Genomic DNA, 66653 nt, shown 5'->3' with positions numbered 1-66653 from the left:
ATGGGATTTATGAGCTCTTAAGTTGTAGCATTTTACTTTGGTTATTCAAATTCAAATATATCTGTAATTCTTGCTCTGTTCTTTGGTTTAGTGCTAATTATCTTACTGAAGCTTTATTTATTTATTTGTTTGTTTGTTTGTATGTTTCATATATTCCAGTGGTCTGATGACTAAAAACAAAAGCAATGTGTATTGTGAACGCCTTAGGCTAGTTACAGTTGTATGCTGACTGTTCAGAATAAATTCATGAAAATTGTCTTTTTATACTGATGCTTCACGGTGGCAGTGAGACATCAGATAGCATTATTTTAGTTGGACAACAATTTTTTTACTTTTAGATAAGTCATTATTTTCTTAGCAATTTTTTATGAATTAAATGATTAGGTTACCGAATTGATGTTTTTATCTGTTGGTTTAATTCGTGTTTTAGTTCATGTTCTCTACTATCCTCTAGTGGGCAAAGCATATGCATTGTTGCAGTTCAGAGTACTTGAGACCAATTTTCATTGGATTATTTTTGAAGCATTTACTCTGTAAACCAATTACCATGCCACTCCTTGCTTTGAATTTGTTGTATTTAACCATATTAGTAACATTGTGTCAATAATTCATGCCCACCTAATTGCAAAAAGAGAGTTCCAAAAAAATTTACATGGAGGAAGTCCTTTTCAGTTTAAAATGTGTGTGCTGACACCTAGTGGGTGGGTGCAGAATCCAGCTGCCTTAAATCTTATTACAGCTATACAGTAAGTCATTCATTTTTATGTTAATTTCCTTTATTAATTCCACTGCATTCAAGCCTTGCTGCAGCACGTTTTAATAACATTATGTAACAACATAAGAATTTGACAAATAAGTGGAACTGCACTTCCTCTTAACTTCCACTGTGTCCTCAAATATATGACTCACCATTAAGTTAAAAAAGAATTTTGCTGGGTCTTTTTTATCAATGCCTTTGAGAATTTTGCTTGGTTTAAAACTGTCCTGTTTTTATCCGGTTATTAGGATACAGAGGAGAGAGAATTGCACAATATTCAGCACACAGAATTGTATCTCCTCCTGCTTTTACTTATTAATTTACTTTTCAGTTGCAAGAAGGCCGTATCATAGTCAGTTGCATTGTAGAATGCCACATTTTGCTTTGACTTAGTGTGAAGTTATTATCATATTGCATTTGGGGAAATATATTTTAACACTTTTTTGTTTCCTTTATGTATCAAAAAGTGAAATAAACTGAAATACAGTCTTAAGAAATATATCAGATATTTTATTTCCTAATGCTGTTTGTGCATTATTCAGGGCTACTGACTGACTGAAACAGGTTTTTGGTCACAGGAAGCGGAGTGGACTACTCACTAATAATACTTTATATTGATGTTCTGCTTATTTGTATATAGATTTTATAAAAGGGTTCTCAGATTAAACTCAAAATGCTAAAGCATTTGGAATTTAGCCAGCATACTACACATGCATGTCATCAGATCCTAGTTGGTTTAATCCCTGCAGTCAAATTCTGCTGGCTATAATGGGAATGGTTATTAAGTCAACCACTCTTGATACAAATATTTTACTGCTGGATTTGGATTTCATTCCATAAAGAACAATGAGAATTAAGTAATCAGTAGATGGTGTCTCTGTTTAGGTTTCTGAATCCAAATTAGACTCAGTGTATACTTAGGGCCAACATCTGGAAAAAGGTCTGTAAGATTTAAATTCCACCTTGGGCGCCTGTAACTTGTCTGCAGATTTACATTTCAGTCTGATAATTTAAAGCCCATCAATCTAAAATTGAGGTCTTATCATGAGGACCAAATCTCTGAGATAACATTCCCTGCAACTCAGTAGGACCACATCTGTTAGAGTTCATTTGTGTCTGTTCGGCTCAAAAGCATCTGAAATTATAAGATTCTTGTCAGCTTGATGGTAGTTGGTTTAACAAAGCCCAGTCTGCACTGTTAGGTAAAGACTGTGACACTGTATTCTGTGGACCCAGTCTTGACCATAAAATGCCCTAATGAAGAGTACACTGGTAATGGTTACATAGGTCATTAGTCCAGTGCCCCTTGACCTTCGTTTCTAGTGACACTGTGTTTCTTAATTATGTAGAGAGATCTGGAGAAAGGTATAAATTGGGTTTTAGCTTACTAGAAGATCAGTGGGGGATAATGGTTACTGCAGCAAGAGCCACTCAATTGGATGACAGGCAACAAGGAAGACCAACCCTTCAATGATACTGTGCAGACACCCTGTGGGTTACCTTGTGTTTTGGTCCAGAGTTGTAGGGGACATACAGTCTGGGACTTAAAAGGGCAATTTCCAAGGCTGGCCATTTGAAATGTTTCTGGCTGGAGCTTTAAAACCCTTTTTAGACAACCTGTAGTTGATTGTGTAGTTAGGGATAAGATGAGAATAGGTGGAGACGAGCATTTAACTGTTGAGTGAAACAGAGGACGGGTGAGGACGTGGAATGCAGACGTATGCACTTAATGCTCTTATGGATTGAGCACAGAACTCAATATAGGAAGAGCCAGAGTGGTCATCAAGTTTTGTTTGTTAGTTCTACTATATTCTGTACTAATTGGTCTTGGGGATGCCTCAAGAGATAATCCAAGTGATGGGAATTCTCATTGAACTCAATGATGCTCTGTTTTACTAGTCTAGTCTGCTCATTAATATCAAGTATACACTCAGACAAGATGTTCAGCTTTGAATTTCAGAATGATGACCTGAACCTAATGAGAATCCAGACCTCTGAGTATATCAGATGTAACCACCATTGTACGGTAATTGCTCAGGTTGAGCAGAAAGCTCATGAGATGGGTGATTTGAGATTCATGGAAACAGACTGGAATAATATTTAGCTCCTGTTCCTGTTGGGCAAGCCACTACAAGAGTAAATTTATTATTCTATTATTTCTGTGTAAATTAATATTCCAATACAATCCTTAGATCTGTGCAATTCCATTTTTGGACTTTTGGAATTTGATGTATTTATTATTGCCTTTATCATGTCATTGTGGTGCCCTTTTCCCTGACAATATTTTGCATATGATACAACTCTTAAAATTATTGGTATTAACACACCAGGAAAGATACCTTTTATGCCCCAATTTTATCAGAGAAAATTACTTTTATCAAATGATATGCTTATGGTTAGAAGAAACCACTAGTTATCTCACATCCTTGCCAGAAAAGGCTGTAACAACTGGAATATTCACACTTGGTTGATATTGTCCTGCATACAACAGTCAGTAAGTCGATCAGTCCTTATCCAACCCGCTATATCCTAACACAGGGTCACAGGGGTCTGCTGGAGCCAATGCCAGCCAGCACAGGGCGCAAGGCAGTTACAACAGGGCACACACACACACGCTAAGCACACACTAGGGACAATTTAGGATCGCCAATCCACCTAACCTGCATGTCTTTGGATTGTGGGAGGAAACCGGAGCGCCCGGAGGAAACCCACGCAGACACGGGGAGAACTTGCAAACTCCACACAGGGAGGACCCTGGAAGTGAACCCCGGTCTCCTGTGAGACAGCAGTGCCGCCCTCCTGCATACAACAGTCTTGCATAATGTTTCAGCTTAATGTGGAAATAAATACAGTGTAAATTGTATTGGTAGATACTGTGAACTAAAATGTCTCTGACAAAAGCGTATCTTTTTCCACGTACTAAAACTTGTCTACCCTGAGTGGCACAGATTTCTTTTTTAAAATACTAAACGATATTATGTTCTTTAATCGGGGATAAGTTTCTGAGACTTAATTTTCTTCCAGAGAACTTAATTTTTTTTTCTTCTATTCTAAATTTATCTGCAAAACAAGAGTACTTCACCTTAACTAAGCAAAATAAAAGCATAAATGTGTTCCAGAATTATTAATGAAATCTCCTGCAAATGACCAAATATAACAGGCAAATAGTGATATAATTTTTCACTGCTGTCACATTTGGGAGGTTGGGACCAAATTCTTTCACATGTTGTATGCTTTTTGTAAAGTGACCCAAACCACACCTTTGGACTTCCCAAATGGGAGACAACCACAAGAAATATTGGACTTATTCTGCCAAACATTAATCATCCACATTTTGTTGCCAAGAGTTGAAAAATAGCAGACCACGGCAAAAAAAAAGTGAAACTGGGTCAGAAGACGAATCTCAAGTTAATAAATAAGCATTGCCAAAACAAGGAGAACAAGTCTAAAAAATGTGTAAACCCAAACTATGGACAGAAATCAATGTCGGGCAGCATTTATAAGTTCGTATGCAATTATTTTGGAAACTGAAACACTTTAAATAGTACAAGAAACGGTCAAATTGGTCAAATTCAAACAGTTAGTGTACTGAGCCTCCAGCTTATCATCACATTGAAGACGTCACTCAGCATAACCTCTGGTTTCCAACCTGCAGTTGCTTCCTTGCACAAAATAGTGGCACACATATCAAAAATAAAGGTGAAATTCAATAAATCTATAATTATTTTATAATAATGTTATTGTAGCTGCGTTTTTCCAAAATTGTCAAAGTTCAGCAGCTCTAACTTAAAAATGGGATTCAACAAAAGGCTGACGTGCCAAAATGATTCCACAGACAAAAATATCTTTGAATTTGTTAGTTAAAATTCAAAGTAAAACAGTTCACTCAAAAAATAAAATTAAAATTGAAAAAAAAAAGAAAAATTCTTGTTAAGAAAAGTTCTGTCCAAAGCTTAAATCTTGTTACATCTCAAATGGTTACTAATTACTTAACGTTTCTGAATCATTTCTAAACGGTCAGAAAACTGTATGCCTATCCATCTCTGAGTTGAAAATGGGTCTTTCAAGTCCCTGAGTACCTGTTCTAAACAACAACTTGACTCCATTATCACACTGTATGTCGGTTATAGAAGGAAAGTTCTATCTCTTACTAACTTATACGGGGAACAGACTATACCATTGTCTGTGACTGTGGAAGAAATTTATATTCTATTCAAATTAGGCAAACATTAATATGAGTTTAACTCAAAACTTTAACTTTCTAAGATTGGCTTTTACAGGTATAATGCAAATCCATAACAAAAATAACTGAATAATTGAAATCTCTGCAGAAGTATAGAAAAAGGGTTCAAAAACATATGAGAAAAATTTATGGAAGCACAAATTCACAACAGATATACTGTAATTTGTATGTTGGAGGTGTCACACTACAGCAGGTACAAAAACAAACAGCAGAACAAAACATAGCAGTGATTCTCCTAGGGTTTAATGGCAGCATAGAGACAAATCCCAAAGTCCCCTAACTGACTCTTGTGGTAAACTGAAGAAAAAAGAAACAGCAGTCCTGGGATGAGCCCGGGAGGACTTGCCCCACTTGTTTAACTAACTCTGTTTGATTAGCACAAGCACTTGTCTGTATAACCCCTAAAGAGCAAAATCAATAATAAACAGAAAAAAGAATCCAAATGTTCTTAAAAGTAAAAAATGAAAAGGTAAAAAAGAAGTCTTTAGGACTGCATCAGCATGTTGGTTTCTAAAATGAGCTGATGGTCTGTTTACATGCTATTTTCAGAGAAACAGTAGGCACTCGGATACCATAAGCCAGCCTGTGTGCTACATTACTACTACTATGTGCATACACACACTGGTGTCTTCCGTCAGCCACAGTGTCATGACCTGCCAAGAGGTGGTACATTAAAACAAGACCCGTTTATAAAATTACAGAACAGCAAAAGATACGGTAGGTTACAAGTTTACAAAGATAAGAGATGAGTGGGTCCAAAAACCAGAAGGCAAGTATAGGTCTTGCAGGATTTGCTTACCACTTCGCAGTGAGACAAGACACCTGCTTCTTGGGTCAGTGTTTAGGATGAATATGTTTAGCATGTAAAGTCCCAGGCGGCAGACCCATCTCTACCCTACTGCACTGTGAAACATACGTTTGGACTCAATTTGAGATGTTGAGTCTTCCTCCATCGTCTCTTAGATGTCTCTTTTCTCTGTATTGCCTATATTTACTTTCAAGTATGACAATTGCCTATGAGGAGTCTGTTGTAATGTTTAAACTGACATGAATTAATCTTTTATTTGTCACATGACAAAGGAATATTGATTTCCATAGCTCACTACGGTCAAAGTAAGCTTGGGTTTCCAAGGAAGGAACAAGAGTTTCAATTTAGTGACAGTCATGTAGAAGTATAATGAAGTAATTTGGGGTAAGTCTAAGATATGGGTCCTCCTAATCCATGTATTAACATTAGCATGCCAAGAATTCATTTTTATAATATTAGGACCCACCAAGAAAGAAGAAGCCAGATGAAGTCTGTTGTGCTATCTTCATTAAGACAAATAAAGACAACAAATGAAAATACGTTTGACAGAATCATGATGTGCCTCTGGCCAATTCATACTGCCTGGATGAATGCTTAGATGGGAATAAATATTTTTATTGTGTATGGATTACTCTGTACAATTCTGAGGAGTATGTGAAAGGCACTACATAAAATCATTAGAATGAGAAGTTAGTTGCTGCTCATTGGAAAAAAACTCCCTCAGTGTATTCGAACCACACATTATACATTTTTCTTTGTTTAGAAAATGACAATTATTGATTTTACAGTTAAATAGCTGTTCAGATTACATCATGTGTAGTTTCAGCACTGACAGATACACTATAGGTATTTGAACATGTCCATAAGCTGTTATCAACCAACACCTCGCCCACATGTGCACATGGGGAAACTAAGACTTTCCACATATCCGCATTCAAACATAAGAAAGCAGGTTACTGTGAACAGCTGGGGCCTCCCCCTTTCATCGTGAAGCAGTCTGGTCTTGCATCGGTTTTCACTGAAATTGAAAGTGCACCTTTTCTTAACATAAGGAAAAGTTTCCCACAGTGTAAAGAAATTTCCGCCATGCTGATATCGGTGTAGTTAGGTTTTGTGGCTTTTTGCCTGTGGAAGAAAGTGTATTTGCATATTCTCTCTCACAGGATACCATTTGTTAATGGTGTCTGATATATTGCTGAGGAAACTAATAAATAGCTGTAACAAATGTCTTTTGTTCATAGAAAATGGTTTTTGAGAGGGAATGAGGTGGATAAAAATGAAACAAAAAGGTAAAGAATGTTGGGCGTATCCATGTAATGTACACCCTCGCCACTGACAAGAACAAATAAACACACAACACAATGTAATAGAAAAAAGTTATATATCTGTTTGGAACAGAAATGTAAAATGCATCACATCTAGTGATTACATATCATATATAATTTTTATATATTGCAGTATAAAAACAATTTCCATAAAAAATACACAATGTAAAATAGGCAGTAACAAAGATGTAACAGAGATATTGTAAACAATATACATGTGCTTAAATGACGCCTGCGTCACCACATTCGGTTCAACCGGAAAATGCCACAGCCGTAAGGCAGGATAAAAACGGCATTAGAAAATACTATAGGTATTTAATAACCTGTATACAATGGAAAAAAATCCCCTCGTCAGGATGCATGTGTTTGAGTGTTTTCTTTAAAATGTTTTTGGTTGTATATCAACAACAAAAATAGTTTCATTTCCAGATCTCCCAAAACAATGGTCGTATCTGACCATCATACTGAAAAAAAAGAAAAGGAATTTCTCAAGCAGAAATCCTTTTTTGTGTTTCTTTAAAGAGCTAAGTGCTGACTACAGCTGTGCAACTCAGAGGGGTGAAAGTCCTGAAAGGCAAATCGCCTGCATCTTCCTTCTTTCTTTTCATTCCTTCAGTCTTTCCTTCTTTCATTCCTTCTGTCCTTCCTTCACTTCTTGCTGAGGTTCTCCAGAAGCGGGTTTGTTTCACTTTCGGGTGTCTTCACGCTGTCTGTCCGCACAATGCAGGTTGGCCTGTGTCGGTTCAGCATTACAATAAGCTGCTGCCTTTCTAGTTTCAGCTCCTCAATTTGTGCCTTCAGCTCAGCATTCATCATTTCCAGCCTTTCAGACTCCTAAAAGGGGGACAACAAATGAAAAAGATCAAACTATTGGAAAAAGAAATTTAAACTGGACACGGCAAGATGTCTCTCAGCAGTCCAAATAATGAATCACACACTTGTTTTTTGAAATTCTTAAGAAGCAGTGGTAAAAATTTCAAAATACAAAACATTAGATGAGACACTTTGGTGTCATCATTCACAGCCTGGGCTGCTTAGAAACATACTGTAGAACAGTCAGACTTTATTTACAGTGTGGTGCAAAGTTTTATAAATGAACGAAAAGTCACTTTTACAATTTTACTTTTATTTTTGAGAACATGTACTTTCCCAGCAGGCTTCAATAGTTGCTAATGTGACAGTTCCTAGGATTGATGCAGTGCATTGTTTGTTTGTTTTTTAGAGTTCAGATCTCTTCTGTCCTGTAGTACAATATAAGAGTACATGTGAACATCCACTTGGAAGGCTCCATCAAATGGTATCAGATAAATACTAAAGAATGGGAAACTCTTGAAATAGTGGCTCCCCTGCAAAGTTCCATTCCTACTATGCAACTGGTTAGTGTTTAGTCCGCTGAAAACTTTTGACAGATATTTAGACTCCTTCTGACTCATTTGTTTCACACAGATTTATAATTATTAGCATGATTTAGATGTGTATTTTGGTTTATTTTGTGCATTCTTATTTTTCCAGAACCAGTATCTGAGGTTTATTGATTGCTGTTTTAACAATGGTGTGGCACACGGCTGGGGGTGGTACCCAGCCGGGACACCCAGGAGGACCGGAGGAGGGCTTGCGCCTCTTCCAGACCACTAGGGGGCGACCGCCCTGGTTGCGCTGGGGACCACTGGTGCAGAGCTTGGAAGCTCAACCCTGTAGGGGCCCGTGGTCACTGCCAGGGGGCACCCCGGTGCCTGGAGAGCCCTGGACCTCAGCACTTTCGCCACACCAGGAAGTGCTGGGGGAAAGATGAGCAGGGACACCCGGAGTGCTTCCGGGTATGCAGCCGGCACTTCCGCCACACTGGGGCGTGTCAGTGGGAGATGGCCAGAACACACCTGGAGCACATCCGGGTGCTTATAAAAGGGGCCGCCTCTCTACATTCGATGACTGGAGTCGGTTGAGGAGTGGACGAAGTCTTGTTGGTGAGGAGTGGAGGTGGCCTGAAGAAGAAAGGCACTGTAGAGAGAGGCCTGGACTTTGGGGGATTGGTGCTGGAGGCACTGGGTTGTGCACCATTGTAAATATTTGACTGTAAATAAATATGTGTGTGTTGAGTGACCAAATGTTGTTCGTCTGTCTGTGTCCGGGGCTCGTTCCACAATGGTTATTTCTTTCCCGTTTTGTTTACACAGCATGCTTGGATGAGTCTGGCATCGGTTAGTTCATAGATGTGATGGTATGAACAGCAGCAGCAGTAACGTTGCACCTCATTTCTCAGTGGATATTTGGTTTGAACTTCTAAAAACAGGTTTTGACTTTGGTTGTGAATGCCTTTTTTGTCTTTGACTTCTGATTCTTATTTTGATGTGATAATTTGGTAATCTGTTCATCTGACTTTACTTTGCCCCTTACTACAATTCTTGCCTCATATATCACCTGAGGGTTATTATGTGTGTCATAAGAATAAAGTGTGCTTCTGATGGACTGAAAAAATGTCATTTTATTAAAAGGCCACAAATGACTGTCTGAAGTCATGGATTCACTACTTAAATAAAAATCTAATGGTACCAAAATTAAGGAGTGAACCTGCTGCACTAACTTTGCAGTGGTGTTCTTCACGGAAGAAGACCTCAATGGGGTAATTAATTCAGCAGCTATGTATTCTTCTGCCTATAATAATAACAACCTGATCTTTTAACTGAGACAAGATGGAAATCATTAGTAGTGTATGCGAACGTCAGATTGGACATCAGTTTAGAACTAGCAAGTCAATGAAGATGCATTTGAGTAATGCCAAAATAGATAAGCATTCATTAGTCTATGCTTAAAATATATTGTGATTTTATATGTGAAATTTATTAGAATCCAATTGACCCAAACATTATTGATTTGTATTATTCAATAATTTCTGAGAGAAGATTTTAGCATTAACTACTTGTATAAAAAGGTGTTGAAAAAGTGAATTGTCATTAGCAGTAGATAAATAAATGCAATCAGATTTACTTTCTAAAAACACAACTTCTTGCAAAAGCAGAAACTGACCCTTTGTAGAAACTCTGTCCTCTCCTTCTTTTTATTTCGACATCTGGCAGCAGCAACTTTATTCTTCTCCCTCCGTCGTTTCCTTCTCTCTTCCTCCTCATCCATCTGTGAACAAAAAAAAAAAATTAAACTGTGTGCTCCTAAACCTATCCATCCATCCATTATCCAACCCGCTATATACTAACTACAGGGTCACGGGGGGTCTGCTGGAGCCAATCCCAGCCAACACAGGGCACAAAGTAGGAAACAAACCTTGGGCAGGGCACCAGCCCACCGCAGGGCACACACACACACCCACACACTAGGGACAATTTAGGATCGCCAATGCACCTAACCTGCACGTCTTTGGACTGTGGGAGGAAACCGGAGTACCAGGAGGAAACCCACGCAGACACGAGGAGAACATGCAAACTCCACACAGCGAGGACCTGGGAAGTGAACCCGGGTCTCCTAACTGCGAGACAGCAGGGCTACCACTGCACCCTTCCTAAACCTATTTAACAAAAAAAAAAAAAAAAGCTGAAACAATTCCATGGCAAAGAGTCTAAACATCATGCCCTTCTAGCTCAATCCAAGTGCTGCATAACTTCCTAAGAACGGAATCCCTTGTCTTATCCCTGACTTTATGGAGGTCTTGACTACTTTCTGATTGTGCCCCCATTGAAAAATATAAAAAAAACTGGTCCAATGTGAGTGAGATGGACAGGAATCTAGTCAAGGTTGGTTTCCTCTTTACACAACACTCTGTTGGGATGGGCTTCATCCACATCCCTCAACTGTAAAGATAATAGCATATATTCTCCAATGGACTTAATCCATCTTGGGGTCACGGAGGTCAGAGCCTATTCCAACAGCTTCAGATGGGTGGCAGGAACCAGCCTTGGACGTGGCCAGAATCCATCATAGGGCACAGACCTGCTTGGAAACACACACCCCAAACTCATAGAGTACAAGGCCAATTTAGAGTTGCCAGTTATCCTATCCTAAAAAGAAGAACCCATGCAGACACAGAATGTGCAAACCTCACATGGACAACAATCAGGTGCAAAATGCAAGTCCAGGAAGCTGGGCAGAGAGGCATCAGTGTTAACCACTGCACACTCTCTGCAAAGAGAAAATATAGGATATACTGTAGATGGGTAGCACTTGATATTATGAAAGATTAAAAAGCAGAATCGTGGGATAGAAAAGGTTATTTTTTACTAGCCATGCCACACAACAAAGGGGATGATATTTGACCAAAAGTAGTGGAGCTATACAAGAAACAAGAGAATCCTTCAAGTCCTCACATGTTCAACATTATGTTTGCCTGCTCTCCATATTTTCTTGCCACAGTCCACAGATATGTATCCAGGATAACTGAAGATGATGATATCCTGCTTTTGGTAAATATAAATGTAGGGTCAGTGGAAAGATGGCTTAAATCAAGGGGTGCCAGTTCAGTCCCAAAGTCCAACTCACTCTCTGTGACCCTAAGCAAGCATTCCACTTGCAAAAATTAAAATTCAATACATTATGCTGTACTTCTAAAACATGTTAATGACGTTCATTATAAAAAAGGCTCCATGTAAAATAAAGGCTTCCTCTCCAAGTGTCACCTTCACACGTCATTTTCTTGGGACATCTTCTTACATATGAGAAAATGCAGCTTAACCTCAAACACTCAAACAAATTTTGGAGTTAATGGGAAAGGTGGGGGCCTGCAGGAAGCCCAGCAGACTAATCTGTGTAATGAATACAATTCATTTGTTGTCTGCAGGCAAATGCTGCCTCAAGGCGCAGCTTAGTGACATGCCGGCAAAAACATAATCCACTTCTGAGATATATATTGTGGACTTGACCTGGACACAGACAGGCGGACATGTTGTTTGTCACCACCACACGTATTTTATTTACAATATTTACAAAAGATTACGTCACTCAGACTTAGTCCAAACAGTCCACAAACCCCAACACACACAGTCCTGGCCACAAATGCCTTCTTCTCTGGCCGCCTCCACACCTCTCTCATGCCTTGTCCTTCTTCAACCCGACTCCAGCGCTGAATGAAGGGAGACGGCCCCTTATGTGCTCCCGGATGAGCTCCAGGTGGTTCCCGGCATTCACCTCCTGGACACGCCCCAGTGTGGCGGAAATGCCAGCTGTTCTCCCGGAAGCTCTCCGGGTGTCCCTCTTCTTCTTCCCCCCAGCACTTTCTGGTGTGGCGGAAGTGCTGAGGTCCAAGGTCCCCAAGGCATTGGGGCACCCCCTGGCAGTGACCACGGGTCCCTACAGGGTTGGGCTTTCAAACCCTCTACCCAAGGCCCCCAAAGCAACCAGGATGGCGGCCCCCACGTGATCCCAGATGGGCGCACGCCCACTTCCGGTCCCTGAAGGCGTCCCGGCCGGGTCGTCGACCCTGGCATCCCTGACAATAAATATTATATATATATATATATATATATATATATATATATATAATTTTTTTTAAACCATAAACGCGCTGAAAGATAAGAAGATAAGAAAGGCATATCACTGATATCACTGTAATCAGGGTGTCTTCCTTCTTAACGAGGTTCTGCCCTGATAAGAGACTTTTTTTACTTATTGACAGCCATGTTCATACACAACTGAGGGATGAAGTTTATAATGTTCAGAATCACATCGGTTTGCTTTTTTCACATATCGTAGCAATCTTAAAAATAAATAAATACATGCAAACTACTGTGATTTCTAACAGCTGCCTGGAACATTTGAGGAATTTGCTGTTACATAACACAGACATCCTGCACTTACACAATGTACCATTAGAGGGCAACCTTGATTTCAGAAACAAGCCCAACGTCTCGCCATTCCCTGGGGACTTCTTTTGTCTCAGAATAATCTTGTTGGTAAGTATTTTTACTTTGGCCTGATTTTTGTGTTAACTCATTCCAGCCATTTTGATTTATGGTCTTTTTAAATATATCAATAAATCTGACTTTTAGTTTACTATTAAAATTGGTATAAAACGTGGCTTCATGACTGGATTTGTTTCTGTTCACCATGTTTTTATCATTCAAACCTATTGACTAAAATCTTAGTGAATATTGCTGGTGTTTTTTGGGACAGCTTTCACATTGCTTTTGCTGTGTTTGAGTGCTAGGTCATAGTCAAATGAGAGATTAAAGTGCTCATGTGCGCTCCGCTTTCTTACAGCAATCATTTTGCAGGTCTGCTTCTAAATCTCCAAGCACGCTTACCACTGACACAAGTATCACTGTCAAAACTGAAAATGTATGCAAAATATTTTGATTGTATTAGTAATATCCTTAATCTAGCTATTAATCAAATTCAAGATTTGGACATGACCTGTTAAACTGGACACCCTTCCTGTCTGAATAATCTGCTTATATTAAAGTAGCATTTTTTGGCAATCGTGCCACAAAAAAGTAAAAAACAAAGTAGATAGTTGCAATTCATTTTTATTTGCCATTCAGATTTAGAAAGTTTTCTTTATAACACTTTTGTCATTTGTTTGGTTTTACTATTTAATAATTTAAAAAAAGTTTTATTACTAAAATATCAAAATCTAATGGGAAGTAGTAGTCAAACACACATATGGCTTAATTTAAGGCTTTAAGTGACTAGAGGTCAAAATGAGTTTTTTTTTTTACCCATTCTGTTCATTTGTTCTTTTTTAAAAAACAGTCTAATGTGATTACTTCATTTTGCAGTCATTATCAGCTATAATAGCGCAGTGTAACATGCAAAATGACAACTGTGGAACCCAAGGAAACCAGTGTACATTTTTGCACCTCCCACCCAATAGACCAAAGGTGACTAATTTCTGAAGACTTTAGTTGGTTTTTCCATCTGATGGTGCTCGTTTTTGGGGTACTACAGCAAACATGTGAGTAGGATTCATATGTAACCTCTGACCTTCCCAACAAATGTGTTCATGATTTTATGTTTGAATTTCTTGATCTGGGTAAAAGATAATTAAAAACAGTAGTGTGATGGAAATGCATAATGAATGAGCATGTAATTTCACAAATTTAATAAAAGATTGGATAATCTGATATTCTCAAATATTTAACTGCGGAAGACTGCTTACATTAATAATACCATATAAAATATACTGGTATTTAATAATAAATATTTTTCTTTCCTTTAGTATAGGTTTGAACCACATCTTCACTGCTGATGCAGTTTCTTATTATTAATATCTTTTATTAAATTACATTAAGATCTTCTCCAAAAACTCAATAGAATGTATTTTTAGTTTCTGACTTGGCAACATAAAGTTAAAAATGATATTGACAGGGGTGTACGTTAGGTGTTGTGGAAGCTTGTTTCTGCATTACAGGTGGAGGAAATTGGCATAAATAAAGCATTGTGTTTTTGTGTAAGGAAATTTATTTTAAATTTTGCCTTCATTATGTATTACCTTTCTAACATTCTTTGAAATCAACAGAACTTTATACCGAACATTTTTTGCTATTGCTAAATGAGTATTTTAACAGTAGGATTATCAGCTAAGATACAAGTGGTTGTTTACATTTTGAAGATTTATGTGTAACATGGGCGGCACGGTGGCACAGTGGACAGCGCTGCTGCCTCGCAGTTAGGAGACCCGGGTTTGCTTCCCAGGTCTTCCCTGTGTGGAGTTTGCATGTTCTCCCGGTGCCTGCGTGGGTTTCCTCCGGGCACTCTGGTTTCCTCCCACCATCCAAAGACATGCAGGTTAGGTGCATTGGTAATCCTATTTTGTGGTTGGTGTGTGTGTGTGTGTCTGTGTCCTGCGGTGTGGCACCCTGCCCGGAGTTTGTTTCCTGCCTTGCACCCTATGCTGGGTGGGATTGGCTCCAGCAGACCCCCGTGACCCTATAGCGGGTTGGATAATGGATGGATGGATGTGTAACATGTCTGTTCATCCACTATCAATTTCACAAGTGCAAAAATTAAACTTTAAATATGCAGCTGTACTTTAACTGTATTTTTTCTGCTATGCACCAGATGGCGAGAGAAGAAGTTTTCCTTGTTTTTTTAAAAAAAAAAAAAAAAACCTCCAAAATCCATTTCTCATTCTGGACTTGGCCAGTGGTCTCAGGGGATGAGGTGGGGCAGTGTTACAGAGCAAGGAGGTCTTGTGAGGGAAGGCGCCGAGAGGTTACTGCAGAGTAAAGTGACTTCGGCTGGTATCATTGAAAACATTACATGAATATTGTAACCATAAAAGAAATTTTATTTTTTTATGGATTCCTTTCAAACATTAAGCAGAAGGTGGAAACAAATACCATATAACCCTACAATAGTTACAATAAATCCTTACTTATGTAAACAGTAACATGAACAACTAAAATAACAAATTATCAATAATTAAAGAAAGAGTCATCCGGCAGAAGAGGAAATAATATTAGTGATTGTTCATGTCAAGCTATCTATGTGATGTCTGTGCTTTTGTTTTGTCAGCTTTTTTCTATTAACTGTAGCTGGCTAACAATCCATGCAAAGTTTATCTGCATATCTTTTCTTTTTCACACTAGGGCTCTACATTTTCTTCACACAATGTGCAATGTAGTCAGGCCAATCTAAGGATGGAGATGGTCTTTTCTCTTTTTCCCATGAAGTTAAAAGAAAACACAAAAACGTAGATAGCATCTTTGACTACTTGTTTAACTTTAGGGCCTTCAGCCAGAGAGATCAGAGCAGCAGAAAAGAGCTACAAAAGAGCTGTAAAGGTTTGTGGTTGAAGAAGGTCTGGCATAGGATCAGATCACCCCTAACCCTGTCCATGTCTTGTGACAACTGCTGTATGGAAAAAAATTGTGCCTTAGTAGTTCACCCCTTGTTTATATAGCCTGGCATTGTCTGACAAAAAGTGCAGTTTCAAAAAATAAGTACAAACAAAATTAGAAAAAAGTGAGCCTGCAATTTGTGCCATTGACAGTAACAAGACAACTGCCCACTCTTACTTTGAAACATTTTATTTTTCATTGTATATTTTACCTTACTACACAGACTCCAATCCTTTCCTTATGCATTGTACAAACAGAATGTCAGATTATACTCTTATCCATCAATCCATTTTCCTAACCCGCTTATCCAGGAAGCTGGAGACTATCCCAGCCAGAAAAGGGTGCAAGGCAGGAACTGGGCAGGGCACCAGTCCTTCACAGGCTGAACACACACACCCAGGCCAGTTTAACAATGTCAATTCACCTCATCTACATGTGTATGGGCTATGGGAAGAAACCAGAGCACCCAGAGGAAAGAGACGCTGGCAGAAATGTGCAAACTTCACACTGGGGGCACCTGGGATATGAACCCTGGTCTCCTTGTTTAGAGGTATCAGTGCTACCACAGTGCCACCCCCTATATTCTTATGAATCTTTTTAAACATTTTTTCAGTGTAAATACTTAATTTCCCAGAATACATTAAAAGTTAAAGAGGATTGGATAGTGAGCTAGAAGGCCAAAACCAATATTTTTTTTTTTTCATTAAATAGGGTAAAAAACGATTAACCAGACCCCTGTTTCACTCTTCCAATTTAGCAGCCATTTTCAGGGTTTATCTAGGTTGGCTACCTGACAAACCCAATATGTGCATATTAGAGCATAGGTTTTAATGGCCAGATGCCCATCCTGCTGCAGAATGAATGGCATCCTAAATCTGAGTCGCAGAGATGAGGAAACAAATGAAATGACAAAGGAAATTACTAGTCTACGACTGAATCTAGTTAACTGGCAATTTTGACCACATTATTTCCAAATACCTTAAACCACGGGTATTGAGATCCAGTCCTGGAGAGCCGCAGTGGCTGCAGATTTTCATTCTAACCATCTTCTTTATTAGTGACCAGTGACCATTAGTGCTGCTAATTAACTTCTTTTGCCTTAAGCTTTAATTAACTTGACTCAGGCCCCTTAGTTGTCTCTTTTTTCTTAATTAGCAGCCAAACAATAATGGGACACAAAACAAGCCGCTACATGATCAGTTTATCTGTGTCCATCAAGCAATATCTAAAAATAAACTTGAAGGTCTCTGTAAGGTTGATCTCTCAGGTCACCAAAACATTTTGACGGTGTTCTTAGAAAAAGCAAAAAAATCAACAGTTTTGGAAATGTCTGCTGTGACAAGCATAACAGGTTTAATTTGCAGCGAGAATGGGTTTCTCATTAAGAGATTGGTTGGAGTAAAATTGGTTGGAGTTTGAAATCTCAGTTTAGCTGGTCATCTGTTGGCTCGTTTCACATCTCATTTCTGTTTGGCTGTCATTTAATAAAGAAAAGGAATAAATTCAGAGGACTGAATCCTTAAAAACAGGGCAATTAAAATGAAGGGAAAAGAAGTTAATTAGCAGTGAAAACTGGTCACTGATTCAGAAAAGAGTCAGAATGAAAACCTGCAGCCACTGCGGCCCTCCAGGCCTGGAGTTCGACACCCCTGCCTTAAATAGTGTAAGGTTATTAACAAAACAAAAAAAATATAGAACTAACAAGATGCTTCCACCATTGGAACTTGGCTACCTGAATAAAATAATGGTAATAAAAATACAAAATGTCTTTAAATCACTTTACCCGCAAATTGCTTAATCACTGTCAGAAGATCTACTACTGTTAAATGAGTTTTAAGTTTTAATTCAAGCTTCTTTCTACAAAGTGCTTCATTTAGCTCAACAAGCTTTGGATTATTGTGAATGGCTTGCAAAGTCCCTACCCAGTGGTGCACCCGAGCACTCCCAACATTTCATTAACAGCTTACACTGTTAACTACCTCTATAAGGGCTTCATCTACCGAGAAAGCATTCTGCAAGTTAATGTCTGGTCTGTGGAAGCAGGATACCCTTTAGGCCTAACTGGACTTAATATGAGTGACATGTTCAAAAAAACAAAACAGTCCTGTACAACTGTGTACTGCATTTGAAAGAGGAGAGTGTGATCAATATCCAAGAGACGGGCAGTATTTCTAAGGCTCTTTTTCCAATGTGCAGGAGCTAGAAATAATAGAAGGAGAAATGGAACTGGAAGTGTTGCTATACTAGAAGCAGCATGTTAATTCAGTCTGACCTGTTCTTCATATAGTGCCTTACATTGTGAATACATCAAACTGCCTAAATGCCGAATTTAGCACAAAAGGGACTCTGCTCTGTTGGGCCTTTGAGCAAGGCCCTTAACCTGCAATTGCTGAGCGCTTTGAGTAATAAGAAAAGTGCTATATAAATGCAAAGAATTATTATTATTATTATTAAGACAACCTTAGATTGGGGTGTGATTAAAATTCTTTGCTTTGCCTCTTCAACGCATTAACTAATATGCCTGTTACTGTACATACTGCACTACAAATCTGTGTTTGACCCAACTGATACATTTTACGTCATCCAATGAGCCTCCCGTGGACTCACCTCACCCTTAAGAGAGCACGGCCTTTTTGTCAGTTTCACTCCCAGGAAGTGCAGAGGTGAGATCATCGCCCCAAGATTGCGAATGTCAGCGTATTTTAAATCTTCTGTGGTCAGTGTTGTTGAGGGGATGCCAGCCAATGGTCCAAGACTTGGGAGGGAGCCTGCAGTTAGAGATGGATCTGGAATCTGTCCAGGCATCATGTCAAGCTCAGCGGCTGCTAAAGCTGCAATAAAGAGAAAGGAGAACATCACATTAGGAAGCAATGACTAGTTTCTCAGTTTTAATCCTTAATTTTCTAAAGGACAAACTTCCTCCATTAACAAGAGCATTTTATGAATCGTCCAAAATGTTTCACGATTACAAAGTCTTATTTACAAAAGAAACAGCAAACTTATAAAATATGCCATAGAATGTCAATATCACCATGGAAATATCTGTGGCTGCAGGTGAAGAGAAAATTAAAAGAATACATCCTAGAGTCTGTAATCATACTGAGAGAAACGCATTGAGAACTGTGGATACAGAGTTGGTAAAAAAAATGGTGGCTGTTTATTGGAGGAATACCAACATGCTGAAGTTAAAGGATAAGTTTGGTAGTTTTCAACACAGTTATTCCTTCACTAACATACTGCATATGCATTTGCCATGCAAAATTGTGGTCTAAAGTTAATTGCTTTCTATAAATTTAAAAAAGTATCTTGCCCACACTTGCATTTTACATTGTAGGTTATGAGGCACAGAGGAAAGACTTGAAAACGCACCAATATATCCATTTTACAAGCCAAGACAGTTTTCCAGTATTGATCCATGTGTTGCGATTACACATACTGTACATAACAAAATAGTTTATATATGTCATTTATGAACAGTAAACGTTTCATGCCACATGGTTGGTTTTGTTTTGACTTTCCTTTGTATTTATGTGAGAACTCACATAAGTGAATAGAAAACATGTCTTTACCATGAGGAAAAATAGTACCAGGAATACGTAATAAAATGATTACTTTCATATTTGTTGACACAAACATGCATTGGAAACACTGAAGACTGAATCAATACTTGACAACCATCTTGGCTTGAAAAATGGATATATATGGTAAGTTTTTAAGCTTTTGTCCTGTGCCCCTAACCCTCTAATGTAAAGCACTAATGTGGGCAAAATATCTATTTTTTTTTTTTAAATTTACTAAAAGCACTTAATTTTAGAACCCAATTGCAAGACATTCCCTTAAAGATAGAGTGAGAAACTCAATCATCCACATCGAGAGGAGCCAGATGAGGTGGCTCGGGCATCTGATCAGAATGCCTCCTGGTGAGGTGTTCCGGGCACGTCTAACCGGGTGGAGGCCCCGGGGAAGACCCAGGACATGCTGGAGGGACTATATCTCCCGGCTGGCCTGGGAACGCCTCGGGATTCCCCCAGAAGAGCTAGAAGAAGTGGCCGGGGAGAGGGAAGTCTGGGCATATTGCTCAAGCTGCTGCCCCCCGCGACCCGATCTCGGTTAAGTGGAAGAGGATGGATGGATGGAATTGCAAGACAAATGCATATATACCAGATTTGTGAAGAAGTTATTTTGACTTGGAAAAATACCACTTATTCTTTAATAAACAAAACCCTTCCTATTTTAAAAAAGACCCAACATGAGTTTTCTTGTCCCTTATTTATTCTAATTTATTTTTGAAAAAAAAAAAAAAAAAACACTGATTTTAATTATTTACGTTCAAGGAAATGAATAGACTAGTTCACAAATGCACAGAAATGGTTACATTCCTGCTTGCATGCCCACCCAGACAGCTGCACTGAGATTCTCTCCATAAAATGGCCATACATTTGTCCAGTCTTGTGCATTCATACAGGTGAACATACACTGTATCTCACAGGACACTCAGACCACACTGTTACTCAATCATCTCAGGCAGATGGAGACAAACCCACCAAGAAGGAAAGGCAATATTTGGCCAAGAAAAGGGATGGTCCCCTTAGGAGCTGGTCGGGGAAAATGAGTGTCAGCAGAGGCTACTTTTTATAGTGGCAAGTCTTGGGATCCTGGGCATCTGATCTGAGTGGGCTGCCACCAACAGGTCATTAGTCCTCGTGTAGCATTCTGAGATCGAGGACCACTATTTATTTGTGGGTGGTATTAGGTTGCTGGCTATATCCTTAGCCCTGTATTGGAGTACTAGGCAAATGCAATCACAATGGCAGCATTGCTGATTATTTATTTTTTTTAAGTTAACGAGCACTCTAGCTGGCTGTCTATCATTTAGCACATAGCACTTTATCAGTTTTCTGGCCATCAAGTGACGCTAGTGTTATAATATAAATTTGACATCCAAGGCAAACTCTGGTACTAGGTAAAAACAGTTCCCTTCATGAAATCCCCTCGGATCTGCTACAGTGCAGCCGCATGTCTGCTATGTCAGACCCCTGGCATCTACATGATTTGACAAACTCTGAAATGCCCTTTTGGCCATAGAAGTAAGAGTTTTCTGAAACAATCCCTTGTCTTATAGGACACCTCTTAGAAAGGAATCTAGCAGCTCTCAACCCCTCTCTCCAACAGCCGAAGCATTATTACTCTTTGAAACTTGTGCGAGTTCCAGATTAGTTACCCATTAGTAACAAATAATGAAAAGCAAAATCAACTATTTACATTTATTTGAAAATTTTGGATTCTGATATTAACAAAACACAATTTTGAACGTATGATGTTAATTTAACAATGTAAATGTAAAATAACTTAATCATTGTCTCCTAAAAAGGCCTATATATCTTTGTGTCGAGTTTTTCCAGGAAACGGGGGAGAATTTCAGGACTAAGACTTTCTGAAAGGCATATTTTAAATGCAAAGCTGGCTCAGAGGGCAGCCTTCTGGCGCACAACCTAAACTGAGCTGACAGCAGTAGAGGCAGTGCCATAATTACACAGAGTACAGAATGCACCGCTGATGAGGAAACTGGCAGGAGCAGAAAGAACAGACACACAGCAGTGGGCTGCAATTAAACCTAATTTACAGGAACTAAAACATGGCTGAAGTTTAAATAAATAAAATTTGCCCAAGGATTGGGGAAATTTAGGAAAGCTGGGGAGTGGAGGGAGCTGCTGGCAAAAACACAGAAGCCGCTGTCTGACAGCTCAGAGTCTGCTCACCTGAAAAAATGCATTAGGGAAAAAGGCAATATATGAAAGTTTGTATAAAAGCTTACTTTATACAGAAGCTGTTCTGTTACTGGAAATACCCTTTTACCCCCAAGGAAATCTTGCCACAGCCCCATTTATCTCTGTTCAGCAGTAAAGTGCAGCTCCCACTCTCGAGTCACCACACTACACAGAACATTACATTAAATTCCCACATGGACAAAAGCCAAGAGGAATCATTTTAGAAACAGGGCTCGGGAAAATGCTGGCAAGTTAGTGTGGGGGCCCTTCTGGCAAAGGCACAGAATCAGAGCCAACTCCTCCAAAAAAAGAAAAAAACATTCATTGGTTTAAAGTATCTTGGGTGAACCTTGTATATGCCCCTTACTTTATACAGTGCTATCTGTCTTTTAGAAAATGACACCACCCATTTTTAATATATCCTCTCTTGTTTATTAACCAGTGAAATGGGCAAGTGTTGCTTAAGTCATGATATGACAGTTATAAAAATATTTATCAATATGGTCTGAAGCCAAAAATCATCATTTCAAAAAATAAGTCACTCAAAGGCCTGAACTAACTTCCAAGTTCACATGATGGGCCATACTGTCAAAGGTGCTTAAGCTGTTGTCCGACACCTCAAAGACAAATCCTCTCAAAAAAGTTTAAAATGCTCTTTATATCTGTGGTGGGCTGGCGCCCTGCACGGGGTTTGTTTTCTGCCTTGCGTCCTGCGTTGGCTGGGAATGGCTCCAGCAGACCCCCGTGACCCTGTAGTTAGGATATAGCGGGTTGGATAATGGATGGATGGATGCTCTGTATATACTGTAGGTTTACATAAATATTTACTTTATATAGTGCTTTGTCTGCTTTTGGAAATGCCAGCCCTCCCCTATTTACAACTAAAAAGTGGCCTCCATTTTCAAGGTGTTCTTAAGTCTCCCTGCCCCCCCACTGATAAAATAACATTAAGTTCCCACGTGGACAGAAGCCAAGAACAATCACTTTAGTTTCCTGCTATGTAGTTTGGATTTCATCTAACTTTTCTCCATCGGCATGAGGAAAACCAGTCTGGCCAACATGCACTGAATAAAAATAACTTTGTTAATTGAACACTCCCAGGGTCACTGTAGAGGGGCCTCTGGACACCAAATCCTCCCCACGTCTAAGTCATTTTTAAGCAAAAGCCTTTTAATAAGTTTATTTTAATAGACATCTCTTTTCAAAATAAAGACTCGCGAGGATCACATGCACAAGATCTGGAGGCTTGCAAGCTCCATCACAAATGGCCACAAGGCAAGTTCATTACTCTCTTTTCTTTTTACAGGGAGGAGGCCAACTTTAGAAATTGATAACGAAGCTCCAGCCGTGTGTTATTTATGAATATATTTGTAAATCTTGATGTGCAACTAGTTCAGAGTATCTCAAAAATCTAGACTCGAGATTGGTCATCATCATTCAGAGAACTCGCTCTGCATAGGAGAAAGGGATAGACCCTGGCAGACTGTGACGTTCACTCGTGTTGCCTCCATTTCTCTCTGTGTTTGTTTCCTCTCAGAGAGAAGAAGTCGGGCACAAGGCAGAAGTTTGGTCTCAGTTGCGAGGTTTCCTGCTCCTCCTTCATCCCTTCCCTAACCATTTCTGACAGGAAAAAAAAAAACTTGTTTTGTTTTTTTTGTCTTTTTCATACACTTTTTTGGCGAAAGATTGTCATTGAATTTATAATAAATCCTTAATTTGTTGAACCAAATCCAAAAATGTGCAGGAGCAGCCTGTACTTCATGAAGCACGTGAGTGTATAAAGTACAATACATGTACAAAACAATACAATTTATTTTTGTATAGCTCAAAATCACACAAGAAGTGCCGCAATTGGCTTTAACAGGCCCTGCCTCTTGACAGCCCCCCACCCTTGACTCTCTAAGAAGACAAGAAAAAAACTCCCAAAAAAACCCCTTGTAGGGAAATAAAAAATGGAAGAAACCTTGGGAAAGGCAGTTTAAAGAGAGGTGTCAAAAAGAAGGGGGTCCATACAATACACAGAACAGAACAAATCCTCAATATAGCATAAAAATAAAACTTTTAGAAGTACGGAGCAGAATTTATGATTTATTAGATGATATCATATAATAAGATTCGGATATTTTTAGAGTCCTGGAGACCTAAGCCATCAAGCTGCTGCCCCCATTTGGCCATTCCACAGCTAAAACAGCTCTGGGTCAGCCAATCCGATGAAAGGACCCCTTTACCCCACGATTCCTGCAAAATGAGCACGGGGTGATGGACCGCCACGTTCTTTAGATTAGAATCGGTGTTTCTTTGGGTCATTTAGAGGCTGCACCTCTGAAGGTTTTTTACTATTTAGAATGGGCCCTCTGTATAGTAGACTAGAAAAATGTTGCATTCATTCTTATCAAGCATCACTAAAGTGAAACCACTATGCCATCCGTGCCACGGGCACTATACAGGGCTCAAAAGAGGAAAAGTCAGCAAGGACAAAAGAAATAAAACAAGATGGACATTTTGAGGGCACATGCGGATGTGAAAGTCTAGCAGAGAAGCTAGGCCATTTAGAGAATAAAGATGAGCTCCCTGCCCACCTTCAAGGAAGGACACAATTGGCTCAGTCACTTCAGGTCACTGGAGCCATTCCTGTTGATTCAACTGAACAGTGTAACCTCTCAACAGAGCATAGCAACATTTTTTTTCCCCTAACGCAACCCCCACCACCTCCTTTCTATGACCTGACCTGACCCCACAAGCCCACTGGTGGTGTAGCAGTCTTCAATTCCGCACCCAAGCAGAATGTCTGCCTCTAAAAGCAGCTGTCTGCTGACATTTCAGTTGAACCTGGACCCGAAAAGCAAAGTAGTTATGAAAGAACATGAAACTGCTCTCAAAATCTATTGGCTGTGCGCCAAAGCAATCATTTGGGGGCTTTTGTGGTGTCTGCGCCTTATGTTGTTGTTTGGTTTTTTGTGCTTTGGGTAATTTTTATTTCTTGTCAGATGTTGGCAAGGTATACATATCACTTGCTTTTTTCTCTGTTGGATGAAACCCTCCACTGACACAAAGAGCCAAATTTCTGCAACAAGCAGGGAGTTCAAGAAAGCCTTATGCTTTTCCCTATTACTATTAGCTTATGGACAGATATGATCTGTGGCCAGTCTACACCTCCTTAAAACCACAAAAATGGTTGAGTAAGAATGAAACACAACCCAAAATATTACAGAAGCGGCATTCTGGAGTAAGTATGCAAGCAGAACTCCGTGATAACACTCATTCAAACAAACACACACTGAGTACACCTTGGTTTGCAAATGCAGACTTTTAGATTGAAATCTTTATTCACACAAGCAGATCTCCTGTAAATGTCCTCCAATATGTGCAACCTTCCATAGATGCCCTCATGCAGTTTCTGTAGGCATCCACACACTTATATAAAACTTTGTTAAATATCCATATTTATTCACAGAATTACTTTACACACAAAAACATTCTAATGATGTCCTGTACTGTTCTGCTTGTACAGGCTTCCATTGACTGGGAGAATATGTTTTATTTAAAAAAAAAAAAAAACAATTCCACTACTAAATGAACCTTTTTTTTTCCCTAAAAGATCCCATTAAGGAATGCGTGATATTTCTATCGCATTAAAATCCATGTTTAACGGTGGACAAATAATTTCAGTCTGAACTCAAGGAGGCAAAGAAATGGATCGCTAATATACATGGATGAATTTTCTTTATTTCTCCATCCTACAGTAAAATATGTAACTATGTTGTCACTCCATTTTCAGAAAAGTCATAATAAAAGGACATGAAATGTTAAGACTCATTACAACTGACCCCAAAAAATGATCTACTACATAGTAAAACACTATGGTCTGTGTGTGTGTGTCTGGTCCCTCTAAGCAATCTGATTGGGAAGATTGGCTTTGGTGACGACACCGAAAGGAGGAGGTCTTGGCAGGAGAGGTTGAGACGCATGAAGAGGAAAAAAAGTGTAGGATGCATGCGGGGAGTCGCCTTCAAAGACATTATGTATAAAAAACAGGAGGCAAGGTGGCTCAAAATGGCAGAGTCTGAGAAGCAGGCCTTACGAGAATGCGCTTGAGAGAAGGAACGTCAGGCAAGAGAGGTTCAAACACTTGAAGATTCCCGAGGAAAGCTGCTGAAGGTACATTTATGGCAAGAGATATCAAATATTTGTAAATGTATTCCATTACACATAACATGACTAGTAGATAATAAAATGCATTTGAATTGTAGACAGCAAACCGGTCAATGCAGACCGGCTCACTTATTAGTCCCACCCTGAGACTCCCTAAATTTGGGCAGTATTTTTGTTAAATTCCTCCTGCCTGTCACACTTTATATTTGAGGTAACTTTGCATCGCCACACAATGCAGGTAAAATATGTAAATGAAACATATACTCAGGACATAAAAAAAACCAATGAAAATAGATTATAAAATGTCATCAATCCATTTTATCCAATCCCACACTCCAATTAAGGGGTGTGGCGAATTGGATTGAGATTTAAAAAAAAGTCAGTGATAAAACAAAAGAAAGGTGCATAAACAGGAGGAGAATCAATGTTTTAATAATATTCTCAATGCTGTGTGCAGTTATAAACAGTAGCTGCCTTCATTCTTTTGGCATAAAGGTAAAATCATAATGAGACACATGATGTAAGCAAGTTCTTGTAACAAGCATTTATTTAAGAGATTTCGGTTGCTGCCACTTATGAATAGAGAACTGGCACATCAAATCTAGAAAGTAAGTTGTCACCAAGTTAAGGAGTTAATCAAATAATGAGGAAAAGCAAGTACGGAACAGAGGGCTTGTGTGCCTATTAAGATTATTACATGTTCAGGAAAACAGAAAAGCTGACAAAAGTCATGGAAAATATCTCCATCAAGAAAAAATGACAAATGGAATTATTACAAGGATACATCTACAAGACCTCCAGGAACAAAAAAAAGTTGGGTGACATTTCCACTGGCTTACGCCAATACTGACAGAGTGCAACATGAACTGCATAGGTGCAGTGTTTGGAGTGGCTGGTGGGTGGCACAGTGCCACAGTGGTTATGCTGCTACGCTGTCACATCTGCAACAGGTTTACTATGTGCTTTAAGTGTGCAAATTCTCCTCTGGGATTCCACATTGCCTCCCCAGCAGGAAGACAATTGATGGATTGATTGGCGACTCTAAACTGGCCCTGTATGAGTGAGGGTGATGCACTTGCTTTGGGTTGTCGCTCCTGCCAATATGTTGTTGTACGATTGTGCTGTGCTTTTTTCTTTAACAGCACAAGACGGATAGCAAACAAAGAAAGGATGGCAGCCTATTGCTTGCAGTAATACCAGGCCAGTAAGAAATTATAAATGGGTTCACCGACAAAAGCACAGCGCCGACAGAACCGTGACGGATAAATGAGCGCCGACAAACCCGCTAACTGGTTTTCGACAAATGTGCGCCGACAAAATCGCGAGAGAGAGTGGGACGCGTACGTGCGTATTATGTACACATTATGTGCTAGGTTATAACTGTCATAACTGCTGATGGCATGCCGCGAACAAATAATTCAGTCGAGGGTTGGCATAACACGTCGTATACAAAGCAGAATTACCAGAAGTCAGGCAGCCAGCAAGTCTAAATACGCTCAACTATCAAGGCGTCTTGCTGCAATTCTTCCTACATATGCAGGGCGTGATCTTAAGGACTGTCTGCGTGCCGTGCTGATGGCATGCCTCGTCTCATAATATTGACTTCTAAAATAAACATTATTAAATATCCTTTAAACTAGTAATTCATATCTAATCAAACTTTTGCGATTTTGTCGGCGCGATTTTGACGCCGTGTTTTAATCGGCGCTATTTTGTCGGCGCTCATATGTCTATCGCGCAAATGTCGGGTCACACATAAATGAACGTAGCACGTAGCTCAGTGCATGACAGGTAAAGTGAATGAACAGAAAAAAAAACATTTTAGTAAAGGGACAACAAGCACAGTCCATACTTAATAGTAATTATATGTTGTAATAACCAAAAATACTAAAATGTATTTAAAGGTGAAAAAAGGTAAAGGTTATTTTCAAAAACACAGAAAAGAAGATTAGAGACACAATGTTTTAAGTGGTATTATCTTTATCAGAAACTCTATTATATTTAAAGATGGGTCATAAAATAAAAAACAATGGAGACACCCAGTCTCAACAGGAATATATTTTAGGATTGATTTTAAAAAATACCAGTAGTAGAGGCGTGAACAATAAAAAGTGGGAGAGAATTAGACACTTTTTAATTATGTGGTCACTCAGGAACTTATGGAAACTATTTGTAATTCATGCACACAGTGACTTGGCCATTCTTAAAACCCAGGGCCCATCTGTTTAATCCACTTTTCTCAGCACTCACTTTCTGTGGTCTTAATCTACTGTCGCTCTGCTCCCTTGCTTACCTTCTCTATGGATTTTTAATGACAGCACTTTAAAATAGGGGATCTCGAAGGCAAGTTACGACTACTATGTAAAGCACTTTTGAGAAAAGAGCTATTTAAATATAAATAATTATTATTATTTTACAAGACCTTAAACACATTCTTTTTACAAATCAGAAAGAAGAACAATAATATAGGGACTTTAGCAAGGCTTTATGTCACATACCAGTAAGTGACATAAAGTTCCTAAAGTATTTTTAATATTTTTTTAAATATTTTAAGCACTAAAGATCTTACACTACAAGTTCTCTTTTTTGCTGCTTTTGACTTATGGCATTAATGAGGACTGATTCCTTATGTTTTTCTATTGCTGCCACTGTTGCAACAATAGCACTCATACAGTATTTGTTCTTTCTCTCTGCCATCTTTGTGACAATTGTTGTATGTGTTCATACACTTCTAGTTTCAACACATCTGTTATATATTTCCTTCACCCTTACCACTGCTCCACTTTGGCCCCTGAGTTGTTTCATCTGTCACACTCTTTAAAGTGAAATCTTTTCAGGCGTGTTTTACTGTATTAGAGGGGTGTTCTTCCCTCTTTAGAACTGTTCTCATAAGGCTTATGGAAAATGGTGAGAAGGCAAACTTGGAAGAAAGGGTACGTTAGAACAATCTGGACGAGAACAGGCCATTCAGCCCAACAAAGCTCGCCAGTCCTATCCACTTACTACTTCTAAAATAACAAATTAAGTCAAGTTTTGAAAGTCCCTAAAGTCCTACTGTCTACCACGCTACTTGGTCACTTATTCCAAGTATCTATGGTTCTCTGTGTAAAGAAAAACTTCCTAATGTTTGTGCGAAATTTACCCTTAAACAGTTTAAAACTTTCCCCCCATGTTTTTGAAAAACTCATTTTAAGTAAAAGTCTCCATCCACTGGACTAATTCTCTTCATAATATTAAGCACTTCAATCACGTCTCCTTATTAATTTTCTTTTGCTTAAATTGAAAAGACTCATTTCTTATAATTGTCCTTCATAATTCATCCCCTGTAGCCCTGGAATCAGTCTAGCCACTCTTCTCTTGACCTTTTCTAGTGCTGCTATGTCCTATTTTTAGCCTGGAGACCAAAACTGCACACAGCAGCACACAGTACTCCAGATGAGGCCTTATCAGTGTGTTATAAAGACTGAGCAGAACCTCTGTGGATTTGTACTTTACACATCAGGGCACTATATAGCATAACATTCGGCCTGCCTTCTTAATGACTTCCAAACTATCTGGCAGTTGGTAGTGTCAAGTCCACTATGACTCCTAAATCCTTTTCATAAGGTGTACTTTCATATTTTCAGACTTATTTTTTACTTCCTTCCTAATCTGGTAAATCTTTCCTTATGCTATATGAACATCCACTCCATGCCCTTCGGAGATACTCCATTAGAATACTGTAACATACATTACCAATTTAATAAACCCTCCTGGGCAGGTGTCAAGGGGGCTACACCAAAGAACTTGACTGACTCTGGAATCGTGAGCTAAGACTGAATTAGGAATCGTTTCTTGTACTGCAGTATTCACATTAGATAATGCCATTGGTTGATCATTTCAACATGCAAGTATCTTGCCTGTTAAACACAATGCCAGTACGTGCCTGTTCAGTTAGCCCAAAGTGTAAGCAACTGTACTACATTGTAAATTACTCTCCATAATGAGATCTATCTTCAAAATCATTAACATTACACTCCATGATTAATCAGGCAATGCATCCTTAGCCCATAAAAAATATGAAGGGTAAAACAATGACATTGGTTAAAGCTGTGCATCTCAACTTTTTGTTCCAATCTGTTTGACAGACTCAGGGAGTATTTTTCCCTTTGTATCATTCTTTAATTAGCTGGTCTTTTTTGTGTTATTTTGCTTTTAGAATAGTGCAGGAGTCCGGAAATTATAATAATAAGAAATGTAGAAATGTGACATCACTTTAAATGCATAACCAATTTTTTCTTGTTTTCCTATTAATCTACAAAGTTTGCTCCCTTAATTATATACAAATAATGACAGTTACAGCTAAGCAGAGCAGACAGCCACGCAAAAGACACTGAATGCTAAAATAGTGTGGCTACTTCAGTGACAGGCCCACCAGTGTGCTCATTAGTAATAACGGCTTAAATAACCAGCGCACTTGAAAAAGTGATTCAAGTAATGAAAGTGTAATAGTTCAAAAACAACAAAACGGACACATCTTCGTTGTCTGAAACCGCCTGTCACTCTTTTACTGTTCCAAAAAACAACATAACGATCCATCCTCTGCTGATGCCAATGTAACTTCAAGGCCGTCGATCGATGTATTGTGAGGAGGACTGTTCACACGCGTCGTCAAAAGTCGCACAGAAAAAGAAGTACTTCCGGTTTCAGACAATGAAATGCATCTGTTTTGCTGTTTTTGAGCTATTACACTTTCATTATTTGAATCACAAATGAATCCAGAAAAGTATATGTAGTTTTAAGTTTATAACTGCTATTTGTTACCACAGAATTAAAACATACTGTACCTAATTTTCCCTCATTTTATTCTTTAATCAAAAAATCAAAATCTGAAAATTCCTTTCATTTTCATTTATGCTTCTAAAATGAAATTTCAAATACAAAAAAGTACACAGACCGTTTACACTACACCAGTTTGATGCTGTTTTTTAATCTTATTTGCTCTGTAAAGCTCTTTGCAGTGCCGCATGTTGTTCATGCTTCTGTGTAAAGTACTGATTTTAATGATGAATTCATTAATTGAATTATACTATGACATATTTACTTTTTTACATAGTTATTGTTTACCTGGGTCAGGTTATCTGATCCAGTAGTTAAAAATAATACTTATGAATAATTAAAAATAATAATTAATAATAATTTATATAGATACAATACACCTTATTTGTTATAGATGAACTGAGGCCCTGTCCAAGGTGCATTCCTGCCTTGTTCCTGATGCTTACTGGAATTGGCTCCAGCTTCCTTGTGAACCTGCTCAGGGGAAATGGATGGATGGGTAATCTGCATTTTATTTTTATTTGTAACCTTCAAAATCTAAAATTTGTTTTATACAAAGTTAAAACTTTTGTGTGAAGTGTTTTAAATAATGCTTGATCAATATGTATTGTTTACCTATGCTGTACCTATAAATACAGATTAAGTAAAAAGAACTTTTCATAGAAATGTTTTGCAATATAAATATGCATGCAGTTAGCTATATCTTATTAGTCATTTTTTTATATTATTCTCCTCATTTCAGAATTATGTCTATAATAAAAATGAACTGAAATATGAATGAAATGCATCATGAATCCGTTGGGCTAGAATTTGATTTCACGTCTGCTTCTTGCCTATGTGGAGCTGCCGCCATCTGAGAACATGTGAGTTTTTGTTTAGTTATTACAGTTTTAAAGTGTGTGTGTGTGTGTGAGATGGCCCTGCGGTGGAGTAATGCCCTGTGCAGAGTTGCTTCTTTCCTTAAGTGTGATGCCCATGGCCTTCTGTAACCCTTAATAGAATGAAGTAGTTTTAAGAAAATGAATGCTACATTAATGACAATTAGAATATATGTTGGGTTTTTTTTTTTTTTAATTAAAGTAGTAAGCAGCGTGGCCTAGAAGTTGACAATGAGCAGTAATTTACAAGATTTCCAGTTGAGTTTCCACCACCGTGAGTAAGGCACTTCACCTGCCTATGCTTATACTATAGAAATACTAGCTGTATGTGGCTTTTGGGGAAAAGCAACAATTAACCAAATATAAATAACTGAGAATTTTCAGATTGATTCAGCTAGGGTTTCATTAGTGAATATTTTATATTAAATTCTTTACTGGGCATAAGTGATGAGTTACATGTTCCAAGAAATCAGAAAAGGTTATTTTGATTAATTCAAATATTTATATCTTTTGTAAGTAGACTGTTGGTGATTACTTAACGTTTGGTGGACATTTTAGTCAAATGATATTCACAGTCATTCAGAGTGGACCTGGGATCTAAAGCCTAATTCACAGTAATTGGCTCATAGTAAAAGCTAACAAGATCCATCCACCGATCCCTCATTTCATTATGTGCTTATGTAGACCACAAAGCACTTGGGTGCAAAGCAGAAGCCAATCATAGATGTGACGCTAGTCCATCACTGGGCATTGACAAGTTAACCTACCATCTATTGTACAGTATGTCCAAAGTACTCAGAGAACATGAATGTAGATGCTGGGTAAGCATGCAGTCTCCACTAAAGGAACGGCCCAGTCTCCACTAAAGGAACGGCCACATTAGAAACTGAACCCTGGTTGCATGAGGTATTAGACAGAAATGCTAACCATTGTGTCAAAATGCACATAACCGTAGCAATCAATACAGGAGGCTTTAAGATCTTCAGTTTCAAAAAAAAAAAAAAAAACTGTGAAGAGCTGAGTTTTCAGTCCTGAGAATGTAACCAACATTTGTAAATGTTGCTCCACCACTGCAGGGCTGGGGTTAAGAAGTGACAAGTAGCAGATTGGCAACTCTACAGCAGTGTCACGTCTAGATAACAGAGGCCTTGCTGGTGTAACAGAGGCGCACATATCCAGGTTCTCAGTAAACCAAAGCCCAGGTTTTGAGCCACATATGGACCATACCTGATAGCCTGGTATACAACAGTAACTTTATTATTAATTACGCACTATGGAAATCTAAACAGTAGCAGTTCTTAAAATGTAGCATGATTTCATACATCTATAACATTTAGTTAGAAAAGCATATAAGTGTTTTGGAAACAAAAACTAAAAAACTTTGCTCTGTCAGATTCACAACTTGAATACTGAAGATGTTGTAAGATGGATGATGTTATTTTCATGGCTGGGGGAGCAAAGGAGGCACTGGCTCAGCGGGGAGCAATCTCATCACATCTCTCTGTTTAGTTACTGTTCTGCCTGAACCAAGGGTGTCCATATGAGTGGATTTTGCCTTTTATAAAATTTGTTTTCATGAGTGTGACGTGATGTCAGGTGTATTGGAACCAGGGGTGGGTGTTGGTGTGCTCAAGTGAACTTGCACACCTACTATTGGCCCGGGTCCTTCATGAAACTGGAAACGTGGTTTGAAGGAAAAAAAAAAGAATTTTTTCTGTTTAAGTCGCAAGAAATTACAAGTGTTACCAAGGAATTGCTCCAAATGGGAAGCTGAGCGTGGACGTTTCTAAATCTCTGCACAGTAAACCTCTGAGGATTGTGCTTCTTTACTCATCGGGTACAATTGATTTGCCAATACTGACCATCCTGAAGGGATACCTACTGAATTGTTTGGACTACATGACAGAGGATGTGTGTGCCTGCTCTGATAGCACCAATTTATTCACTCAGTATATGTTTAGCGTGTCTATTGGTACTCATTTATATTTATAACATTTATATAGTGCTTTTCTAATTACTCAAGGCACTTTACATAGACTGTAGGGAAGCTACTTCAACCACCATTAATGTGCCGCAACCAACGAGTGATGCAGTGGCAGCCACATTAGCTCTTTGGTGGTGAAGGGGTGAGAACAAGAACAGTTAGAGAGCAGGGATGATTAGGGGTCAGAATGGACGAGGCCATGATAGGCAATTTAGACAGGACATCGGGTAATGCTCTACTCTTTTTGAAAGCTGTTCAGGGATCTTTTCTGACAACAGAAAGTTATGGCCTTGGTTTTACGTCACACCTGAAGGATGGCACCATTTTTTCAGCACAGTGTCCCTGTCACTGTACTGGGGCATTGTGACCCACACAGAGACCACATGGTAAGCGCCCCGTGCTGGCCTCACCAACACCCTCCAGTAGCAACCCAAGCTTTCTTGGTTGGTCTTCCAACTACTGACCAGGCCCAAACATATTTAGCTTCAGGTGCACTCTTATAAACACTGGTTCTTTAATGGCACTTAATAGGCTGGGTGGTTCTTCACAGAACCTTTTCTTTACAATGAACAATTTCATTCTGGAAAGGGTCCTTGAAATGGTTCTTTTGGGCTTTGAGAACACTCCAAATATGTGGACAAAACAGAAATATTTAATGTATTGTAGGCAACCTATCAGGTTGCCAACAGATTGAGGAAACCTGAACTTAGCCTGAGTTATTGTATACACCAAGAGGCTGTTTATAATAACGGACCTATTGTTATTTCACAAATGTCTCATCATTCAAATCATGGCTAAATAGAGAACTTGTTATGGACCAAAAGAAAAAGTTCTTTCTGGGACCTTCATGTGAATGGTCCATTTGGGAACCAAAAAATGTTCCCCTATGGCATCGCTCAGAAGACCCCCTCTGACACCTCGTTTTTAAGAGTGTGGAGTGCAGGTGGCATGGCCGCATTATTTGAATCTTTGAGCTTTCATTTAAAATGAAACATTATACTCTATCAATGCATATTTCCTAAAAGAGTGCAGCATCTTGTCCTAAACCAACTGCCTGCTTGAAGGTCCCCACCATAAGAGGTTCGGATGGAAGAAATTGTGAACTTCTCATCTTACTTCTTTGGTTGTAATACGTTTTCTAAAAATAAACACAATATATAAAACGGGTAATAACTGCACACTGTTATGCGCAGTGATGTTTTGAAGTCCTATTGAAACATTTATTAGTTTATTAAGCAGTTAATTTAGTAAGAATTTAAATTTCAAAATAGGACTATGTGCCAACATTTACAATACATCAACCATTTAAATGTCTATTCATCAATCCATTCTTTGAACTCACTTTATTTCATTTGATAGAGATTATTCTGTCCTAATCGCATGTGCCACATTAAACTGTTAATACCATAAAGCTTTTTAAATAATACATACCTGTACAGTTCAAAGCAAATAGTTAATTAAAAATACATTACAGATCAGCAAAGAGCCTTTGATAAGAGGCTGTAAATGTCAATCAAACATAAAATTAAATAATACTCAGTGGAACTGTGTAGAATGATAGCAAGAAGTGATAGCTCGAAAAGTTAGCATCGGTATGGCGGCTTCAGCAGAGATACTTAATTACAAGATGCACTATAAATTTACAACAAATACTAGCAAAATCAATCTAACATCTTTAAATCTTTGAAGAGATGCCAGGGACGTACAGATGAACAGACAACACCGAAAGTTAACGTCACCTTCATCCATTTGTCAGCCCAGTTCTTCTAACGAGGGGGCTTGAATTTTGACACATTTAGCCAGAGTATTTTGGCGATACCAGGTGCTAAGGCAAGAAACAGTCCTAGGCGGAATGCAAGACCATCGCCAACAAGCAACTAAAGTCTGGTCCTAGTAAGTCATTCGTAAGACCGCTGCAGCGTTTGCATAGCATACTGTGTGCAATAATTTAGCAATACCATCTGCGAAAACGTGGTTTTCCAAATATTGTGCAAGTCACGCCAAACCTCGCGCCACCCTCGCAGGGGAGCACCGCAGTCACACGCTCACGTGCGGTTATTATCTCTCCGCTAACCCCGAAGTGAGAAGCCCGTTTCTGGAGGAAGTCATCCGCTTGCTCTTACGTAAGACGTTGCAGCTCTTAATTGCGCCCAATCTGGACGTTTTCGGGGTAAGTTTGCGCCTCCCGGCTGCTCCGGACATTCTCCGTGAGCTCTCAGACTTTGGACGCTTTTCTGGCCCGCCGTGCGTTTTTTTTTTTACACATTCTCAAGAGGAGGACGAGGAGGTGGTGGTGGTGGTGGTGAAGAAGAAGGAGTGTTAGCTGTACAGACAGATCTTCACGTTGTGCAAACTTTGCACAATAAGTGCGAGAACGTAACTTTTAGTTAAGCGCATGCAAGCAAAAGATCACCCCCTCCAAGAAAAACACACGCACCGAAAGCGTCGGTAAAATGCACAGAAAACAGCACCGCACATTAAGACCTCTACACGCCCATCACAATCTGACGCCAGACTTGCATGCAGTTGCAGAGTTTCATGATAAAGTTAAAAACTTTTTCCTCTTTTCTTTCCGGTATTCTGTTCTTTTACACCCAACACGGAGTGAAGTGAGCAAAACTACTGTTCCGTGTACCTGAATCTGGTCCCGATTCCGAGGGTTCTGTTCTCTTCAGGTCAGCTGAAGGTCGGATGTCGGTTTTAAAGAATGGAAATCGTTGCATCAGCCCGTTTTTATACCGATCCCCTGACCGGGAGGGTTTGGGAATGCGGAACCTACTTGTGCCAACCAGACGTAAGCACTTGATGTAAAAATACATTACGGAGAGAGAGAGAGAGAAAAAAGTGGAAACCCCACCCCTAGCGACCAGAAAACAAACAACACGTTGGAGAGAGAGAGAGAGAGAGAGACGGAGGGAGGGAAGAGGGAGACCGAGAGGAAGGCAGCGAAGGAGCACACGCGGAATTGTTAGGTAGGAAATACAATGTCCCCAGCAGGAGCGCTCAAGGAGCTGTAAAGATCCGAGTAATCCTGCAAAGGTATTCCTATGAGTAACCCACGCATTATGAGACCAAATCCTTCAGGATTTAAAATTCTAAAGCACTTCAACTGTATCTTAAAGAAAATTCCATTAACTTTTTTACGATACGCGCCCGGCTCATCCTGAACTTCTGTAAGCGGATATAAGCAAATGGATGTTTAACATTTTTGTAATGATGAAAAGTTTATTTTTCAGTGCGAACCAACAGGCTATTCAGGAGCACATGATCCACAGAGAAATGCAGGCACGGTAGATGGAATCATATCTCGTAATATAGTTGAAAGAAGTGTGTTACGACATTAAAATCCTATCATTTAAATGTTAAAACTGATACCGATATACCCACTGAACACCAAATTCACATTGTGGTTTCAATTATCTATGTAAAGGAAACTAAAATTAATGCTGACAAAACTTAAGCAGATGGCTGCACATGATCTCTCACAACACATTCTGCATTAAAAGCACAACATCATCCAAAGAATCGCTTATATAGCTGAGAAAAAAATAAATTACTTCAATTAATCCCTAACAGAATGACAGTAAACAAATGAAAATTGCAAGAACTGGATGTCTAGTTAGTTAAACGTCAGGAGACAAAAAAGTACAGATAAGAGGAGAATGGTTCACATAGAGTCTGTCTTGGGCCACTTTTTCTGAATTCTATTAATGACACAGATTTCAGTATAGATTTCCAGATGACACTAGCATTGGGTGAATGACAAACAAAGAGGCACCAAAAGCTGTTCAAGACTTCCAACTGGGTAACACTTGGAAAATAAAGTTAAAAGTAGTAAGTGCAACGCGCTGCACGTGGGCAAACGGAACATCAATGCAAGATGGGAGACACTGTCCTACAGGAAGAAGCATCCTCTGAAAAAGTGTTGTGACCTAGGAGTCCCAAAAAACACTTCTAAAAATGGCCACTGGAGGGTGAAAACTATCAAACCTGGCTAGGAACAAGGACAAACACTAATATTATACAGATAAAACTGTTTTATCACCACAAAAATGCTCTGTCAAACAGTGAAGCTATGTAGAGCACAAAATGCATAATAGATTTGCCTAGACAGTGAGACAGTCCAAAGCAAAAACAGAAGCCCAAAAATCCAGAAATATCAAAAAGCACAGTAGAAACACAGAAACCTCACCAAAACTCCAAAAGCATTTGAGATGAAACTGCCAGGGACAGTGGAAGACCCTCTGGATTTATGGGGTGGACGTCAGATCCTGGTGTTAACTGGCAGGTAGCCCCGTCTCTTGCGGATCACCCACAAAACCCATTGAACATGACACGGACAGCTAATAGACAAGATCAAAAACAATACTGTATATAATCAACAAAAGCAACATTAGCATAAATAAATGGCACAAAAATGAACATAAAAGACATGATGCAAGAATTTGAAAAACCTGATAAAATTATTTAGGAGTTTATGCTAAGACACAGTTTTATCATCTAAGCAATGTACAGAAGCAATTAAAAAGACAAAAAAAATTAAGTAATATTGTAAAAACTGTTAAATATGAATCAAGGGGTCTTATGCTTAGACTATATCATGCACTAGTGAGACTTCATCCTAAGTATTGTGTGTAGTTCAGGTCACCATGATAAAAGAAAGACAGAGCAGCACTTGACATTGCGCAGAGGAGAGCAATCAAGTGCATCCCAGGACTTAAGGACATGTCCTACTCTGACAGACACAGAGAATTAAACAAGTTTGGTCTCATGCAGAGCAGACTGCGTGGCAACCTAATACAGGTCTTCAAAATCCTAAAAGGCATTGATAAAGTAGATCCAGCAGAATTCTTTCACTTTAACAGTAAATCGTGTTCTCTGTGACATCAGTGTACCATAAAGGGGAAGTGCATTAGGGACTGAAGCCAGGAAGCACCTCTTTACTCAAAGAGTTATAGGATTCTGGATCAAACTACCGAGTCATGGAGTTGAAGCAGAAACCTTGACAACCTTTAAGAAGTATCTGGATGAGATATTGGGACAGCTTAGCTATTAGCTAAACAAACGAGCCCGATGAACTGAATTGTCTTCTCTCATGTTGTCACATTTCTTATGTTCCATGTCCTAACTATATATGTCCATTTTCTGAGTCTCAGTATTTCAATACTTGTTGGTGAGTTAAGCCTACTATTGCAGCAACAGGAACAAGACAGGAATCATAGACATTTGGATGCACATTTGCACGTGCTAATACATCTTTACAAATGCGTTTACAAAGCCACTTCAACAAGCATGCTCAGATATGTAGTTGGATCTGTATTCATTAGGGAAGCCCACTGAAACCCAATATAAATGCCACAGAATGCATCCCAGCCAGGAACTGAGACCCATTTCAAGCTCTATAAGGTGATGGTGCTGCTCACTTTGCTACCATGCTTTGCAGGGGTACACTCTTCAAAATAATGGATCTAAAATGATACTTTTTTGTAATTTTTTTTTAAATCAAAAAACATTCCATACATGCAAGTCAAGTTTAACAAAACTGGTTTCAAACAAATCACATTTTTACTGGGTTATGTGATTCCTCATTGGGTCATTGCTTGGCAAAGTACTATATAATTCTGAGAAGGCTTCTGTACATATGAAACTGGTTCTTTGGGCTTTGAAAAGGTTCCTAATATGTGGATAAAACAGAAATCCTTAATGTGCAGTAAGCTACCTAGCAGGAAACTGACAGGTCAAGTAAAACTGAACTTAGCCTGTGTGGTTGTAAGAGCAAGAGTCCTTTTAAATCTGCTGTAATCTATTTGTCATTATTAATAAAGCCTGTTATGGACAAAAATAATACAAGTTATTCTGGGAACTTTAAGATCTTCAGACAGATCTTTTGGGAGCCCCATGGCACCCATCTGGAGAACTACTTTGGTACCTTCATCTGTAAGAGTGTATGAGGATATTTAACTGTACAGGGCACATCCAGTTTTGCATTTCTTGCTCTTTCTTCTTTCACAGGAGTTGGGTGAGAAATGTTAAGAATGTACATATACTGTAAATACAATACATTTTTTTATAAAAGTTTGTGTTTTCCTTTCAGTGTTTTTTTAGTCATGGACTTTCTAGAATATTACTGTTTTTCACAAAGTATCAGTTATTTATGACAGGCTTTTCTATTCAGGGTATCTCTGTATGATGCCACATTCATTTTGCATCTTATCTTCAGAAGTTTGTCCTCTGTCTCCTGCCAGATTTGAGAATTGTTGCCATGTGGTTTAGACTTCAACCACAGATGCCTAATTTCTTTAGAGCTGCCATAACCTCCTTGTGGCCTTGGTGACAAGTGCCTTTCTTGCCTGGTTACTCACTTGGTGCTGCATGTGCATTCACATTCCCCCATTCTTTGTAAAAAGATGTTAATGCTCTTTAGGGATTTTTATTACTCAGAGACATTTGCCTACTCTTCTCTGGTCATAGTTGTTTAATATCTAACTCTCATCTGATGTTCTTTTGCTTTTGTGATGAAGTTTTCTTTCTGGAGATGTATTGATTGATTTGAAATCTCAAGCCAATGCAAACACCTTCACTGCGCACACATTGTCTTGTGTGACTTCTGAAGACAATTGTATCAACATTTTTAGTTGTGTCAAAGTGAATTAATGAGATCCAGTGGAATTATTCTTTTTTTTTCTTTTTATTTTTAATTATTAAGGAAAAAAATATATAATTTTGTTTTTTACTTGGAGGTAATAATTTGTTCCCCAAATTAAACGTATTATGATTTTATAATGTGCTGCAGTAAAACACCCATAAGTAATCCTAATCTTCAGTTGCATGGTGGCAAAAAGGTGCCAGGCAGTGGAACAGCCGGGTAGTTGGTTTCAGAATTGCATGACCCACTTGGTCCTTTTAAAGTTTGAAAATTTTAAAATTTTAGTCTCTGAGATTGCAGAGGGTTGTAACATTTTGACTACACTCTATTACTACAAATGATTCAGCTGTCTCTAACTTTGTCACTCTGGAGTTTATTGTCACAGACTCTTCATTCTGGACTCTGCTGCTTATTATCATGCCACTGTTCTTCTTTAAAATATTGGCAGATGAAATCTCTTTCTTTCCAGCAAATTGGGTTGGCAGCAGATATTTTGTTGAAGGCTTTGTACTAAATTAATCTGTCTAACTGGATGTATGACTGTTTAACCCCAGGTAATGGAAAACTGCTACAAAATCATATATGTTCATAACATTAAACAAAGGTTTCTTTCATTCAAAAAAAAAATTATGAAAAAAATGGCATCATGGGATTCAGCAAAACCTGAGTAAATGAAATGTTGTTTCAAGGAAGTATGAAAAATGTCAGTGTAAATGATTTTAAAATTCACACATTTACACTCAATTGTTGAATTTTTCAGTTTTCTGTTCCTTAACTTTCCCATTAGCCAAAACCGCAACAGAAATAATTTCTTGGAATTTTTTAAAGCAATGTTTGCTAATATGTGCAGCTCAGTCTGCAGCCTTCTAACCAATTTAGGGGCCATAATTTGCTTGCTACATGTAGTGTGAACTGGACAGGCTGGGGTTTACAAAGCTAATTAACTAGAATGATGTGTCCAAGACCTTCTGGGTGGTCAAGGCTTGCCAGCTTGACCTCAGATGTTATTAAGGGCTGAGTCTGTTATACTTGGACACTTATGAAAGACTCACAGAAAGTTCACTGTTATTATCTTCAGATGTGCACATGGCAGGCAAACTCATTCTTAAAATGTAGCCATTGTACATTTTCGTGGAGAGCTACGGGTATTTATCATCCACTGCCGAAACTGAGTGCCAGTGGTGACAGATGAAGGAAAGGAGAATTGTATGTGATGGCTGGTAGTGAGTTGATGCCTAGAAATTGAAGCACATCATAGTAACGTGAGACTGGCTTTCTGTAAAGGAGCAGAACTATTTCAAAACTTTATTTTTCAGTAAATGCCAAACAAACATTATAATCTTTGCATGGAAAAGTACAAGAAAGTTGATGTTTTCCTATACCTTAAATTGATGCTGCTGGCATCTTTAATTGTGTTGATCAGCAGAGCAGGTAGCTGCAGTCCTTGGCACAATACGCCATTGAATTTGCTCATGTAGAATTTCTGAAAAACATTGTCAATTATTGAAAAATAAAAATCATTGCAGCTGTAGCAATCATCACACCATATATGATTTAAAGGAAATGTAAGTACTAATAAATAATAAAATAAATAATCAATCTGAGATATGCCAAGCTATGACCTGTATTCTCACTGAAATCTTTATGAATAGGGAGTAAAAGAAAATTCTCTTTTTTATTTTTAAGGCAAATTTTATAGCTTTTTACTGTTTAATATTTACTCACCATAGCATTTTGAAATAAGTCAGTCAGTCATTGTCCAACTGCACAGGGCGCAAGACAGGAACTAACCCCGGGCAGGGCGCCAGCCCACCGCAGGGCACACACACACACACACAAAGCACACACTAGGGACAATTTAGGATCACCGATGCACCTAACCTGCATGTCGTTGGACTGTGGGAGGAAACCAACACAGACATGGGGAGAACATGCAAACTCCACACAGGGAGGACCCGGAAAGCGGACCCAGGTCTACTTACTGCGAGGCAGCAGCACTACCACTGCGCCACCGTGCCACCCATTTTGAAATCATTTTAGTCTTAAATTGACAGCATATGTAATTTATTTTGTTATATTCATAAAAATGTTATAGCCTTTTACCATTTCTTATTTACTCAGCTATAAGAGTTCAGTTGATTGTTTTTGTGCAGGCGCAGAGTGCCATAGCAAGTTCTCTGGTATAAACTTTAAAAATTACTAATCACACAATGAGCACAAATGAACTGGCCATAGTTCATCAATTAATTAATGCACAGATAGTGATGGCTTCTGTTTATGTTTAATCAGTTTCTGCCCTTTCCTTTGTGTGTTTTAAAAAACAGAAAAAAATACTGTGATAAATCAGAGGTCAGCAATATCTGTCCATTAATTAATTGATAACAGGAGAAGAAAACAAAAACTCTGGTTAGAAGCATCCATGGAGTAAATAAACCTCTGGAGGGTCCTTGGTCCATTATTAGACACAGTGACAGTATTGGAGACCTTCGGCCAACCATCTGTCCAGCCCCTTCTGGGCCTTCTACTTTAAAATCTGCGTTTGGCTGTCTGATAGGATGATGGAGTCTTTACATCCATTGATTCCAGTATCTCAGGGTAGAAAAGCAGCTTGGCAGTAAGGCAGTGGCACCAAGCGCCCCAGTAGGATAACAAGAAGAGAAACAGACTGGAGGATGGTTAGTAACACTTTATAATTATTGTTCTACTTATAATTTTGTACAAACGTGACCCTGTAGTTAGGATGTAGCGGGTTGGATAATGGATGGATGGTTGATTAACAAACTGAGATGCAATATGCACAGCTAATCAGCAGCTGTAACCAGGATAGGCTAGACTAAAGTGTTCAGCCAGGGACATTTTGAAATTGTTCATAAAGAACACCATAGGTAAATTCTTTTTAAGTGTCATTTATTGTTTGTGTGGTGGCACGTTGATATTCTGGTTATTAGTGCCAGATCTTAGAAATTGGTTCCAGAATCAGTTGCCAGCTGTACTTCACAGCCTGAAGCTTTCTTGTTAATACTAAATCGTCCTAGTGTAGGTGAGTGTATATGTTCTGTCCAGATTTGGTTGCTGTTTTGAATTACTGCAATGATTGGTTAATGGAGGGAGAGAGAGAGTGTGTCTAGACTTGCATGTACAAAAATGAGTTTAAGTGAATAATAATTCCACCATTTAACAGCACTTTTTTGTGCAGCCCTTTTCCAAGTTTGATCATGATATTAAAAAACACACAGAAAACCTCAAGTGTGGTCTCTGGCACTATAAATCAACTCCTCTGTATTTGAATTGTTTTAGCACTGACTACTACACTGATACTCACTCCCATATATTGTCTATGCCATCTTAGTGTCATTGACCTCTTTGTTCATTCAGTTTATTCTTTTCTTACCTGACCTGATGACAGCACTTCTGTAGACTCTCCCAAGTGTCTCTGTTACCCTGCGATATATCTTACATATGAATGATCTATATTGTTCTCTTATGTTGCTCTGTACTGAATACTTTTTTATTTTGTAATGTGTTTTGATTAAAAAAATGTTTATGGAACTGGCATGTATGGCCTTCACTCCATGAAATGGTCTCAACAAGTGGGAGAAAATGTGGCTAACTCCTTTCTCTTCCTCTCTTCTAACTCCCCCATGGCATGCAAGTCTCAAAAAGGAGCTAAAATTGAGGGGGATTTCTTTCACCACGTATTAAGTGCCAGGCTTTACACTCATAATATGTCCTAACAGCTGCCTGAATATAATGCACCAAAATCCCAAAAATAATGACCCTGTGCTTCATTTATTACGCTGCAAACCACAGACAGGGAAGTATGGCAATCTGCTGATGACTGTGTCTATGTGAAAAACCACACATAGACAACAAAAATAAGGCAAGTGTTTCATAAATATGATGGAGGGTTGTTGGTTATCTACTTGCTTTGGAGACTGAAGCAAATTATGTATTATTTGTGAAAACAGCTGTTGTTAATAACTGACTTTTTACTTTTTTGGTTGAGTTGTTTTCTATGCCACCTCTCTCTCTGTTTCACAGAGAGGGATTGTTAGTGGGCTTCACACCATGCTGGGGGACTTCATTCTTATTTGCTTTACCACAGTAGAATAGAAGTCATAGATACCTGGTTGGACACATGGACTGTACAGAAATATGAACATCTCTCTGTGTTTACAAAGAGATCTCCATTAGAAATTAGAAAATGATCTCACTTTGTTTTATCAGCTAAAGAATGGGGAAAAAAATACTTGGTAACTTAGTTCATAAATGTAAGCAAAACTATGGAATTAGTAAAAGAAAGAAAAGACGATTAGATTATGCAGCTTTTCTTTTGACAGCAGGAGACTGGATATTACCAGAAAGCAATAGTCATTGTGGTCTTCTTAGTTGTCTACAGTGAATTTTTTATTTATTAATTTCAACAAAGGAGTACAATATTATTAGCACAGTGTAAATGAACTAATTAGCCAGAATTATACCCATCTATATCTCCTTTATATTGCCCGTTTATCCAGTTCAGAGTCCCCGGGAGTTACTGCCTTTGCTGACTACATTTTTTTTGCATGGTGGGAATCCACCCTGAATAGGGTGTCATTCCATCGCAAGGTACACAACACACACACAGAGTCATGCAGTGCCAATTTAGACCTGTCCGTTAACTAGACATGCACTTGTTTGAGAGGTAGGAGTGCCCATAAAAAATGAAAATCAAAACAACAGCATCAATTTATTTCTTGTATATCCCTAAATCATACAAAGAATGCCACAATAGGCTTTAACAGGCTCTTGCTTTTGATGGCCCTGAAGCCTTGTCTCCCTAAGAAGATAAGGAAAAAACTCCAAAAAAAAGCGTTGTAGTGGGGAAAAAAAAGAAATCTTGTGAAACGCAATTCACAGAGACAACCCATTCCAGGAAGGTTGGGCACGCATTGGATATAAAAAAATGGGGTAAATACAATACACAAAACAGAACACAAATAATCTTCTTCACAGAGCTAAATGGCCAATCTATCATTACCACCTCAAAAATACAATATAACGGTGCAAAATGCAAGAGCAGATTGTGCCCCTCACTAAATACAGAACTATCACATATGAGGATTCTGATTTGTTCAAATACATCAAAAACAAATTCTGAAAACCTCCATCAGATGGACCGCTTATATATAAAGGCTCAGACACAGCAGGGGCGTGGCTTGGATAGTACATAGGGGTGGAGCTAAGTGTCATCTCGGGAATGCTTGGAGCTGTGGAGGAAACAGGAGATCTTGTTAGCGACAGCATCCCTGGAATGGCCGGGCTTACCTGAACCTTCTAGATCATCCCTAAGCGCACACGTGTGATGCAGACAAGCTAGGATTCTTGCATCTCTAAACATTAGAATTGCTCTGTCATTTACTTAATAATTAACTTTTATTGAATTGGTTGTAACAGGCTTGTGATGTGCTTTAAAGTTCCTAAGTTGCTACTGTAGGGATTAGAAATAAAGTTTCGAGGAATGGTTATTTTCTCTAATCATTGTAACGAAGAGTGGCAATAGGCTGCATGTTGATTAGCATCTGCAAATAAAAATGTTCCCTGTACACATTACATGTCAAAATATAAGACTGTTAAAGTATTCTTCCAGCTGATGAAAACAAAACAGAAAGCTAATAGTGTAGTAAAGGTTATCACTGAAAAGGGCTTATAAAATAATGTTGCTTCATTCAGCATTACTCCAAACATTACCATGACATCTCTCATTAAAGAGGCAAAAATTACAGCCCCCAGGGTATAGGCTGGGAGCATGTCCAAATATGTGGCCAAGGGAGGCAGACACTTGAGGGCATCCTTCATAGGTTACATCCATTACTGGACTTCTGACAGGAGGTGTACACAGTGTTCAGTTTTGAACTGAATTACCATTTGTCTCGCAAAGTATCTAAGAAAGAAGGTATCTAACAACAGCTGGCTTCCATTCAATGTGTGAGAATTTAATTGTAATGCCTTGATCCTAACTCCATCTTAGTCTATCTGAGGGCTTAATATTGGGTAGGGCATCTTTTAAAGCCCTTACTTTTCTCCAGTACTATAAAGTTTTTCTGCAATGTTGATAGTTGTTTAAAAGAGAAGTAAATATAGCTTAAATTAAATTAAAAAATATGAAGTTTTATATGTTTTTGTTTATGACTAAATAATTACAGTATATACAGCAGCAACAGACACAAAACAGGAACTAATCATAGAAAAGATACCATGCAATTGGAAAGCAAGTGCACAAGCTCCAGCTATTACTTATTTCAAGAAGATTTTTTATAATCGCCACTTTGCCTAACACACATTTTTGGAAGAGCAGAAAAGATACAGTCATATGAAAAAGCTTGGGAACCCCTCTCAGCCTGCATAATAATTTACTTTCAACAAAAAAGATAACAGTGGTATGTCTTTCATTTCCTACGGTACTGGGGTGTTGTTCGAACAAAGAGTTTTAGTGAGGCAGTATTTAGTTGTATGAAATTAAATCAAATGTGAAAAACTGGCTGTGCAAAAATTTGGGTCCCCTTGTAATTTTGCTGATTTGAATGCATGTAACTGCTCAATACTGATTACATGCAACACCAAATTGGTTGGATTAGCTTGTTAAGCCTTGAACGTCATAGACAGGTGTGTCCAATCATGAGAAAAGGTATTTAAGGTGGTCAGTTGCAAGTTGTGCTTCCCTTTGACTCTCCTCTGAAGAGTGACAGCATGGGATCATCAAAGCAACTCTCAAAAGTTCTGAAAACAAAGATTGTTCAGTTATCATGGTTTATGGGAAGGATACAAAAAGCGATCTCAGAGGTTTAAACTGTCAGTTTCAACTGTAAGGAATGGAATCAGGAAATGGCAGGCCACAGTAACAGTTGCTGTTAAACCCAGCAGGTCTGGCAGGCCAAGAAAAATACAGAAGTGGCATATGCGCAGGATTGTGAGAATGGTTATAGACAACCCACAGATCACATCCAAAGACCTGCAAGAACATCTTGCTGCAGATGGTGTATCTGTACATCGTTCTACAATTCAGCACAATTTGCAGAGAGAACATCTGTATGGCAGGGTGATGAGAAAGAAGCCCTTTCTGCACTCACGCCACAAACAGAGTCGCTTTTTGTATACAAATGCTCATTTAGACAAGCCAGATTCATTTTGGAAGAAAGTGCTTTGGACTGATGAGACAAAAATTGAGTTATTTGGTCATACCAAAGTGCTTTGCATGGCGGAAGAAGAACACCGCATTCCAACTAAAACACCTGCTACCTACTGTCAAATTTGGTGGGGGTTCCATCATGCTGTGGGGCTGTGTGGCTAGTTCAGGGACTGGGGCCCTTGTTAAAGTCAAGGGTCGGATGAATTCAACCCAATATCAACAAATTCTTCAGGATAATGTTCAAGCATCAGTCACAAAGTTGAAGTTACACAGGGGTTGGATATTCCAACAAGACAATGACCCAAAACACAGTTTGAAATCTACAAAAGCATTCATGCAGAGGGAGAAGTACAATGTTCTGGAATGGCCATCACAGTCCCCTGACTTGAATATCATTGAAAATCTATGGGATGATTTGAAGCAGGCTGTCCATACTCTGCAGCCATCAAATTTAACTAAACTGGAGAGATTTTGTATGGAAGAATGGTCGAAAATACCTCCATCCAGAATCCAGACAGTCATCTAAGGCTATAGGAGGTGTCTAGAGGCTGTTACATTTGTAAAAGGAGGCTCAACTAAGTATTGATGTAATATCTCTGTTGGGGTGCCTAAAGTTAAGCACCTGTCTAATTTTGTAATGATGCATATTGCATATTTTCTGTTAATCCAATAAACTTAATGTCACTGCTGAAATACTACTGTTTCCATAAGGCATATCATATATTAAAAGGAAGTTGCTACTTTGAAAGCTCAGCCAATGATAAACAAAAATCCAAAGAATTAAGAGAGGTTCCCAAACTTTTTCATATGACTATAAATGCATATCATAGGAAGGAAGTACTGTACATATGGAGAAACTCTTTCAGCCATTAGGAGATGTGTATATTCTACAAAAAGAAAATGACTTATGCTTGAAATTGAATGCAACACATCAGAGCTGTGAGATAAGTGAATTAACCGCTTTATCACTGTTCAAGATGTTTATGTCAATCCATCCATCTACTTTTCCATTATCGAATTTGTGGAAGTCAAAGTCCTACACAGCAGAATGGAATATAATGCAGAAAATGTAACATTTAATTTTTAATGTTTAAAAATTACATTCCTACATATAGGGACATTTTAGTGTTGCCATCTAATCTCACATGCATGTCTGTGGAATGTGGGAGAATATTATTTGAATACTCAAAGAAAACCTATATAGCCTGGGGAAGTTCACAACTGACTGCAGCAAACTGAACCCAGGTCCCCGGAGCTGAGAGATAGCACTACTAGTGACTACATCATTGTGCATCTCCCAGGGAAAAAACAGAAAAATTGAATTAGGAAATTCAAGCTTGGCTACAGAATATGTTAACATTAAAAAACAACAACGAAAACAAAAGAAAAAAATGTGTTTTATCTTTCAAGACTATACTTTACTTGAGAAAAATGAGGAAATATACTGTTAGCACTTTTTGGTATCCTTACATAGAAAATGCCACTACATTGTGTGTACTTGTATACATATAAATTCCAGAAGTGGTAATTAGTAATTGCACCTGCAGCTTTTTGAGTATGTGATTCATCTGGCCTAAAATAAGTAAGCAGTTGCAACAGATAGGGAAATAACAGAAGTAAGGAAAACATGTTTCATAACTCATAGAGAGATGACAGTGGTTTCTAGCAGGGTTTGTGGAACAAATGCAGTATGATTTTTTTTTTTCATTTTTTAACTAGATTGTAAATTAAAAAAAAATATCCTTCTGAAAGTCGTTTGGTAAAAATTATTACTAACAATATTCAATTATTGCTTTTCGCTAAAAGAGTTGTTAATAAAGGACAAAAATGGTTTAAAAATGCACTTTTTTGATGAGGTAAATTCCTAAAAAATAAACACTGCTGCAAATCTTTTGAGAGAGTGTGTAATAGAATTTCAACTCATATATGTCTTTTGTTATAGGTTTTAAAGATGCAGCAGCATCATAAACATTTTCAGTCTTGTGCTATTTATACAAAAATAAGATTAGGTTAAAACAGTTATCTTCTGTTGGCAGCCTTAAAGTCATATTTAATAGAACTATATCCATGTCAGATTGCTACAGTTATCTTTTCCACCAGTTTGACACATTATGACAGGTTCAGAATGAATACCACAGAATCCCTGACAGGGTTAACCACTCATTTGATTTAGCAGTACTGGATTGTTGTTCCGTATTTAATTCTCTTCACATAGTTGCAAAGTTTTAAATTCAAACTGAATACTTATCATCAACAAAACCCATATACATGTAATCCTGTAAGACAGTCCTGCTCTCTTTTTGATGGCCTTTTCACTATCCCAGAGCCTTGTTATGTAACTCCCACTTTTGCAGCTTCCACTCTGTTAAGCTCGCTCTCTCTCTAACTCTCTGTCTCTCTCTCCCCACCCTAGTTCTTTGTTTTACATTGCAGCCAGCCATAATGTACAAAGCCCACATTTTTCACTTTTACACTTAGATTTGCTATTTATTAATGACTTTTTTGTATTCATTGTACTGACCCTGTTGTGCTACCTGTCATTTTGTACTCTCCATTGCTTGTTAGGTGCAAACACTCCATTCTGTGTTCTACTTTGAAGCCAAGACAGTTACAGGCTGTTCAAATAAAATGGATTATATCTTTAGAAAGGAAAAAGTCTACAATATCAAATGACCTAACATTGCAGAGTCAAACACTAACAAGCCATTGAATTAAATAAGATCTGTTATTGGCAAGGACTGTTTTATAAATAAGCAACAGGGTTGGAAATAAAACCTATAGCCACTGTGGCCCTACAGGACGGATGATGTTCACCCTGGTCTAAGCATTAAAACAGTATAAATGTAGATGACTTTTCAAAAAAGAATGTGTTTATCAAAAAATATGTTTGCAGCTTATTGCGACACTGATCAAGGTGATACATAAGACATGGCCTAATATTTTATAAGCAACAGTTATTTGCTATCAAAATGAAGTTGGGTGGGGTTTTTTTTTTTTTCTTAACGAGAATGGTATTGCTTATTTTATTTTGAGTGGTATAGGTTAAGTAACTTTAATGATAAAAAAGCCCTAATCAACTTACCAAAGCCAGAGTTGTAATCAGTAAACTTCAAAATCAAAGTTAGAGGAGAAGCCATAATTCTTAATCAGTGACAGGCCAAAGTTGAAGCCAGTGAATCATTACTTGTGTGAAGAGAAACACACATTTCTTAAGGAAGATAAATCAGGAATGAATGCCGTATAAACAGTGAGCTAAGGCTGAATCCTCAAACAAAATTTCAAGTAAATAGTCAGGGTCTTCCCCATGATATTAACAAGTTAGAAACACACTACAAAGACAAGCTTCTTGTCTGCTCAAAATAAATCTTTCAAAGCCTTGATCAAATGTCCTTTCTACTTTCCCTAAAAATAAATCATGCACTAATGATTTATTTGGTGCTTCTCTCACCATTTGCCTCCCTGTGTCTCAAATACCTAAATCTCCCTATTCCTCTCACTTAGGGATTCTGTGTTCTTCATTTATCTGAATGCCCCTAATTAACACCCACATGTCATTCATAAATGATTAAATGCTTTTTTTTCTCAAAAACATAAGTGTTCATGTACCCTTTATCAGCAAACACCAAGTTTTTCCTTTGTTCATCACTCCAGTGTGAAAAGTTTCCTTAGTTTAACACAAAAGCTCATTTTGAAATACTTAAAAATGTCCTCACAAAATGTCTTTCTTTCTTTCTTTCTTTCTTTTTAAAACTGTGTAGAGGAGTTGTGCCTTCTCGCTTCTTTAACTGTGAAGAGGAGTTGTGCCTTCTCACTTCCTTCTCCAGTGATAAAACTATTTGCAGATAGACGGTGCAAACTCTACTTTAAGGAGTTATTTGCCTAGAAGTCACTCTCCACTTTCTGCTGCAGAGAGGTTATTACACTAAAGACAATGCCAACATACCACACCCTCGGCAGAACGAGCTGCTTACGTTTCACCTTTTTTGTTTAATCCTACCACCCTCTTTACATTGAAGCTGCCAAGCCTTTAACGTGTTCCTGTAAATCTAGCATTATTTCATCATACAATGTTTTCAATTAGAAGCATACTCCTTACTCTATAAATACCTGTAACTGCTGAATTCAACCTAGCCGTTTATCTACCTGCTCACAAAGAATTCTTATCCTTATCCTAATAGCATGTAGTATGTTTACTTCATGTAACATATAATTGCTTATGACATGTAGTCATGATAATTAATATCTTTATGGTGTCCTTTAGTAAAAGTAAACTTTTCTCCACTGTTTGCATTAGAGCTTGAAACCGCCATAGAATTATACTCTGATCACAAGTAGTACTAGGATGTTTGTACCATGTTAGCCATTATGAATGTAGAGAAAAGCCAAGCAAAATTACATCTTTTATTGGGTAACTAAAAAGATTACAATATGCAATATCCCCTAGCAGCCTGAGTTGCCTTGAAAGCTTGCATATTGTAATCTTTTTAGTTAGCCAATAAAAGGTGTTATTTTGCTTGGCTTTTCTCTACTCTGATCACAAAAAAGAAATAGACATGTTAGTTGAAATAATGGAATATTTTTACTTACAGGTAAATTTGTAACTAAAACATTAAGTCTCAGAGTGTTTTAGGCTTAAAATTATACATCTTGAAAGGGCTGTAAGACCACAATTCTACAGACAGTAAAACTGCTCCTTGATTGATGCATACTAGAAAATGGATTCCCGGTAGCTATTGCTGTTGAAATGTTGTACAGAAGCAAAAGGGTAAATGCAGCACTGCCTGTGACAGGTCAAACATGTCACATGAACTCGTTCTGTCAGGTTGGTTCTAGAAGTTACAGTATGTGATGTCACTGCCAGCTTCTCTATAATATTAAATGGCGCACTAGGATTCTTTATATACATCACATGTGGAACAAAATCATCTACTAAATGTCAATTAGAGAGACTCAGTGAGTGGTTTGTTGTTATTGTTATTATTGGTTTTAGCCAAAATTATTCACAAAATCCAAATGTACAAAATATATTTGAATGATTAGCAGAATATTACAAATTAACATAATAGATAATTTAATCAAAAATAATTCTAGAGACAAAGAAGCTTAGTATTATAGTTACAGTTAAACTAGCAAATTAAAAAAACTGCGACTACTTAATAATTCATAGGTTCAGTACAGCTGAATGCTGCACCTAGAAGAAGAAAAGAGAACTATAAAGTCTACATGGCCTGTTTATGAAGGATTGTGTTTTAAGAAGTGATTACCACGTTCATCACACAAGTTTAATTTTCAGAACACTATATAACAATATATATATATATAGTTTGTCTCATGATTCATGCTGTACTTGTGATAGATCGGTATACTGACTTTTGTTGTTCAAACTATGTGTCTTTCTTGTCAGTTATTCGAAGTCATTGTAAAATAAAGCCACTCATATGTTTATCTGTCCACACCAAAAAGGAGGAAAGATTGGGTACATAAGAGAAGGTAAAAATCTGATGAGGGCCCAAATAACATCTGTTCCAGGTGGCATGACATGAAAACAAAAAAACAAGTAGAAAGTTTAAGAACTGTTAAGTTGTAAGACATGAGTGTAGTGTTAGTAACATTAAGACAATGTAAATGTACAAGGATGAATATCAACACCTACTTATATAAAAGACTGGGCCACTAGAATAAAGCACTGGCTGCATAAAGAAATTCTTACTTTGCAAAAGTTGTAAGCAAATGCTTTGACAAAATATGAGATCTGATGTTTATAATTTTGTATTCTATTTTGTTCCCACCTAGCATTCAATCGTAGATATGAACAGTAAAGGAAAACATCTGCAAGTTTTTCCTTGACCACACCTTTCAGCTCAGTTTTAACAGCCAAGTAAAGGGAATACCTCCTCCCAGTTACCCTTTAGGCAACACAAGCCTTCACATTACACCTGAGCCAGACTAGTGGGCAAAGACCTTGCAAAATACACAGAGGAAACATAAGTGTTTACAAGAATTCCTTTTTCATTCATGTTAAAGATGAAGCAGAAAGCATTTACTAGTTACAACCTAGGAAGCATAGCCAGCCCAGCTATCCTGGAAAGAAGTAAATGAAACCTCTTCTAATTACATCTCGGCCATCTGCTGTAAGCTATATATAAGGATGCATCTGGTGACTTGCAAATAGCCACACTATGGCAACATTTTATCTTTAGTTATTTCACCGATAAATCCTCCCAAAATTGCAACAAATTGCTGCAAAAAAGAGTTTTGTAATATTTTCACTGTACAGGCCTATACATGCCCCAGCTGAACAAACATCAGGCAAGTTTCAGCAAAATATCAAAATGTAAAGCAGCGGTAGACTGGCACCCGTTGCTTGAAAAAAATCTAAACAAAATGCACAATATCAAAAGTAGGTGTCTTACAATGTTTTACTTTAATATTCCAATGATATATAATCGTTATTGCATGTTTGACACTCTTTAGAAATATAAATTAGAAATGAGTAAAATGGGATTATATAATATAATTACTGTGAACAACTAGAAATTTGCAAGCAAGTCTGATATAAGGCCATGGATTTTAACAAGAAATAAAACTAACATTTTTAATATGTCAAAAATAACTTTTGAGGTGTCTCTATTTTAGAGTAACATACAAACACGTGAAAATACTTTTTGTAAAATATTTGTACTTTATGTTTCTGTATAATTAATCAAGATATATATATTTCTCTATTTCTATATTAAGCTTTAAGAATTTTCAAATAGTGTTTTTTTAACTTATTTTTTTCTTCATGGTGTATAATTTTATACATATAAAAAATTTTAAATACTAATTTATTTACCATATCTTTGGTTTTCTAAATTGATGAATATATTTATTAAAAAGATTTAAATAGAAATAAAGAACATCACAAGGCAAAAAATGAACAAATATGAGAAATAACCTGCATAACATATGCCCTGTTTTGATGAGGCTGGTGTTAGTGGACTTTACTGATTAAACCAAAGACTAGACACTTCACTTATAAATTCAAATTACGATGCCAATGTGTTATTTAATGAAAGTCCAGCTTTTCCTGTTATTCCACACTTTTTGACACCAGCTTAGTTTGCATACCCTTCATACCCTTTGCCATTCTTGTTATGCTGCTTTTGCTCTTGTTGCCACTGCTACATTGCTAAGCTACTACCCCAGCACATGGCCTGTGCCACCGCAGATATTGGGATTTTTGGGTTCAGCGATGAAAGCATTTAATCTTGTTTTTCACTGTTTAGTATGCACCAAATACTGTATATTGTAGAATGCCAATGAGGCTGTGGGCAGTCAGTTGGCCTGGGTCGTCAGAACTTCAAATATGCCAGCTATGACTGACTGACTGACTGTGGAAACCCCTGGAAGCTTATTTTCTTTGGTAATGGTATGGATTGAAGTTTTTTCTTATCCTCTCTTCCATAATAAAGTACTTCATACTGTCATGATTTGTTTGTGTTACTCACTTTGAAATGGCTTGGTGTTTAATGTAATTTGAGAGCTCTTGTATGCGGGATGTTGTAAGATTTAGCAGTTTGCTGTTAATGTTTTGTGGTTGTAAAATTGCAATCTCTCTCAATCTGTACTCTGGGAAAAGTACTGCACAATAGTTCACATTTCAGCTAGTGTGACTTTATTTCTGGAATATCAGGATGATTCTACCTTGAATGTCTGTCTTCTCTGGCTTCATTTCGTATGAGTTGTTTGAATTAACCAGCTCATTTTTGTTCTTATATCTTTCTGTTTTTTACCTCTTTCTACTTTAATATCTGTAATATAATGATTGACGGGAAAAACCTAATTATATAGAGTGCCATTAGACCCCTCCACTCTGTTCACAGTTTGTTATGTTGCAGCCTTTTGTTAAAATCGTTTAAAGTAAATGTCCTCCTAATCAAGCAACACTCAATACCACAGAATGACAGTTTATTAAAAATGAAATACCTCATTCAGTCCCTTCACACGGTACTTATTTGAACCCCCTTTGAAAGTAGTTACAGCCTGGCGTCTTTTTGGGTATGACGTCACAAGTTTTGCATAGCTTGGTTTGGTGGTTTTCTGTCATTCTCTGCAGACTCTCTCAAGCACCGTCAAGTTTGTTGCAGACCATCAGTGGACGGCTATTTTCAGGTCTCTCCAGAGATATTTGATGGGATTCAAGTGGCTGAGCCACTCACAAATATTCACATATTTGACCCTAAGTCACTGCTGTTTTGTCTTTGCTTTGTCCTGTTGGAAAGTGAACGTTCAGTCAGTCTGAGGACCAGAGTGCTCTAGAGCAGGTTTTCATTAAGGATATGTCTGTACTCTGCTTTTTTCTGCTTTCCCTCAAACCTGACTAGTCTCCCAGTCCCTGCCACTGAAAAACAACATCACAGCTAGATGCTGCTACCACCATGCCTCACCATTGCAATGGGTATTGCCCAGGTGATGAACAGTGCCTAGTTTTCTCCAAAGGTGGCATTTTTATTTGAGGCTGAACGGCCCGATCTGGGTTTTATCAGACCAGAGAATCTTGTTTGTCATAGAATGAAAATCCTTTAAGTGTCTTTTTGCAATCTCCAAGTAAACTTTCATGTGTTGTCTGCTCACTCTGCCATAAATCCCAGATTAGTGGACTATTGCAGTGATGGCCTTTCCCATCTCCGTTTAGGTTCTCTGGAGCTTAGCCAGAATGACCATTGGATTCTATGACTTGAAACAATCCTGTCTCAGATAATTCGTTTGACCTCATGGCTTTGTTTTTGCTGTGAAAGACGGTGTCATTTGTGTGACCTTCTATAGACAAATGTGTCTTTACTAATTACGTGCCATCAGTTAAATTTACCAACGTTGGACTCCAAGTGAGGTGTCGAAACCACTAGAATGGGATGCACCTAAGCCACATTCTAAGTGTGATGACAAAGGGGAGGGATACTTGTGATATTTTAGTATTTTATTTTTAATTACTTTAAAAAAAAAAAAGAAAATCCTTTTTTCACTTTGTCATTCTAGTATACTGAGTATTGCTTGATGAGGGTAAAAAATGAATTTCAACGATGTTAGCATAAGGCTGCAGCATAACAAAATGTAAAAAACTGAAGGGGTTTGAATACACTCTAAAGGCAGTGTATAAAAGTTAAAATTACTGTATAACATTATTTTTACATTTTCTCTGAGATTTCCTTCAGATCACCATAATTGGTAACATCTCATGACTGTTAGTGACTTGTCATTGTGTGATGTTTAATCAGCTGCATGACAGGTTGGAAAACATGAGCTTTTTTTTTTGGAAACATTAAATATTGACTAGCCACGTGTTCAAATACACTGGTACAGCATCTTTACATCAGGCTGTGAATTTTGTGTTTCAATGCAAGCACTGTTGCTTTGGGAACAATGGCTACAGACTTACATTTTCACACCCAAATCTCCATAAATAGGACTGATGTTCCATAGTCAACAAACTTCCACTATGCTTAGAGCACAGTTGGCTGTGCTGAACTGCAGTGTTACGCACAGACCTAGGAATAGTGCTGCAAGCCTAATAGCTGCTGCTCGAGTACCTTTATCAGGCGTGACAGCTCTGCATTTGGCACCTTCTACACATTCCAGAGATCCCACTTGCTGTCAACTGGTGTGAGATCAGTCCACTCTCAAGGAAACCACAAAACAAACAGCCAGTGCCTAAAATACAGAGTTGCTCACAAAATTTGGCATCTTACCATTAATTAAAGTTGTTGAAAGCAGCCGCAGAAACTTCATTTTGATAACAGCATTAAATTTTGAGCTTGTACAATTACAACATAAATGTAATATTCACCATAAAGGTAACCAATTTTAAAAACACTATAGATTACAGTATGCAAATACAATTAGGGAACAAGACTATAAGGAGGCAATACTTTGTTCATGCATTTGTCAATGTGTAAAAGAGTAGGCCTTATTGAAAAATACTCTTTAAATTCTGTGAATAGATTATTCTGTTATAAAAGTGGTGACCGCTTTTATATAGTCTAGTAGTATACAGTACACTGTTTTACCTGTGACTTTAGCCTAACCATATTGGTGTTTTCTCAGAAAGCAGTCTACGAGAACATACATTGAATATTCTGCCATTGGGTGGTAGTTGATGGGCCAAAACGCAAGGGGACAGGATCAGGAGACAGAATGAAATCAGTGAACAGGCAGAGGCCAAAAGCAGAAAGATAAAAACGAAAGTGTGTCAAAACTCAATATAAAAAGCAGGAATCTAAGTTAAAGAAGTAAAACACAAAGTCATTAAACTGAATCACTTAAAATTACATACTACTAGGGGGCTCCGCCCCCTGCTCACTTTGCTCGCCCACCCCCGGGTTTGGTTTACCAAATATACAATTTAAAGAGATTTTTATTTTCATGGAAATTGTTACATATGTATTATTTCCACTTTTACTTTAAAACTTTTGTAAAAACTATACTTGTCCTTTATTTCCGGCCCCGGGTGTGGTTAAATCTCTTTCCCGCAGGACATATAACGCTGCTCGTGTTGTGAAGGGGGGGCAGTTGAACGCACACTAAGGAGATACCGTCAGATCATCTGCTGTTTTTCTGCTGCTCCTGCTGCCAAGCTGTGTGTTTTGTTTGTCGTGCTGCGCATCGATCATTTAAAAGCCTGTACAGCAGCTGTATTTTTTCCACTTCGTGTCTCTGCCGCTCGTGTTGTGAAGGTGGAGTGGGGGTTCTGAAAGCACGCTAAGGAGAAGTGGTCCAATCATCTGCTGGTGAGCTGCGTGGTCTGCTTGTCGCTTGTCATTTTAAGAGCTGGGAGCACATGAAGTATGTCTGCCAAAAGCATTCCAACAACTGCTAGGTTAGATGTTCGGGAACTTGTTTTAAATGTTGTCTCACTGCCTTGTCTCATGGAACATCAAATTGTCTTCACAATTCAGATCACGTCTCGTCTCCCTAGTCCCCCTCCCAAGATTTTTTTTATAATATAGAGATATACTTGGATGCTGTTCTCCAGTCGACGCCAGCTTATAAAGTATTTGATTAACAATGTCACAACAAACAACAATCTGGCACTAGCAACAGCATGTTTCATCAGAGCAACAAACTTTACAAAATAGTGGTGCTCACAGGAAAAATAAGATAGTATTGCAGTAAATAAAAACACATACTGACAAATAATTCTCAGTTTTTTTACCTGTGAAAAACAAGAAACAAAAAACACAAACATGTCCTCTGACATTAACAGCCACCAGAAAATCACAAAATACCTCCAGAAAAATGTGTTAAATGTGCAAGAAATCAATAATCATCACACTTACAAATATAAGATGGGAGCAGCAGAATGCAAAAACTATGCAAATGAGAACATATACACATAGTTCCACTAACACGAATACATTAAGAGATATCTAAACTGTAATGCTCTTAATGTCGGAAAGTGAAGTAAGGTGAGGCCAGCTGGCAATGGAGGTGAGAAAAGTAAAAACTGCACACATCATACTTGAAGAAACAAAAATTACTATAGGGCTATGTCAGACTCATGATAATCAGATGCCATGTTTCTCTTCATTACTGCCATTGTGTCCCAGTTATTCTGACATCCTGTTCTAAGACCAGAAGAAGCAGTTTGGTCATTTTAGAAGCAGTATCAAGCAGAATATGTGAGACAGAAAAAGACAAAGGGAGAAGGGCTTAGTAAGAACTGGTTATTCTGGTCACCATAATTTAAACCTGAATTTGCATCTCTCAGTTCTTTCATTTTCTGCAGGCAGTTTGCAATCGTTCCTCATTTTCTCCAGATGTTAGGTGTGAACTTGGACCCGGACACAGACAGACGGACATCTTTGTTTCCACCACACACTGTTTATTTACAATAATATTTACAATAATCACGTGCACAAACCCCAATGCCTCCAGCACCGATTCCCCCAATGTCCAGGCCACACAGTCCTGTGCCTCTTTTTCTCCTGGCCGCCTCCAGTCCTCACTCCAGCTCCGTCCTCTTCCACCCGACGTCCACTGCTGACTGGAGGGAGGCGGCCCCTTTTATAGGAACCCGGATGGGCTCCAGCTGTTTCCCGGCAATTTCCCGCGGACACACCCCCGGTCGTCTTCCCCCCGGCACTTCCTAGTGTGGCGGAAGTGCCGGACTCCCGGGATAATAAGGTACTGGGGCGCCGCCTGGTGGTGGCCACGGGCCCCTACAGGGCTGGGCTTCCAAGCCCTCTACCCGAGGCCTCCAGCATAACCAGGATGGACGCCCCTCTCGGTCTGGAGGAGGCACAAGCCCTCCTCTGGTCCTCCTGGGTGCCCGGCCGGGGACGACACGGGATATACCGGCATCGGGGCACCGCCAGGCGGTGGCCATGGGTCCCTACAGGGCTGGGCTTCCAAGCCCTTTACCCGAGGCCCCCAACATAACCAGGACAGACGCCCCCTCGCGGTCTGGAGGAGGCACAAGCCCTCCTCTCGTCCTCCTGGGCGTCCCGGCCGGGCTCCAGCCCTGGCCGGGGACCACATAGGTTAACTGCCAACAAAACTGTACCATTATATCTAAGGATAGGTGCATGACCCTTCCAATTTTGATTTCTGCCTTGCACTTAATTTTGCCTGGATAGGCTCCATTTTACTGCAATACTGTAGTAGATAAAATGGGTTCAAAAATGGTTGGATAGACAAATAAATGACAGATATCTTTAAACTGTGAACAACTGTACCAGCGGCTTTTCATCCTGGATTTAAATGCTGAAGTTTTTGGGCCTCCCTGATAGTACCATCCTAAACCAGCACAGAAGATCAGCATTCCTCAAAATATCCACATTCATTCTTCATTATTCATATTGTACAACAAAACAAAATTAACCCTTAATGACTTTTGTAAATGTTTTTGTTATATTTTCGATTTTTTTAATTTCTCTTAAAACTGAAAATGAATTACAACAACATTTTTGAAAAGAACAAGTCATTCAGCCCAAAGAACCCCACCAATCCTATCCAACTAATTCTTCCAAAACAATATCAAGCTAAGTTTTGAAGATTCCTAAAGTCCTACTGTCTACAACACTACTTTGTAACTTGTTCCATGTGTCCAAGTTCTTTCTGTAATAATAATAATAGTAGTAATTCTTTGCATTTATATAGCGCTTTTCCCACTACTCAAAGCGCTCAGCAATTGCAGGTTAAGGGCCTTGCTCAAGAGCCCAACAGAGCAGAGTCCCTTTTGGCATTTACAGGATTTGAACCAGCAACCTTCCGATTGCCAGTGCAGATCCCCAGCCTCAGAGCCACCACTCCACCTGTGAAGGGAAACCTCCAACATTCATGCAAAATTTACCCTTAACAAGTTTCCAATTGTTGCCCCATGTTCTTATTAAACTCCTTTTAAAATAACAGTCTTCATCAAATGGGCTAATTACTTTTAAAATTTTAAACACTTAATCTTTGTTTGCTTAAGTCTCTGGACTTTGTTCAGCTCTGTCATGTCTATTTGAAGCCTGTAGACCAAAACTAAACACAGTACTCCAGGTGAGGCCTCATAAGTGTGTTGTAATCCTTAAGCTTTACCTCCTTTGCCTTTTACTCTACACGCAAGGCTTTTGAACACTGCCTGGAAGTTGATAGTGATGAGTCCGCTATATGATTCCTAGGTCCTATTCATAAGGGGTATTTTTAAGTTTCAGTCCTCCTATTGTGTATTTGAATCTAACATTTTTAATTCCTAATGAGGAGTGGAGAAGATGTGTACTGGTGCCGATATTTAAGAATAAGGGTGATGTGCAGGACTGCAGTAACTACAGGGGAATAAAATTGATGAGCCACAGCATGAAGTTATGGGAAAGAGTAGTGGAAGCTAGGTTAAGAAGTGAGGTGATGATTAGCGAGCAGCAGTATGGTTTCATGCCAAGAAAGAGCACCACAGATGCAATGTTTGCTCTGAGAATGTTGATGGAGAAGTTTAGAGAAGGCCAGAAGGAGTTGCATTGTTTCTTTGTGGACCTGAAGAAAGCATATGACAGGGTGCCTTGAGAAGAGCTATGGTATTGTATGAGGAAGTCAAGAGTGGCAGAGAAGTACGTAAGAGTTGTACAGGATATGTACGAGGGAAGTGTGACAGTGGTGAGGTCTGCGGTAGGAGCAACAGATGCATTCAAGTTGGAGGTGGGATTACATCAGAGATCGGCTCTGAACCCTTTCTTATTTGCAATGGTGATGGACAGGCTGACAGACGAGATTAGACAGGAGTCTCCGTGGACTATGATGTTTGCTGATAACATTGTGATCCGTAGCGATAGTAGGGAGCAGGTTGAGGAGACCCTGGAGAGGTGGAGATATGCTCTAGAGAGGAGAGGAATGAAGTCCAGTAGGAACAAGACAGAATACATGTGTGTAAATGAGAGGGAGGTCAGTGGAATGGTGAGGGTGCAGGGAGTAGAGTTGGCAAAGCTGGATGAGTTTAAATACTTGGGATCAACAGTACAGAGTAATGGGGATTGTTGAAGAGAGGTGAAGAAGAGAGTGCAGGTGGAGTGGGTGGAGAAGAGTGTCAGGAGTGATTTGTGATAGACGGGCATCAGCAAGAGTGAAAGGGAAGGTCTACAGGACGGTAGTGAGACCAGCTATGTTATATAGGTTGGAGATGGTGGCACTGACCAGAAAGCAGGAGACAGAACCGAAGGTGGCAGAGTTAAAGATGCTAAGATTTGCATTGGGTGTGATGAGGATGGATAGGATTAGAAATGAGTACATTAGAGGGTCAGCTCAAGTTGGACGGTTGGAAGACAAAGTCAGAGAAGTGAGATTGTGTTGGTTTGGACATGTGCAGAGGAGAGATGCTGGGTATATTAGGAGAAAGATTCTAAGGATAGAGCTGCCAGGGAAGAGGAAAAGAGGAAGGCCTAAGCAAAGGTTTATGGATATGGTGAGAGAAGACATGCAGGTGATGGGTGTAACGAAACAAGATGTAGAGGACAGAAAGATGTGGAAGAAGATGATCTGCTTTGGCATCCCGTAACAGGAGCAGCCTAAAAAAGAAGAAGAAGACATGTAATACCTTATATTTAATGTTAATACTTTAATAATATCCTTTTCTTGCTGTCTTCTTCAATTCCATCATATTAGTAAAACACAACCTTTTTGCCATTGGAACCTGTGCTGGCTGTTCACTAAAACTGCTGCTCGACCTTCTCCTCAATAATTTCTTCCATTAATAATAGTGAGTAGCGAACAATAAATTGTGGTTCTTTGCAGCATTCAAGTTATCAAGCACCACAAAATAAAGAAAACTTGCAATTTGAATATTTGATATAAAATATGTGATCCAGTGTGACTGGATTGGGAAGATTAACAATTGAGTACTCATGTAAAGGGAAATTCAAAATAGTGGAAGAAATACCTTGTAAATATAGAAATAACCACTCAGATATTAAAAATATGCACATATCATCTTCTAACCAGTTCTAATTTATCCTACAGTATATATCCGTTTGAATAGAATTGTAACTTAAAGATGTAACCAGAGTTAAGATCTTGGAGCCGCTCAGTGTTACTTGTGATGGCTTACCTAGTTGGCAAAGAGCTGACAGGGTGGGCACAGTCAGGGTCTGAAGAAGCTATGAGAAACATTAAGCCAAACTGCAAGCATACAAACTGGCAATTTATATCTTCTCTAGTTTGGAGAAAAGGTGCATGGCTTAGAAAAGGTAGGGCCCCCTGCATGTACTGAGTGCTCTGGAAAGGTAGCAGCATTTAAAAAAAAAAGATGTGCAACCCGGGGAGAAACTTGTCTGTCTTCATTACATTAAAGGATAGGCAGTCCAACAGATGCTACCTATTCCTGTCTTTCATTCTAAGGGAGAAAGGGCACAAAGATTTGGCAAAACATCAAAATCCTGGATGACAGAGTGTAGGTCTGGAGAAACAGAACCATAGTGCTCTTTTAAAGTTGTCATAACCCTACAACACATAGAAGCAGTTAAACAGTGTTTCTCATTTATTAAGAGAGGCATCTCAGAAAGTGCTAGAAAAATCTCACGAAAGACCAGAAAGGCAGGGACACCAGAAGGCTTTTCTACCTGGTGACTGGAAGCATGCCCAAGAAGGGTTCTAAAGCTGTCACAGAACTCATTGAACTTTGAGTCGAAAGATGTGTTCAGGCAAAAGATCAATGGTGGGAAGAAGAGACGCCAGCTTTGTATGAATGATAAAATGGGAGAGTGATATAAGGTGAGGAAGAGATCTGTTTTTGTACTGTCTGAGAGACGAGCAAGTGCATGACTATGTGGGGGTTCAACACCTATTTAAGAAAGTTCAGAGTGGCAGTGACATTTTATTAGGCTTTTGTCTAGTATGGCTTGTATTTCAATATTACACAACCTTTTAGAACATTGAAACATAAGAACTTTGACAAACGAGAGACCATTCAATCCAGACCATTAAGCCCATTTGCTTAGCTAATAGCTATGCTGCCCCAAGATCTCATCCAGATTCATCTTAAAGGTTGTAAAATTTTGTACTTTTGGCCTCCTTGGCATCATTCTTATTGTCATTCTTATTATCATTCTCCAGGTACAATGGAAAAAGGAAAAATGTGTTTTCCATGTGTAAACAAATGTAAGTACAGATGATAAAAATATAATATATAAATATATTATATCCAATCTGTACACAAGAGCCAATTCCTGGTGAAGTTACAATGCAAGTTCCATATTTTTGACAAGATGTCAGTTCAATTGAAATATACCACCTCAAACATTCACACTCCAAAGCAGTTGTTGACCAGATTATTAACCTGACAGACCACTATGGTCTATAGAAGGATTTGTGCCAACACAATTAGGGCACATAAATTCTACCTAGAATGCATTATTTCCCCAATCAAACTAGCACAGAATATTCTGTATGCACTAGAACAACATAAAAATAGTCACCATTTATTTTCAACAGCTGGTAAAACAATCTTTTATTTATAGTAATACTGACTGGTAACTCAAGTAAACCGTGTGTAAAGGCAACATCATGAAACTATATCAAAGTATTAATTAATATATACTAATCAGAAAATAGTACTTTTCCACATAATTTACAAATATAGTATATAAAAGACATTTTCTTTACTTTTTTAGTTAAATCAGTAACATAACACCTGTTGCAATTTCACAACTATCAGTTCTGTTCCTTGCTATTATACATTACAGTACAAATCAAAGTATTTGTTGCTTGTCCTACTGGTACAGAAAAATACACCCACAACAAAGTGCATGGCTCAGTAGACAAAAATAACTACAAGTAATGCAGATAAACAATAGCAATAAATATTAAGAAATATACACTGCGCAAAAAATTAAGCCAACACTTAAATCGCACATCGGATCTTGAATGAAATATTCAAGAGGAAAATCATTACTGTGTAATACTGTGTAATTCCTTGAGAACAAAATGCCATAACATTGGTCAATGAAAACCAAAACCACCAACCCATTGAGGGCTGATTCAACATCATACCGAAAATCAAAATCTAAAATTGAAATCACAGGGTGACCCACCTTGCATGAATTTCATCATGGCAATCCATAATGTGACTGAGTAGTGTGTATGGCCCCCACTTGCCTGGATGCACTACCGACAGTGTCTGAGCATGCTCCTGATGAGATGGTGGATGTTGTCCTGAGGGATCTCCTTGTAGACTTGGATCAAGGCATTAGTGAGCTACTGGACAGTCTGTAGCTCTACTTGATGACGTCAGATGCACTGATACTAACATCCCAGAGGTTTTCATTTGGATTCATGTCTGGCGAACGTGTGGGCCAGTCAATGGCAACAACGCCTTCATCATCCAGGAATGTCCTACACACTCTGGCCACATGAGTCCGAGCATTGTTATGCACCAGGAGGAAGTCAGGATCCACTGCACCAGAATAAGATATAATAATGGCTTTGAGGATTTCATCCCAGTACCTAACAGCACCCATGGTACCTTTGCCTTGCATGTGGAGGTTTGTGTGACCCTCCAAGGTATGCCTGCCCAGGCTACCTATAACCCACCTCCAAACTGGTCATGCTAGATGATGTTGCAGGCTGCATAACGTTCACCACAGCATCTCCACACTCTTTCAGTGTCTGCTACATGTTCTCAGTGTGAATCTTCTCTCATCTGTGAAGAGAACAGGACACCAATGATAGATCTGACAATTGTGGTATTCTCACTACAGCCACCATAAAAAACCTCACACTGTGCATCAGTGCGTGCTCCTAACCTCCTCCTCCTTCTGACGAATGCCATTCAAGCTACACAGTGATGGGCTCTGAGCACATGTCCCACAAGAGTACATCAGGCTATCATGCTACCCTCATGGAGTCTGTTTCTGATGCACACCAATAGCCAGCTGGAGGTCATTTAGGAGTGCTCTAGCAATGCTCCTCCTGTTCCTTTTCGCACAAAGAAGAAGATATTGGTCCTGCTGTTGCATTGACACCCTTCTACAGACCTGTCTAGCTTTCCTCTTGTAATGTCCCATCTCCTGGTATCTCCTCCATGCTCTTGAGACTGTGCTGAGAGGCACAGCAAATCTTCATGGAGGAGCTGGTCTATCTGTGCAGAATAGAATCAGCAGCAGGTACTGCCTCAAGCTATCAAGGACACTAGCAAAACACAAAACTAGAAAAGAATCAATGAAAAAGGATAAAGAAAGAGCCATGGTGGCCACCACCTGCAAAACTGTTCCCATTGCGGGGGTTTGTCTTGCTGTTACCTCTCCAGTGCACCTGTTGTCACTTTCATTTACACCAAAGCAGGTGAAGTTGATTCACAATCACTTATACTTCTTGACTGGACAGATTGAAATCCCCGAAGCTTTAGAGACTTGGTGTTAGATTGTGATGATTAAGTGTTTCCTTTTTTTTATAAGCAGTGTACATTATCAAATTATAAAATATGAGTATTATACCCATATAACATTAACCAGACAGAACAAGTAACACCCTACCAACGAAGAAGATGAGCTACAGCATGGTCAAAAAAATTGAACCAGCCCTACAAACTGATTGGGCAGGTACATAATGGATTCTTGATAACAGGTCATGAAGATGTTAGTTAACAGTTTAATTTCCCAGGGTAAAAACCCTTTGCAAACCTGCTGGTATGACACTGAATGGTTAGATCTGCATGTGCTTCATGGCAGGGGGCAAAAACTTTGTTGCTGAGTTGTATGGGTTCCCTCACAATGTAAAGGGGTTTCCTCTGGCATTGCTTGCCATAAATGTCCTTTATGGATTGGTGCAAAGCCAGAGCGATGAGTTAGGTCATTTTAGTCACCTAAAGTGGCACCTTAC

The 66653-nt window shown here is 38.6% G+C and overlaps 1 protein-coding gene across 1 annotated transcript; it reads right to left on the bottom strand.

Annotated features, from left to right (window-relative positions):
* Window positions 1-7172: 7172 nt before the first annotated feature.
* On the bottom strand, window positions 7173-36316 carry jdp2b (Jun dimerization protein 2b). Its single transcript, XM_039741712.1, has 4 exons — window positions 36152-36316; window positions 18524-18747; window positions 10158-10262; window positions 7173-7967 (listed from the first exon to the last, which is right to left on the bottom strand). Exons 1-4 carry the CDS (start codon window positions 36237-36239, stop codon window positions 7782-7784), a joined length of 603 nt encoding a protein of 200 aa, XP_039597646.1. The 5' UTR covers window positions 36240-36316; the 3' UTR covers window positions 7173-7781.
* Window positions 36317-66653: the final 30337 nt, after the last annotated feature.

This window comes from Polypterus senegalus, chromosome 18 (assembly GCF_016835505.1).
Source record: "Polypterus senegalus isolate Bchr_013 chromosome 18, ASM1683550v1, whole genome shotgun sequence".
NCBI lineage: Eukaryota > Metazoa > Chordata > Cladistia > Polypteriformes > Polypteridae > Polypterus > Polypterus senegalus.
This window is presented reverse-complemented; position numbering and strand designations above follow the sequence as displayed.

Excerpts from the sequence above, each read along its gene's own strand:
- jdp2b (XM_039741712.1), bottom strand. The coding sequence starts at position 36,239 with ATGCAACGATTTCCATTCTTTAAAACCGACATCCGACCTTCAGCTGAC. Across the intron at positions 18,748-36,151 it reads GGAATCGGGACCAGATTCAG|CTTTAGCAGCCGCTGAGCTT; the intron begins GTACACGGAACA and ends TCTTTATTGCAG. Across the intron at positions 7,968-10,157 it reads GGACAGAGTTTCTACAAAGG|GAGTCTGAAAGGCTGGAAAT; the intron begins GTCAGTTTCTGC and ends TCCCCCTTTTAG.